The sequence below is a fragment of the Marmota flaviventris genome, chromosome 9 (genome assembly GCF_047511675.1).
Source record: "Marmota flaviventris isolate mMarFla1 chromosome 9, mMarFla1.hap1, whole genome shotgun sequence".
In the NCBI taxonomy this organism is placed as follows: domain Eukaryota; kingdom Metazoa; phylum Chordata; class Mammalia; order Rodentia; family Sciuridae; genus Marmota; species Marmota flaviventris.
This window is the reverse complement of record NC_092506.1, coordinates 56,204,030-56,276,118: the sequence shown is the minus strand read 5'-3', so window position 1 is coordinate 56,276,118 and position 72,089 is coordinate 56,204,030. Positions and strand designations below refer to the sequence as shown.

Below are 72,089 nucleotides of genomic sequence, written 5' to 3'. Positions count from 1 at the left end.
CCTTCAAGGGAAGTATGAGAGAGAACGGGGGGGGGGGGGGGGCACTGAGACCTTGAGCTCTGACTTCAGGATGGCAAGGTCTTGACTTAGGAACCACCAGAATTCATTACCAGGTTAACAAGCTCAGGAACTCAACACCAGCCATGTCTCCATGGAGGAGGGTGAGTTCACTTCTTTTATGGGAAGGGAAGGTGGCTGCCTGCTTTCACATACTGCTCAAAACATCACTCAGCCTGCTGTGGACATCCAGGGAGGTCTGAACTCAACAAGTCCCTGCTTGTGTCTCCAAGACTGAAGGCTCAGATTCTAGCCTGGTCCTATCAGTTCCCAATGCCCAAACTCAAGTGGCTAAAGAGAATGAGGGAGGAAGCCCTGAAGGGGGTTCTCTGAGACAGCTAGAGGCAGAGGAGAACCTCCAGATTAGCCTTTAGTGACAAAGGAGAGGCAGTGGGTGTCCACAGCCCTTGCTCTGGTCCTGCAAGACCTTAACCATCCCCAGAGGAGTTGCAGAACAGGATTCATGAGGAACACCTATTATCTATAGAAGCCAGCTAGGAAGGGAAGAAAGGAGAGTGAAAAGCAAAGCCTGCTTCTTCATGGAGAGAATCAAGAATCAGGCTGCTTAAAAGGATGAACTCCCCCCACCCCCACGCATCATCTTACCCACTCTCACCTGGAGCACTGGCAGGTGTAAGCCCAGGAAGTGAGTGCAGTGATGGAAAGGATTGGCAAATGAGGAAAGGTGCAGATCTGCAGCCTGCTAATTCTTCTCCTAATAGGCAACCTCCACTGCAGTTTCCCAAATATGCTGAGGTTGGGACATCATCTTACCCTGTCCCAAGGCAAGGAGTACTATTTCAATATAGGACACAATCCCAAATCATAAGGAACCAACATGGAGGATCTTCCTGAAGGAAGTCTTCAAACCTGAGGTCCTGAGAGCTGTTATACTCAGGGAATTCCCTGGAGCAACCAGTGCAGTGAACTTTCTTAACCTTTCTACAATAAGAGATCCCTGAAGCATTTTAAAATTTTAATTACAAGCCCAAGTCTCATCTGATATTGGGTACTACAATGAGGCTTTTTGAGTGTGACTTTCTGGGGTTGCCATGTTCCTTGTCAAAAAATTTAAAATCAATGTATTAATAATAAAATGTAAGGCAGCTGACTCAAGCATATCATGCATCATCTGGATGATACATCACAAACTAATAATTACCAGGGTAGTTCAGAACCTTTACACTTCTACTCAAAATGTCCGAACTGTCTTCTGCTAAAGACATCCAAAGCCCTCCCCCCACTCCGCCACACACACACACACACACACACACACACACACACACACACCAAAACCTAGAGGTATGGGCACAAACCAAGATGTACATACTATGTAAACTAAGGTATTGAAATTGAAATGTAGCTTCTGAGATACAGAAGAGTAGTGTGAAGTCAGCACACACCACAAGCCAATATGAACAAGTCCAACAGAAGAATTCTTGATTTCCCCTGCTAATACTCTACTTTTGAGTCTCTCCACAATCCACAGAATTCTGAGGCCAAAAATTAGCAAAGATTCCAGGCTTCTCTTTTATCAACTATGTGTCCTACCTATCCACCTGTCTTGCCATCTGCTTGGCCTCACCATTGGCACAACCGTAGCTCAGACCCTCATCTATTACCTGAGCTAGAACTCATTCACTGATGGATTTTCTTGCTTCCATGCTGGTTCTTTTACCATTCATTCTCCATGTAATCCTCAAAGTGATTTTTCAAAACACAATATCAGGATGGTTTTCTATTGAACGTAAAATGAAATCAAGTCACATTTTCAGAACTTTCAAAACTGTCAAAAGGTTGAATTTCGTCATGCAAAAAGGTATGTCCACGTGGAAGTTCTCAGCGTGTTACATGGAGAGAAGGTCATGTTAAGCCAGCAGTAGAGATTGGATTTATGCTAAAAAAATAAAAAAGAAAAAAAAACAGGGAATGGCTGGGGAGACTGAGGCAGGAGGATCATAAGTTCAAAGCCAGCCTCAGCAAATTAGCAAGGCCCCAAGCAACTCAGCTACCCAGGAAGACCCTGTCTCTAAAATTTAAAAAAATAAACAGAAAAAAGGAAAGTAAAGCCTAGAAGCCAGAAGAACTGAAAGAGGAAGGAAGCCTCCTCCTCCAGAGCCTTGAGGGGAAGCTTGTTCTACTGACATCTTGATTTAGGACTTCTGGCCTCCAGAACTTTTTGTCCTGTTTTCGTTTTTGTTGTTGCTGCTGTTGTCGGTTTGTTTGTTTTTCTATTTTTCTGCTTTTTTTTAAGGCACAAATTTTGTGGTAATTTTTTAAGACAGCCCCCAGGAAATTGATACAAATACCCTATTGATGTGATTCTACCTCTTACTATAATGCCCTTCATTATCACCCTCTGTTAACTAATAACACATCTTTTTTTTTTTAAAGAGAAAGAGAGAAGAGAGAGAGAGAGAGAATTTTTTAATATTTATTTTTCAGTTTTCGGCGGACACAACATCTTTATTTTATGTGGTGCTGAGGATCAAACCCAGCGCCCCACGAATGCCAGGCGAGCGTGTTACCGCTTGAGCCACATCCCCAGCCCCTCATAACACATCTTCTAAGTCTGAATCTCAGTCATCATATTCCTGTTCAAGCCATTAGCCTCCCTGTTTCTCTGCCTGGACCTTCTTCTCCCAAATCTCTTCTTCGTGGCTTTTCCTTTCTTTGCAATATTTTGGCCCCTCAGTACAAGTGCTAAATTCTGAGAGATGTGAAAAGTCCTTTGACTATAATGTAGCTTTCCCTGACCACCCACTTGAAATTGCAATCCCCCTTCCTTTGGTTTATTTCTTTTTATAACACTCCTTGATGTCAGACGTATATGTATTGTGATTTTTATGCTTTATCACCCTGTTTTGAGATTCAAGTTTTATGGAAGTAGGAATTATAAACTGCTGGGTTTCTGTTCTTGCGACTAAAAGGCTCAAGGGTCACTCCAGTTAAACTGGGCTAACTGGGATGTATGAAATAACCACACAAGAGACACAAATACCTTTTTCTTTGGGGTCGCTATGATGGCTCCTCTGACCTTAAGGGTTGCAGGAAGAGAGAGAGCAAGAACACACACTGACCCTTTTTATTGAGGAGAAGCTATTCAAATGAGGCAAGGGGTCAGGTTTCAGGGAACTGAGTCTATCTTCATGATGTCCACTGTCAGCAGGTTGACTGACACCTGGGTAGGCCACACCCAAGGGCACAGTAAGAGAAGGGGACACACACAAGGCACTTCCATGGAAGATTCTATCCGAAACAGGGCAAGGGGTTATATTACAAAGGAACAGGTGAGCATAGCTTCACTCATGGGGCTGTAGCAAGACACACCCGTGCACGAGACACCAACCCTCGAACCCAAGAAGGGTGGGGAAAGCTCTGCCACATTTCTGCGACTGAGCGCCTCAGCACCCAGCCGGGGAGTGTGACTCAGTCACGTGTAAGGTTGGTCTCCCACAGTAAACATCATTCATTGCCATGTATTAAACACTTAGTAGAGTGTGCAATAAATATTTAGTGAGTACATGAGTTAGATATACACTGAGTAAATGAACTCACACTGTGCAATTGAAATCAATATCGTGAGTTGATTAAATGCAAAACATACAACCTGTGTCAGCTAAGGAGTTCCACAACAGGTCATCCCATGGTGTCCTCAAGTCTCTGCTCCCCCCATTCTGGTGCAGTGCTCCTTGGGTACCCTACCTGAGGCTCAGGCACACTCGGGCACAGCTTGGACCAGTGCTCCTATGGGTGCAACTAGGGAGCCTTATTAGTAGCCACATGATGCTAATTTTGCAAGCATAATGAGTGCCTGGGTTGTGAAGTCACAGCTGACTCCACCTAAATTTCAAATGATGCTTCAGTCTTGGGGGGCCAACTAAACTTTTCTCCAAGAGTGAAGTTTCCACAACAAACCTTGAGGTTAAGACTGACCCTGAGACTTTAGTACTGTAGATCTACCAGTGTGCAATACTAACCTGGGAAACCTGCAGGCACCCAAACCTAATCTCTGAGAGCTGCAGCATGGGCAACAGTCAGCAGACATTGGCTTGCCAAGGGTTTGAGGGCCCAAATCTTGTCCCAGTGTGACCAGAGATATGATATGGAGTCAAAGATTATTCTCAAGACTCATATTTTAGTGTCGCTTCCCTGGTTGGGTTTCAGACTTACTTGTGACCTGTTACTCCTCCTTTCTATCCCACTGCTCCCTTTTCAACAGGGATATCTAGCATCTCCTTTCCCCATCATTGAATTTTGAAAGTACTTAACTTGTTTGATCTCACAGGTTAACAGCTAGAGAGCAATGTGCCTCAGTCTCACCCTTATCTTATGTAAATTACTCTGGACTTCAGAGTTTTGGGTTGGTGCTGTAATGTATGAAGACTTTGGAGGCTATTGGGGTGCAACAGATGTGTTTTTCATGTGAGACATGGATTTTGTATGTCACAGATAGAATGCTATGGTTTGACTGTACCCCCTCCAAAATCCAGGTTAAAATTTAATGGCAATATGATAGTATTAAGAGGTGAAGGTCATGGAGAACTGGTAAGGTCATGAGGTTCGCCCAACATTAATGTGTTTCCAGCCCATGTGGGGACAGTGGTCGTCCCCTTTGCAGGATACAGCTATGAATTGCCAGGTTGGAAGCAGACATAGGCCTTTCCTAAACCCTGTCTCCATTTGACCCTGGATCTTAACTCTCAGCCTCCCAAACAGCAAGAAATAAATTTTTGCTCTTTCTAAATGACTCCCTCTATGTTATTTATAGCAGCATAAATAGACGCATGGTCTTGTCATAGGATTAACTAATTGTATCATATTCTGCAGAGGTGCTTATGCTCCAGAGTAACTAATTTTTCTATAGGCTAACTTGAGATGAGATGAACAGATCCTTTTATATTAGGAGCTTTATTTTAAAAGGTTATAATTAATTGGAAAATTAATTTTGTCATTTTTTTGTGATCACAGATTCACAATACTTCAAAGAATTTATGTGGTTGATATTCTGGTAGATACTATCCAATCTGTGATGTTCATTATATGAAGATAATTTTAATCTAATCTTTTAATTTCTAGTTTGAAGGGAATCTGATTATTGTGTTTATCTATCCAAAGTTCTAATCTCATCTGTAATTTTCTCAATTAGCAAACACTTACTGAGTCATTTGTATGCAAATCACCAGGTCTTCATTATGACAGCGATGCATTTAAGCAATTGGTTGTGCAAAATTTTCTCACTGTAGAAGCAACATACACCATAGGACACAAATTACAATGGCCACAACATAAGTAGGCCATGCAGTCTGATGTGACCTTCTCAGTTCATCATAGGCTGAAATGCTGTTATGTGGCAAATGATGGTTCCTCAAGAGGTTTGTTATGTTTATTCTTAGTTTTACAATTACTCTATTTAAGTGTTATAATAAGTTATAATTCTTTTTGTTCTGGAAAGTATTTAAATTGAAACATCATAAAATAAGTGTCTGGCAGCATAGCAGGTCCTGAAAAATTCCAATCCATTATTCACACAAGGAAGTGTGAATAATGTTTTCACAATTATACTAGAAACTGTGGCAGAAAATGAAGAATTAAACATTCTGATTAACAGTGATTGTGAGAGGTTGATGATGACCCCAATAAGGAAGGGTCTTATTGAGTAATAAACACCCTGATTAGACAGGACTGGAGGAGAGAAAGATATCTCTGGCACGTGGAGACAGCACAAGTAGAGTGAATAGAGGGCCCTGTCTTTAGTGTAGTAAGAGTAGATGTTTTCTTTAAAGAATGACACAAAACAGAAGGAGAAAAAATGAAACAATGGCATGAAAATGGGAAATTTTCAAGAAAAATCCCTTGTCTCCACATCCCTAAAATGGTCATCATAATCCAAGATCTCCACCTCCAAAATGATTATTTTGCAGTTACTCTCCGGAGAGCCCCTTTGACATCCTTGTTTCTCAGGCTATAAATAATGGGGTTCAACATTGGAGTCACCACTGTATAGAACACAGAGATCATTTTATCTCGCTCTTTTGTGGTCTTGGAGTTTGGCCTCATGTAGGCAAATATTCCAGACCCATAGAAGAGGACGACAACAATGAGATGGGAGCCACAGGTAGAGAAGACCTTGAGCCTCCCCTCTCCAGAATGCATCTGGATCACAGTGCAGATAATGTTCCAGTAGGAGACCAGGATGAGGGAGACAGGAGCCAGGAGGATCACCACGCCCATGGCAAAGATGGCCATTTCTGTGCTGTAAGTGTCTGCTGAGGCCAGCTTCAGGAGGGCAGGAGGCTCACAGAAAAAGTGGTTAATGATATTGTTTCCTCGGTAGGGAAGACGCAAGGTGAATGTGGTGTCCACCAGGGACACAAATGCTCCACTGGCCCAGGACCCCACAGCCAGCCTGACGCATGCCCAGTGGGTCATGATGGTGGAGTAGTGCAGGGGCTTGCACACAGCCACATACCGATCATAGGACATCACTGCCAGAAGAGCACACTCTGTACACCCAGTCAGAAGCAGAACAATGATCTGCACTGAGCACCCAGCAAAGGAAATGGTTTTCCTCCTCACCAGGAAGTGGACAAGCACCTGGGGCACAGTGGTAGTAGAGAAACAGAGATCAGCAAAGGACAGGTTTCTAAGGAAGAAGTACATGGGAGTGTGGAGTCTGGAGTCCATGTGAATGAGCACCACCATCAGCAGGTTTCCCAGCAAGGTCAGCAGGTAGATGATGAAGAAAAGGAGGAAGAGCAGGACTTGGGTGTGTGGGTCCTGCGAGAGGCCCAGGAAGACAAACTCTGTCACAGAGGTTTGGTTCTCCTCTCCCATGAGTGTCTGTCCCTGTTTATAGAAGAGCATCAAGATAAGAAGTGCATTAGTTATTTCAGAAAACCTGCATAACTTAGATATTTTTTAATCAACATCCAAAGTTTGGTTCTTGATTTATGACTTTATACATGGTTTTCTTATGCCAGAAGTCTGGTTTTCTTATGCCAAAAGTCTGGTTTTCTTTTCCTTCACTTCAACCATTGAAAGCCATTTATATATATTCTCCCCTTGGATCTTTTAGTAGCACCAGTACAAAGAATCATTCTGAGTTTGCTGCATATCAACCCACAAATGAACCACCTGTTAGGAGAAAATAATGATGCTTACTGTGCAAACTTCCAAGTAGGTTTAGGAAGAAAACAAATGATGTGATTTGAACCAGTTAGAATATCATGCTGTGAACTGCCTGTTATCATTTATGAAAGTTGATATTTTTCATCATGTTTACAAAATGGTCATAAAGAATCACTCTGATCAAGGGGGGAAAAAGTTAAGTAATGGATGATACAGTATTCTGTGATCCTGTTCCCAGAGTCATTTGTTTTTAACATAAAGAGCGTTCTCTGGAATATCAGTAAAAAATAGCTGCTTTTTGGTCTTTGAATTCAGTAGCACATTTATACATCCCCTAATCTACACACTTTCCTCTCTTTGCACAGTGTCATTTGGCAATAATAACACTCATTATCATCTATTGTGCATTTCCTGGTGTCAGTTATTATTAACAATTTCTTTGAAATCCATGAGACGGTTATTATTGTTTCCAATGTACAAAAGATAAGACTCAGAAACATTTTGAAACTAGTTTCTGAGAACCCTGCCCACTCCTTCTGTACCCTGAAATTTGTTTTCTTTCTTCCTCAAAACTGCTTGCACAGGTTAAAGTTGTGCACAACTCTGTTTTTCACATCCACTCCTTAAAGAGAAACTCACATTCCCTTTCCATTTCCAGAGTTAGAACTAATCTTCATGGCAGAGTTATGAATAGATATAAAACTAACAGTCTAGCATATCTTAACAATTATTTTTCAATATTTTGATGGGTCTTGTCCAACAATTAATAGAAAATATTAAGGGAACAAATATTTAGAAAAGTGACAAACATTATTTGCAGATAAAATAATTGTATATCTTTTTAAAAAATCAAAGCAGATTCTAGCTTATGGAAACTAGGCAGAAATGTTATCTAATACAAACTGAACAATTAAATATCCCTAGGCTATTATATACCAACTAAAATTATAGTAAAAACAATCCTTCAGAAAAAGAACAATGGCTAAACTTAGCAAGGTATATACTTCAGGAACTTTCAAGACCTATTTGAAGAAAACTATGAAACACAATATCTAAATAAATGAATAGGTATATTAGGTATATTGATCTTATGGAAAGAATAATAAGTTCTTTTAAAGAGAGTCACTGTAATTCCAAGCAAGTTTACAGAGTATTTTTGTGAGGAAAGTTAGCATAATTCTCCAAAATTTTACCTGGATGAGTAATTTTGTGATACAAAATGTGATGTTGGGAAAAGAAGAAGGGAGTACAAATATATTTTACTTGACATAAAAATATATTGCCAACTTTATCTAAGTAATATAGTATATAATGATCAGGTTTAGAGAGTTTGAGTGACATTATAGTATGTAATTCATTCTAATATATATAAAAACTTAAAGGACAAAGAAGGCATCTTAAATAAGTGCATTATTAACAAAATAAGGAGTAGTTGCTTATTCATTTTAATATTATGCATATATATGCATATTTATGTACACAAATCAGTATAATAATTTACCTCAAGTATATTAATGATCTATTTTAATTAGTTTTTGGTAGGAACACAGATTGGTACAGCTATCAGGGACAAATTTATGAAAGTTTCTAAAATTAAAAATAGAACCACCATATAATCCAGAAATCCTTTTTTTTTTGTGGGGGGGGGGAATACCCAAAGAAAATGAAATCACCACCTCAGAGAGATATTTGTATTTCCACATTGATTGCAGCATTATTAACAATAGCCAAAATATTAAAAACAACCTAAATGTTTGTCCATGGATGAATGGATAAGGAAATTGTGGAGTGTTTGTGTGTGTGTGTGTGTGTGTGTGTGTGTGTAAAGTGGAATACTAGTCATCTCAAAAGAGAATGAGGTCTTGCCATTCGTCATACTGTGGATGAGACCAGCCTGGCAGAGAGGCTAAGTGAGATAGGACTGATAAAGAAACAAAAATATTGGCACAATCTCACTTATATGTGGAATCTACAAAGAAACATCCAAATACACACACACACACATGGAAAACAAAATAGCGGTTACCAGGGTTTGGAGTGAGTAGTGGTTTGGAAATGGGTAGAGGTAGTTTACAGGATAAGAAGGGGCAGATGTGTAGGATGAGCAAGTCTAGAGATCTAATGGACAACATGAAGACCACAGGTGATAAAATCGTACTATATTTGGATTCAGGCCAAATAAATAGAATTTAGCAGCTCTTACCACAAAAAAATTACAAATCAAAGGGTAACTATGTAAGATGATGCATAGGTTAATTTGCTTCACCTTTATCCTATTCTTATGTATCTAATAACGTTATGTTGTACATCTTAAATATACACAAAAATTATTTTAAACTTTTAAAATTTCTTTGAAATTAGGTAGCCTGACTTTCCAGCATTCATTCATTCACTCTTTCTCTTCTTCTCTCCTTCTCCCCCATTTTCCATCCAATTCCTGAATGATAAAATATATTATAAACATACACCAAAAATGTTATAAAGGAAAATGATAACAAACTTGCAAATTCAAAGATATCAGATTTGTATGTAGTGGGCACCACAAACAAAATAAAAATATAAATATTACATGTCTGGCAAAATATCTAACAAAGACTCTTATTATTTTTATAAAATATGAAAGTCTCTTAAAATCAGCCAAAAAAAATGATCCATTAGAAGTTACGCAAAACTTAAATGCTAGTTCACAAAAATAGGTAAAACTAAACAAAAAAGTATAAAACAAAGGCATACTGACTAGGGTGAGAAGAAATCTTAGAGTAGTTTTGATTTGCATTTCTCTAATTGCTAGAGATGTTGAATATTTTTTCATGTTTATTGATTGGTTGTATATCTTCTTCTGTGAAGTGTCTGTTCAGTTCATTATCTCATTTATTGATTGGGTTATTTTTCTTTTCTTTATTTTAATTTTGGTGTTAAGTTTTCTGAGTTCTTTATATATCCTGAAGATTAATGCTACACTCATACATTGCTGGTGGGACTGCAAATTGTTACAACCATTATAAAAAGCAGTATGGAGATTCCTCAGAAAACTTGGAATGAAACCACCATTTGACCCAGCTATCCCTCTCCTCCATTTATACCCAAAGGACTTAAAATCAACATATTGCAGTGACACAACCACATCAATGTTTCTAACAGCTCAACTTGAAATATCCAAACTATGAAAACAACAGATGAATAGATAATAAAAATGTGCTATATATACACAATGGAATATTACTTAGCCTTAAAAAGAATAAAATTATGGCATTTGCTAGTTAATGGATGGAGCTGGAGAATATCATGCTAAGCAAAATAAAACAATACCAAAAAAACCTAAGGCTGAATGTTTTCTCTGACATACAGAGGCTGACTCACAATAAGGGTGCAGGAGCTAAGGAAGAATAGAGTTACTTTAGATTAGGTAGAGGGGAGTGAAGGAAGGGGAGAGGGCATAAGGGCAAGAAGGATAGTAGAATGAATCAGACAGTATTACCCTATGTACATATATGACTACATGACCAGTGGGATTCTACATCATGTACAACCAGAAAAATGAGAAATTAAACTCCATTTATGTATGATGTATCATAGTGCATTCTACTGTCATGTATAACTAATTAAAACTAAAAAATACTTAAACAACAAATGAGATATCATATTTCCCTTTTAGGTAAAATTTAAAATGATACAATTTCCAAGTTTGATAAGGTAATAAGATGACTGCAATGGATTGATAAGTGAAAAGGAAGCCATCAAATTTCATACATGATATATAATTTGAATCTTTTACATAAAGTGTGAATGCATATGTATGTTTGCATATGTGTGTGTTTATGTGTATTTTTAATATGTATCTATTCTATAGCATTTCTCCTGCCCTGTGAGTCCACTGACCATGGACTGTAGTCAGCTGTACAGAGCAACATAGGTCACTGATCAGCAGGGGGCTCTACCCCTGTGCTGCTGGGTGTGAATACTGGCTGATTTAGTTGATGTGTGACAACAGCAAGTGATTTAACTCTTCTGTGCCTTGCTTTTATTCAACTATAAAATGGTGATACAAATTACCTATATCTAATGCCTTCGTGTAAATATTCAACAAAAGAAAAGACGTTTGAAGAATTTAGGACAACACATAAGCTCAAAATATTATATAAAATCTCACTTTAATAATGGACTCATGATCTCCATCCTATTATTATAGGAAGATTAGAAAGAACAAAGCTAGTTACACATGGATACTGTGATCAATTGAGGATGATTATTATTCTTATTAATTATTTCTACCATTTGCATTCTTTTATTCTTTGTTCTTCTGTTGGGGCTGGAACTGTGTTGCTAGTAAAATTCAAAGCCAAGGTGAAATGCGATAAGGAAGAATGAAAGTCTTCCAAGTATATGTAATGGGGGGCAAGCTTAGGTTAGATTTAATCAGGCTATTCTCTCCATTTATTAAACTTTTTTTATTATGGCCCAATATATATATATATGCATGGAGCTAATACAACAAAATTTCAAGTATCTATCAATGAGATTCCAATGTATTAATCAAGTTTGATTAATTGATCTTTTAATATTTTAGTGTGATTGAAATAACAAAATCTACTTTAAATTATTTAGAAACTCCTTTTTAATGGAAACTACAAGAGAAATTAACATTGTCATGTAAGTAAAATTAAAACTCAATCTTTCCTCAATATTAAAAATAAAAATAAACATATGTAAGGAGCCCTGGGAAAACTATTTCCGTGCCATTGCAGAATAGTTTGTATACATGGTTAATCAATCCATTGAAAATATTCTCTTAATGGTGATTACCCTTGGGAAGCAGAACTCTAGTGGAAACAGGCTAATGGCTAAGGACTTTCTTTTTTATGTTTATGTGTATTGTTTGTTTTATAATTTACTCTGCATTTTCTAAGTAAAAAGGAGCTAAAAATGTTTTAAACAAATAAATATTTTAAATAAACATATGAAGATATTTTAATATAGACAATATAAATAGTAACAGTGAGATGGTTTTAAAATGGGGAAAAAATAGTCAAAGTATGGGACAGAATACAAACCAGAATCAGTAGAGGCTGCCTAAAAGTTAGTTATATGCCAAAGATATTTCTAATAAGCCAGAAAAATGTGAACATTATTTCATAATCCTACTTAGGCAATGCAGCAAGTAGTGTCAAATAAAATGTGTGCACAAAACATCACAGAGAAAACATTCCAGAGGCATTCAGGATGTGCACACATGCATCACACACAAACACACATATGGACACAGCCCTAGACATTTAAAAATAAGGTGACTATTGACTGACTTCATGAGGTAGATTGCTGAGCCTGATGACAAAGGTACAAATGACAAATGGAAACAACTATAACTTTGACTCAAAATATTTTAAGTATATACACATTCACCATATAAAATTTGAACAACAAAATGAAGAAAATAACCATAACATACATAATGGATCAAGAATTAATATCTTTAGGGGCTGGGGTTGTGGCTCAATGGTAGAGCACTTGCCTAGCATGTGCAAGGCCCTGGGTTCAATCCTCAGCATCACTTAAAAATAAATAAATAAAACAAAGATATTGTGTCCAACTAAAACTTATTTTTTTAAAAAAGTAATATCTTTAGTCTGGAAAGTGTTATGATATATTCATAAGGAAATACAAGACAAATATTACAGTAAAATAAATATATACATGAACTGACAATTCATAATAAATTTCAATCTCAGTACAATTTAGCAAAGCCAGTTAAAATGACTTTTTTTCTCATCAGAGTAACATGATGTTTCAAAATTTATAACGTTATAACAAAGTTCTTGTACCACTGAAAATACAAATTAGTAAAATCTGCATGAGGGGTATGTTGTCAATATATAGAAAATGGGTTAAAATGATAAATATACTTTGATAAAGTAAATTCAGTCTTCTGTAATAGACATAACAATAGTTTGTCAAAAACAATATAGGAAAAATTATTTTATATGCATGCTTATTATAGTGTTAACTACAAGTATACAGCATTGATAAAAAGAACACAAACGGGAATAAAGGGAAGGAACATAACTTTCCTGTGTTCATATGTGAATACCAGTGAAACTCCACATCATATACAACCACAAGAAGGGGATCCTAAGCAGAGTAAGTTATACTACATGTATGTATAATATATCAACATACACTCTACTGACATGTACATCAAAAAACAAGTAAAAAAACACCAAAGATTAAAAAATCCAAATATCAGCTGGATGAGGTGGCACATGGCTGTAATCCCAGTGGCTCGTGAGGCTGAGACAGGAGGATCCTTAATTCAAAGCCAGCTTCATAAAAAGAAAGGTGCTAAGCAACTCAGTAAGACCTTGTCTCTAAGTAGCATACAAAATAGAGCTGGCGCTGTGACTCGGTGATGCAGTGCCCCTGAGTTCAATCCCCAGTGTGTGTGTGTGTGTGTGTGTGTGTGTATATATTGCAGAAAATCCAAATGATGAAATACTACATAGTCAATAAAAATGTCAAGTGTTTTAAAACATCAAAAATGTTGGCAGGATATTTAAGATAAAAGAGTGGGTTCTAAAATATTTTACACTGTTTTTCTCATTTCAACATTTGTCTTTCTAAGTTGTGCGTGTATATTTTTCTGGGTGTTGGAATGACAAGTGATTTTCTCTTTTCATTTTTATAGGTTTTTTGGGGGGAGGGGGCAGTGGCAGGGATTGAACTCTGGAGTACTCAACCATTGAGCCACATCCCCAGCCCTATTTTGTATTTTATTGAGAGACAGAGTCTCACTGAGTTGCTTAGCACCTCACTTTTGCTGAGGCTGGCTTTGAACTAAGGATCCTCCTGCCTCAAGGCTTCGGAGCTGCTGGGATTACAGGTGTGTGCCACTGTACCCCATCAATCTTTGTTTGACTTTATAGTTCCTAAATGTTTTAACACAAAAGCATATTGTTTGCAATCTGAAAATGAATAATAACTTTCCACGAGATCCATTATAATCTGGACCCCTCTTTACTTCTTCACTGCCAACTCTTCTTTCTTTAAATCCTCCAACTTTATGAACATCCTTTCCTAAAGCTGCTACTGATTGAGAAGCCTTGCATTAAACTTTGTAAGCATAATTTTATTCAACCTTCAGAAGATGCTACTCTTTGTCCAACCTATTTATTTAATAAAGCTAAGTCATAGGGTGATAAAGTATGATTTATGGGTTGAAAGCTGGGCTTGGAACCCAGGTTCCCAGATCCAGATTACATTCTCTTATCCACTACCCTATATTACCTCTTTTTCAAAACCTGATAATGTTGAAGTAATAATTGGTGGCAATGCAAAACAAGAGTGAAATCAAGTAGACTTTTATTTTGTTGTATACTAACATAGACACTAGCTGCTTTTCTTGATGCTTATTTTTTGTTGTTTTCTTGAGTTTAATTTAATTTCACTATCAAACATTCTCAGTATTTCTTACTTTAAAGAGAAAAAAAAAACAGCACAAGTTACCACTGGCAAGAGTTGGAAGTGAGTCCAATGTACACTGCTGGATGAATGAGTAGACCAAACTTGGTATGCTCATACAATGGAATATATTTTGCTCTAAAAAGAAGGAAATCCTATCATATGCTGCATCATGGATGGATCCTGAAACTGTTATGCTAAGTGAAATGAACCAATCACAAAAAGACAAATGTTGTTATGAGTCTTCTTATATGCAACTCATAGAAACAGAAAATGCTGTGGTGGTTTCCAGTGGCTATGGAGCAAGAAAAATGTGGAGTTTTGTTCAATAGGTATAGAGTTTGTTTTATAAGATGAAAAATATAGGTGAAATACTGCTGAACTGTGTAGTTAAAATGGTAAAGATGATAAGTATTACTGATTTAGCCACAAATTTTTGAAAAAATATTTTTGCTTGAAAATAGTAAATCTTTACAACTTTCATTTATCCCGTTATTCCTTGTATCCATTATCTAGTTTTTGTTTGCTTGTCATATTACTGAATTTATCTGGTATCTATTTAGCAGTTACTGCTTCTGTTTTGTATCATACCACTGACTCCTCAAATCCTTTCATCCTCATTATTATTTCCATGAGTGTATTATAACAATTTCATTGAAGCAAAGATCTTTTATCAGTTCATATCCTCTTCAATCTCTATGGCATGCGATATAACTTAACTATAAATATATCTTGAAACCACTTGGCAATTGTCAGAGACTGTATCTTTTGGCTTTTGTTCTTATATTCTGCCATATCATAAGAATGTTCCCTAAAACCCGTCTACAAGATGTTACTTTTATGTTTTTATAATTACCTATGCCCCATGTGGACAAACAAATCACAAAAGAAAGCAAATGATAGTATTAGAAAATGATGAGTCCTTATCCCAGCTGTTATTTTAAATAGCTTATTGGAGAGAAAATTAACATATAAACATGGTGTATGTTTAAGGTATACAACTTGATGTTTTGATACATATACATTGGGAAATGATCATCACAATTAAGGTAATTAATATACCTATCACCTCCACATCTTAACATTTTTCTTCTCCTGTCTTTGGTGATAAAACCTTATTTCAGACCTGCCCTCTTCCCAGATTTCAGGTATAAAATCCATTAACTGTAGTCAATGTAATGTATACCAGATCTCCAGCACTTACTCATCTTGGATAACTGGAATATTAGACCCTTTGATCAGCATCGTTCCATTTCTCCTTTTCCTCAGCTTCTTTTAATTATTTATTATTTTAATTATTTTCTAATACTTTAAATGCTCTATCTTCTATCAATATCCACAGCATAAATACTCATGTCTTTCCTTGCCTTCTATACCAGCCTAAGCCACAAATACCATGTAGTCCTAAACATCACAGTCTTTCACAGGAATATGTTGGTCCCTTTGGCTTTAACCATCATTACATGCCTACAGTCAACTTTAATAGAACCACTTTCTAGAGCTTTTAATCACTCTATAAGGCAATGTTGACTTTTATTTCCATAATGGCCAGAAAAGGATTTGTGCAGTACCTCATTTTGTACAGTTGTTGCATTATCCTCTATTAGTTTACATGTGTCTGACCTGGGTTGCAGCTTCAAGACCGTTAACATGCGATTTATTTCTATCATCTGTATTTCAATAGTACATCACACATAGTAGGGTTGAATATAGTTACTTGAATGAATGAATAGGCTCATGCCAACACTTTCACGCTAACACATTCACTCTTACAAGAGGAGTGTGAGAGAGAAGAGGGGGCTATATGGGCCACGGAGATATTGAGCACTGACTTCAGGATGGTAAGGTCTTGACTTAGCAACCAACAGAATTCATCTCCAGGTTAAAAAGCTCAGGAACTCACTACCAGCCATGCCTCAATGGAGGAGAATGACTTCAGTACTCTTAAGGACAGGGAAGAGGTGCAGCCTACTGTGGCCGTCCAGGGAAGTCTGAGCTCAACAAGTATCTTGCCTATGTCTCTGAGACTGGAAGGTCAGATTTTAGCCTGGTCCTATCAATTCCAATGCCCCAACAAATTAATTAAAGAGAATGAGAGAGGAAGCCCTGAATGGAGTACTCTGAGACAGCCAGATGCAGAAGAGAATCTCTAGATTAGCCTTTAGTGCCAAAGGAGAGGCAGTGGGTATCCACAGCCCTTGTAGTCACTCTGGTGCCCTCTGTCAAAACCTTAACTATCCGAAGAGGAACTGCAGAACAGGATTCATGAGGAACACCTATTATCTATGGAAACCAGCTGAGAAAGAGACAAAAAAGCCCCCCTCTCTATGAAGAAAATCAAGGTTCAGACTGATTAAAAGTATGAACCCTCTCAGCATCTTACCCACTCTCACCTGGAGCACTGGCAGGTGTAAGCCCAGGAAGTGAGTGCAGTGATGCAGAGGATTAGCAAGTGATGAAAGGTGCAGATCTGCAGCCTGCTAATTCTTCTCCTAATAGGCAACCTCCACTGCATCTTCTCAAATATGCTGAGGTTGAGACATCATCTTACCCTGTCCCAAGTCAAGGAGTACTATTTCAATATAGGACACAATCCCAATCATAAGAAACCAGCCTGGAGGATCTTCCTGAAGGAAGTCTTCAAACCTGAGGTCCTGAGAGCTGTTATACTCAGGGAATTCCCTGGAGCAACCAGTGCAGTGAACTTTCTTAACCTTTCTACAATAAGAGATCCCCAGGGCATTTAAAAATGATCTGAAACTGAAATACCTGATTCTCATCTGATGTCGAATACTATACTGATGTTCCTCTAACCACCCTGTGGCCCTCTGGGATTTCCAGGTCTTTGTCTAAATTTTTAAAATACTGCTTCCAAAAATGATGACACTGTAAAATGCGGCTGATAGAAGTGCAGTCTTTCCTCAGTAGATGTAGAGCATTTATTCCAGGACCTCTGCAGATACCAAATTCTTTGGATGTTCAGGTCCCTCATTCAAAACAGAGTAGTATCTACGTATAAGCTATGAACATCCTCCTATCTATTTAAAATAATCTCCAGATTACTTATAATGCCCAAGACAGTCTTGACATATTTAGTAGATGATTGGCTACAGAAAGTCTGGATATAAAGGACCATTGATATATTCTTCATCATCTGGATGATATCCCCCAAACTAAGAGGATTCAAAACCTGTGTCTGTATTTGAACTCCAAAATGTTCTAATTATACTATTAGGGGAGAAAAACACTAAAGGTACATGGTGTAGTCCCAGATGTCTGGCTATTTAAATGAAGGATTTTCTGTGGCTATTGAAATACAGAAGAATAATGTGAAAGCGGAGTCAGCACAAAACACAAGCCATATAAACAAATTCAAAGATCATTAGTGATTTTCTTATCTAGCTCCTCCCCATCATCCGTAGATTTCATAAGCCAGACTTGCAAGAATATTTCAATCCTCTCTCTTTTCACCTTAGATATCCTCTCTATTCATTTGTCTTGTCATCTCCTCTAGCTCGCTGTTGCCACAACCTTAGCTCAGACCCTCATCTCTTTTTTTTTTTAAGAGAGAGTGAGAGAGGAGAGAGAGAGAGAGAGAGAGAATTTTTTTTAATATTTATTTTTCAGTTCCTGGAGGACACAACATCTTTGTTTGTATGTGGTGCTGAGGATCGAACCCGGGCCGCACGCATGCCAGGCGAGCGCGCTACCACTTGAGCCACATCCCCAGCCCAGACCCTCATCTCTTACCTGGGCTAAACCTCCAGATCACTGATGGATTTTCTTGCTTCCAAGATTTTACCACTCATTCTCCACACAAACCTCAAAGCGATTTTTTCAAAACACATCAGGGATGGCTTTCTATGGAACCCAAAGTAAAATCAGTCACCTTGTCAGTCAAAGTAAAATCAGTCACCACTGCTGTTGAAAGGTTGGATTGTGTCATCCAGAAAAATATGTTCACATGGAAGCTCTGAATGTGACCTCCTTCAAATAAGTTCTTTGCAGTTGTAATGAGTATAATCTGAGAATAACATCATCCTGGGTAAGGGTGGGTCACAAATCCAATAAAAAGTATCTTTATAAAATTAGAGAAGGAGAGACATGGAAGGAAGGCCATGTGAAGACAGTGACAGATATTGGAGTTAATGCTGTCACAGCTAAAGACCCCTACAACCCACCAGAAGCCACCAGTGCTACATCCTATGGAAGAAACTTGGCTGCCTCTGTTTATTACTCGCCACCTGCCCAACTTTCCTGGGAGAACAGTGACTCTAGAATCTGGGGCTGAGTCACTAGTTCTTAAAAACAGACAAACATCTTGAGTTTTTCTTGCTCTAATATTTATTTTTACCAATCTTTGGATTCTTCTGGTTCCTTTGGATAGAGGGAGGGGAAGAATACTGAGTTCAGAAATGTACAAAATCCTTTCTGGCAATAGAGAAGTTACTAGATAGGTGGGTTTGAATACTAGAGAAATATCTCAGATAAACAGTGAAATTGAATTATTCCAAAAGATTTTTCAAGTGTGTTCTTTCTTACATTGTAATGACACAGTACCTGATTCTGATTAATTTTTTTCTCATGCCATATTTGATATGTCAACTATATATTGTTATAAGTCATCTATTGACCTAAAATGCTGCTTTAGCCAGATGCAGTGGCACACACCTGTAATCCCAGCGGCTTGGGAGGCTGAAGCAGGAGGATAGTCAGTTCAAAGCCACCCACAGCAATGGCAAGGTGCTAAGCAACTCAGTGAGATCCTTGTCTCTAAATAAAATACAAAATAGGGTTGGGTATGTGGCTCAGTGGTTGAGTGCCCATGAATTCAGTCCCCAGTACCCACCGCCCCTCCCTGCCCACCAAAAAAAAATGCTGCTTTAATACTTTAGAAAAGGGAAAAGGAGAGGAATGTGAACTGAAACTGAATTCCATGCATGTGTGATTTTCTCAGGATAAACTCAACTACTATATAGAACTATAATGCTCTAATAAAAAATAAAGAAATATAAATATTATAATATATATAAATTCATAATTTAATTATATAGGCTTTGGGCTAATAGATCTATATTTTTTAATGTTCTTTAGTTGAATATTCTTGCTTTCCCCAATATTTAGAAATGGTTCAGTGTCTGATGAAAGCAGCATGCTGAATTCACCAACTGTGTATTTCTTTGTATAGGATCATGTTTGTTCATGTTATCTAAAAATACTACACATCATGCTTGTGTAGTGAATCCATCCTTTCACATTTGATCTCCCATTCTACACACAATACATTCAACACAGAGAATGAAGAGCATTGGATATGAAGGGCAAGCCAGGGGTATTGAAGCAGAGCAGCCAGATGTCAGTGTGGTGAACTTTGATTTCATCAGGACTTTCTTGTTTTCTCTACCCTATGTCATCCTTTACTCTAATTGCTGTTTGTACATTTGTTAATAAAACTTCACAAAGTGAGAGGTGAACTCCAAGTGTAAACTACTTCCTGCAAAATAATAAAGTGTTTCTAGACTCTTCCCACTTCATGAAAGGAGGGTTGGGCAAGATGAGCAGCACTCTTCTCCTCATGCCAAGGTTCCCCACAAAGGGAATCTTCCCCACAAAGGGAATCCTTCTCCATGGTAGAAAGATAGAACAAGCCAGTGGCATATGTGTAAATCTGGGAAAGGAAGTACAACTAAGGGATGCTTGTGCAATAAGACTTTCACCAAGAGAAACAGAGAACCATGGGGGAAAATGGCTAGCACTGACATGATCTACTGCTATGTTTTCATGACCCACAGGCCCTGCAATCAGAATGGGAATTGGTAGAATTCCTGCATACCAATGAGATATTGGGTTTATTCTACTTCACACCTATAGTGACACATTCAGTTGAGTCTGGTGAATAAGACAACTGGATTTTCTTCTAAAGCGGGGACAGCAAGTAGCTGCAGGTATGTTATCAGTGGTGCTTCTGCCATATTGTTATAACAATATTTAGAAAAAGCTAAAGGGACTAATTCATCCCACAAAACAAACTCCAATGTTTCCCCTTATATGTCAGCCATTCAGTTCCACTTCCCACAGAGATCTTAATGGATAGTGGCAAAATCTACAGAGGAGAGGTGAGCATGTCAGAGGGAAGAGAAACTGTGGAGTACTGTAATATCACAGGGTTTTTCACATGACAGTTCTGGTATAGGAAGTTTGTTCTCAATTCTTGTTTCCTCAAGCCAGCAATTATCCTAAGAGAGAGACAGTGTGTGAGATATTAAAGTCTGTTGCTGGACCTTGTTATCTACATTAACAGTTCTCTCCAATTGTGGTTGGATTGTCTATAACAGTAGTTTGGACCTCTACAGATATTTTTTAAATGATCCTATTATCAGAGTTTCATGGAACAAAAATCACTGACATTTTTCTTACAGGAAATTGTGGAATCTGGTCTTTTAATATTTGTCAGGATTTTAAGATGCATAAGTGGCTATGGATGGTACTGGCATGAGTTTAGCAAGTAGTTGTAGAGCTTAGAGCCAAAGGAAATATCCCTGTATGAAAATGGATTGGTGCACCAATAAGACCACATAAATAGAAACCTTGTTCACTATTTAAAATATTTTAATATATTAATCAATAAGCTGTCACCATGCAAATGAGCAGTGGTCATAGAGAATAAAGCTTTAGCATGACTGCAAGTAGACGAACCGGGAAATATTCATAGATGGGTAAAAGGACATGTACACATTGGGTGATGTCTCAGATGAGAGATCATTCAGAATAAAACCTGTTGAAAATGGAGAACTTTCTAATGTCTTCATACCCCTGATTATATACCAATGGAAAGATCACTGCCACTAATAGGTTCTATCTTCTAATTACTCTCCTTAAAGCCTCCTTCACATCCTTGTTCCTTAGGCTATAAATGAATGGGTTCATCATGGAAGTTACGACTGAGTAGAACACTGAGATCACCTTATCCCCTTCATTCATTTTCTTTGAATTTGGCTGCATGTAAGTAAATATTGTTGACCCATAGAAGAAGATAACCACAATAAAATGGGAACCACAGGTAGAGAAGACCTTAAGCCTCCCTTCCCCTGACTGTATTTGAATCACAGTTGAGATAATATTCCTGTAGGAGAAAAGAATGAGAGAGGCAGGACCTAGGAGGATTATTACACCCATTGCAAAGAGAGCCATCTCTGCTTTGTAGGTGTCTTCAGACGCCAGTTTCAAAAGAGCAGGAGGCTCACAAAAGTAATGATTAATTATATTTGGCCCCTGGTATGGGAGACATAAAGTGAAAGTGGTATCTACTAAAGATACAAATACTCCACTAACCCAAGACCCTATGACTAGCAAAACACAAACCCTGTGGGTCATGATGGCAGAGTAGTGCAGGGGCTTGCAGACTGCCACATAGCGGTCATAGGACATCACTGCTAGAAGTGAACTTTCAGTACACCCCATTACTAGAAAGAAAAACATTTGAGTTGAGCACCCAATAAATGAAATGGTCTTTCTTATAACCAGAAAATGGGATAGCATCTTAGGAACAATAGTTGTAGAGAAACAGAAATCCGTAAATGACAGATTTTTGAGGAAGAAGTACATTGGTGTATGAAGCCGAGAGTCAATGTGAATTAGGAGTATGATAAGTAGATTGCCAAACACCGTTAGCAGGTAGATGATGAGAAATACCACAAACAGTAGGATCTGGGTCTGATGATCTGAAGAAAGGCCCAGCAAGATGAATTCAGTCAGGTAAGTTTTGTTTTCTCTGCCCATGGATATTTATGCCTGTCTACAGATTTGAACCATCAAACATTGACTATGATGGGACATCCAATCCAGTAAGTGAGCCCTTCATGGAAGAACAAATGTACTTGATTTTTTAAATTCTTGTAAACATGTAAGACACTGGATTTTCTTATTTCCCATCCTGATATTTCACCTGGAGCCCTTTGGTTGGTAGGTACAGTTACACCAGCATTATGCCTTCTTGGTGATCCTTGCTGGGAGAGTAAATAAATCATAACTGCTGTTTGACAATTGTGTAAATAATACTAGGAAATATCTTCTTGGAAAATTCATGTTATTCATCTGAGGCAAAGAAAAAGAGCATATTATATATGGATTTGAAACAATGAAAGGAATTGTCCCTCTAGTAGAAAGCCCCAGTTATAGTTTACTTTCTAGTTTACTGATTACAGCACAGAACTTACATTTAATTTCATCACATAGCAGATTTAAATAATCAACTTTTACATTTTTTCCAGTGGATTATTTATCATCTATACAAGCACACCTTCCCCCACTAAAAGGCAATTAATACACAGTTTCCATTGTGCTATGATCCACAGTCCTTGTCCTTTCCTAAATTCTTCATTGGATCAGAGAAATAATCTTTGATTGTGATGATGGTGCTCAAGGGTAAGGCAGGTAGGGTCCTCTGTAGTGGAGCTAAAACTATAAAGAGGCGACTAGCCACAGCAACACCACACATTGTGGGGACCTTCATGAAGAACACATGCAGCCACAACAACTGTCCACATACTTGTAATGTCTTATCAGTGTGTGACATCGTTCATGCTGCAGTTTCATTCAGAATGTCCAGTCAGCTGGTTGGGTGCATTGGTAGGAATCAGGCACTGGTCTGATGCTCTGAAGCCAGTCAGACTATTCAAAGTCTCTATTTTTCTGTACACGTGCAACAAAGAACATATGACAGGATCCAAGTTAATGGATAAGTGAATCATAGAAAGAATCAGAGAAGGTAGCAGATGACTGGGACTCAGAGGTATAGTGAGATCCCTGAGAAGGATTGAAATACTCGTCTTAGAACTACCCTTTAGGATAGAGATGTTTGGCGCAGAAAGTCAGCCCTCTGGGCAGGACCATCTTAAGATAGAGGGTAGTCCAAGACTTCAAACATGTAAGGTTTTTCCCCTCTCACATAAGACCCTATGTCTAGCTGGCAGTATAGAAAAAGTGTGAACCATTGTGACTGGACCACTGGCTCATGAGCTGCCAAGTGTGACTTGATTTCAAGTCCACGGGATGACAAGTTTCTATTAAAGAATTTTCATCTAGATTGAGTCTGAATTTAGTCTAGCTTAACTTACCAGAGAGTCCTTTGGCTTTGAGGGAATGAATGGACTCCTACTCCGCATGTAGGCAATGTCACACATGACTTTCTTAGTATTACTAAGCACTATTCATTCCATCTAAAGCATTGTAGGAAATTTAAAAAGCAGAGCTGATGCTGGTCCAGCTAGTTGATCTCCTTGGAATGGAGAGATCATGCAATAAGGAAAATCACAGGGTAATCTGGGGTACTTACCTAGGTGAGAGCGCATCACTGGCAGTTTTAAGTGAAAAGAGGAAGAGACCCTAAATTTGCAAGTCTTTTCTATTTCTCATTCTAACCCCAGAGAGAGAGAGAGTATTGAGGCCTTGGAAGACTCTGGTACTGGTACTTGAAGTACCCTCACAGCCACATTAGTGCTCATCAAACTCTGGCTCCTTCCCACTTCCCAGACAATGGGTGACCAATGTCAAGAAGCTCTGTCTTACATCTGAGGCAGAGCCCTGTGAGTTTAGTGATTCATCCCAAGAAGAGATTACAGGAAAAGTGAAAGAAGCCAGACCCAGTGGCTCACATCCATAATCCCAGTGGCTCGAGAGGCTGAGGCAGGAGGATCATGAGTTCAAAGCCAGCATCACCAATGGCAAGGCACTAAGCAACTCAATGAGACCCTGTCTCTAAATAAAATACAAAATAGGGCAGGGGATGTGGCTCAGTGGCCAAGTGCCCCTGATTTCAATCCCTGGTACTAAAAAAAAAGAAAGAAAGAAAAGAAAAGTGAAAGAGGAAGAGGAAGAAAACACTAATGTTGAAAGGACTGAATCAAGACCAGACAATAGGGAGAGTATGGAAAGGCATAACTAGTTTGAGGAAAATTATACTTTTGGTTTCTCAAAACTCTTAGTACTTAAACTCAACCCCTCATGAAGAGTCCAGTAACAAGATTTCTAGGGTTGAGGATTCTCAAGAAAATTGGAAAAAGAAAAATCTCCTCTCCCAAATAGACTAGCTGTAAAAATAAAGATTTAGCCTTTTCTCAGGATACACCCAAGATTCTGTTTTTTGAGAATCTTATTTCTTTCAAAATCTTCCTTTCTGGTCACTTCACCATCTTCCTCCTTACCTGGAGCCTGGGATGAGTTTGTTTTAGGGCAGGGGAACGATGAATGAGAGGAGTTCACATTAATATACTAGAGATCCAGAGGTCTAAGCTGTAGATGCACAGATAATAGTCTCAGGGACATTCAACCTTCTCTCCTGACAAAATGGATTTTGCACTAGTTTCTATTCCAAACTCTTGCTGTATTCTTGCTGGAAGAAAACACTTATTTTTCAAGCACCAACACTGAGCTGAATCTTTTTCTAAGAGAAACTGTTAAAAGATTGAGGTCCTGAGAGTTGATGTAAACAAGATATTCCCTTGGGTTCTCTTGGGAATAACTCACTTTATTACCTCTTCACACAATGAGATACCTTGGGACATTTCGTTTAGTTTATTTCTGATCATAAATTGAATTCTGCAAATCTCCTTTAATTTCTAACCCTTCCCTAAATATTAAAAAAAAACTGTATGCTCTGAGCATCAGAGGGACACAAGAAGTCACTTACCCCTGTCCCTTCTTTCTCTGATTAGCAGCAGAATCAAGAGTATAAAGGGCATGAGGGTGGCATCTTGGCATCCTCAAACTTAAATTGTCAGATAAATGGAAATATGCACCCTTTTCCAGTAGTTATCTAGTAAAATAAGCTTAAATTATTGTTTGTTTGAGGATCCATGACCATTATTAAATAGCTTTAGCTGGTATTTAAAAACATATCTGAAGAGCTGGAGTTGTAGCTCAGTGGTAGAGCACTTGCCTTGTATGTGTAAGACACTGTGTTTGATTCCCAGCACCACATACAAATAAGCAAATAAAATAAAGGGCCATCAACAACTAAGAAATAAAAAAAAAACACATCTGAGAAAATTTCTGTACGAGGGAATGCCTTCAATTTTTCTCCATTTAGAATGATGTTGGCCTGAGGCTAAGCATAGATTGCCTTTACAATGTTGAAATATGTGCCTGTTGTCCCTAGTTTTTCTAGTGTTTTGAACATAAAGGGGTGATGTATTTTGTCAAATGCTTTTTTTGCATCTATTGAGATGATTACATGATTCTTATCTTTAAGTCTATTGATGTGAGGAATTACATTTATTGATTTCCATATGTTGAACCAACCTTGCATACCTGAGATGAATCCCACTTGATCATGGTGCATAATCTTTTTAATATGTTTTTGTATTCGATTTGCCGGAATTGTATTGATAATTTTTGCATCTATGTTCATTAGAGATATTGGTCTGAAGTTTTATTTCCTTGATGTGTCTTTGCCTGGTTTGGGGATAAGGATGATATTGGCCTCACAGAATGAGTTTGGAATTACTGTCTCTTTTTCAATTTCCTGAAATAAATTGAAGAGTATTGGTATTAGTTCTTCCTTAAAGTCTTGTAGAACTAGGTTACGTATCCATCCAGTTCTGGGCTTTTCTTGGTTAGTAAGCTTCTATTGGCATCTTCTATTTCCTCACTTGATATTGGTCTGTTAAAATTGTGTATATCTTCCTGATTCAATCTGGGCAAATCGTATGACTTAAGAAATTTGTCAATGCCTTCAATGTCTTCTATTTTACTGGAGTATCAGATTTCAAGATAAATCCTAATTATCCTTTCTATTTCTATAGTGTCTCTTGTGATATTACCTCTTTCATCACATATGCTGATAATTTGAGTTCTCTCTCTCCTTCTCTTCTTTAGCGTGGCTAAGGGTCTGTCAATTTTATTTGTTTTTTCAAAGAACCAATTTTTTGTTTTGTCAAATTTTTCCATTGTTTTGTTCATTTCAATTTCATTGATTTCAGCTCTAATTTTAATTATTTCTTGCTTTCTACTGCTTTTTCTGCTGATCTGTTCTTCACCACTTCTATTTAACATAGTTCTTGAAATACTGGCCAGAGCAATTAGACAGACTAAAGAAATTAAAAGGGTATGTATAGGAAAAGAAGAACTTAAATTAGCACTATTTGCTGACAATATGATTCATACCTAGAAGACCCAAAAAACTCCACCAGAAAACTTCTGGAACTAGTAAATGAATTCAGCAAAGTAGCAGGATATAAAATCAACACCCATAAATCAAAGGCACTTCTGTATATCAGTGACAAAGCCTCTGAGAAGGAAATGAGGAAAACTACCCCATTCACAATAACCTAAAATAAATAAATAAATAAGAGACTTGGGAATCAATTTAATGAAGAAGTCAAAGATCTATACAATGAAAACTACAGAACCCTAAAGACAGAAATCAAAGAAGACCTTAGAAGATGGAAAGATCTACCTTGCTCTTGGATAGGCAGAATTAATATTGTCAAAATGACCATACTACCAGAAGTACTATATAGATTTAATGCAATTCCAATCAAAATCTCAATTGTATTCCTCATAGAAATGCAAAAAGCAATCATGAAATTCATCTGCAAAAAGAAGAGATCCAGAATAGCCAAAGCAATCCTTAGCAGGAAGAGTGAAGCAGATGGTATAACTATACCAGACAACTATACTACAGAGCAATAGTAACAAAAACAGCATGGTATTGGCACCAAAACAGACTGGTAGACCAATGGTACAGAATAAAGGACACAGAGACTAACCCACAAAATTACAATTATCTTATATTAGACAAAGGTGCCAAAAACATGCACTGGAGAAATGATAGCATCTTCAACAAATGGTGCTGGGAAAACTGGAAATCCATATGCAACAAGATGAAATTAAACCCCTACCTCTCACCATTCACAAAACTTAACTCAAAATGGATCAAGGACTTAGGAATTAAACCAGAGACTCCACATTTAATAGAAGAAAAAGTAGGCCCTAATCTTCATCATGTGGGATTAGGCCCCAACTTCCTCAATAAGACTCCTATAGCATAAGAATTAAAACCAAGAATCAATAAATGGGATGGAATCAAACTAAAATCTTTCTTCTCAGCAAAAGAAACAATCTGTGAGGTAAACAGAGAGCCTTCATCCTTTGAGCAAATTTTTACCCTTCACACATCAGATAGAACACTAATCTCTAGGGTATACAAAGAACTCAAAAAGCTAAGCACCAAAAAAACAAATTACCCAATCAACAAATGGGCTAAGGACCAGAACAGACACTTCTCAGAAGAGGATATACAATCAATCAACAAATATATGAAAAAATGCTCACCATCTCTAGCAATCAAAGAAATGCAAATCAAAACTACTCTAAGATATCATCTCACTCCAGTCAGAATGGCAGCTATTATGAAGACAAACAACAATAAGTGTTGGCAAGAATGTGGGGGGAAAAGGTACACTCATACATTGCTGGTGGGACTGCAAATTGGTGCAGCCAATATGGAAAGCAGTATGGAGATTCCATGGAAATCTGAAAATGGAACAACCAGCTATTGACCCAGCCTATTCCTCTCCTTGGACTATACCCAAAGGACTTAAAAACAGCATACTACAGGGACACAGCCACATCAATGTTTATAGCAGCACAATTCACAATTGCTAAACTGTGGAGCCAACCTAGATGCCCTTCAGTGATGAATAGATAAAAAATGTTGCATATATACACAGCAATAAAAGAGAATAAAATCATGGCATTTGCAGGTAAATGGATGGCGTTGGAGAAGATAATACTAAGTGAAGTTAGCCAATCCCCCCAAAACAAATGCCAGATGTTTTCTCTGATATTAGAAGGCTGACTCATAGTGGGGTAGGGTGGAGGAGCATGGGAAGAATAGATGAACTCTAGATAGGGAAGAGGAGTGGGAGGAAAAAGGAGGTGACAGGGGATTAGCACGGATGGTGGAATGTGATGGACATCATTATGCAAAGTACATGTATGAAGATACGAATTAGGTGTCAATATATTTTATATACAGAGATATGAAAAATTGTGGTATATATGTGTAATAAGAATTGTAATGCAAAAAAGGTACATGCATAAAGACATGAAATGGCGTGAACATACTTTATATACAAAGATATGAAAATTTGTGTTCTATATGTATAATTAGAATTGTAATGTATTCCACTGTTGTGTATTTAAAAAAGTAAAATCAATAAAAAAAAGAAAAGAAAATTTCTGTAAGATTTAAGTATTTGAATTAGTTGACAGATGTAGGAACAGATTCATATTTTTCTAGGTTATACTATATTGATTCTGTTTGCTTGTTTTGTTGTTACCAGGGATTGAACCTAGGGGAACTTAACCACTAAGCCACATCCCCAGTCCTATTTTTATTTTCTATTTTGAGATAGGGTCTCACTGAGTTGCTTATGGCCTCACTAAATTGCTGAGGCTGGTTTTGAACTCAAGATTCTTCTGCCTCAATCTCCCAAACTGCTGGGATTACAGGTGTGCACCTGGCTGGGCTTTTCCAGCAAGATTTATTTCTATTTGTGCAAAATTTTTTATAATCTTTTATCATATTTATTAATAAACTTTGCCTATATACCTTTATTAAGACTACCAGTGAAATATATATTTATAACAGTAATTATTGATACATTTTATCTGCAAGAGTATTTTAATTCTAATTACTTAACTCTTTAGTCATTATTGCATACATAGGATTTGATAACTTGTCTACAAAATCGAAGGGGTAAGAAAGAAAAAACACTGAAAGAAGATAGTGACTAGTCTAAGGTCAACAGAACTGAAATCATCTGGAGCGGTTGTCTGAGTCTAATCCTAAAACAGTAACTCTTACCTCATCCTGTTCCACTTCCCAATTATCCAGGCTCTGGATAATTTTCTACAGGGGAAGTTAATGTTGTGATACTGCAAGAAAATGGATCATGAAAGGATTGCTTTGTCCTAACTCAAGAATAATAAGGCCACAGATTAAATTAAATAAATTCTGAAAATTAAAAAGGCAAATAAGGGGCTGGGGCTGGGACTCAGTGACAGAGTGCTTGCCTAGCACACATGAGGCACTGGTTCAATCTTTAGCACTATATACAAAAAAAATAAGCAAATAAACAAAGACATGCTGTCCATCTACAACTACAAAAACAAAATTTTTAAAGGTGAATAAAAATAGACTTAATGGAAAAGAATTACTTGTTTATTTTCTTTTTTTCTTCCTGATAGTTGGGATTAAACCTTGGCACAATTTACTTCTAAGCTACATCCTCAGGTCTTTTTATTTTGAGACAGGGTTTCACTAAACTCTGGCCTCAAACTTGTGATTCATCTGCCTCAGACTCTCTGGCACATAGAAGTCACTGTGATTGGCTGTTTCTTTATGTTATTGTTATTTAATTGAAGAATTCTGAGCTTGCTCTGGGAATAATCAGTAGTACATGTCCACTTCTGTTGGCAATATCCCTTTTTAAATAAGGACACCAGTCATATTGGGTTAGGAACAACACAAATGATTTCTTTCTTTCTTTTTTTTTTTTTTTTAAATGGTGCTGAGGATTGAACCCAGGGCCTTGTGCATGTGAGGCAAGCACTATACAACTGAGCTATATCCGCAGTCCCTTGATTTCATTTTAACTACTTCTATTAAAGAACCTATATTCATATATCACATTATGAGATTATTAAAGGGTTTCTTCTTTTAATTTTTATTGTTGGTTGTTCAAAACATTACATAGTTCTTGATATATCATATTTCACACTTTGATTCAAGTGGGTTATGAACTCCCATTTTTACCCCGTATACAGTTTGCAGAATCACATCGGTTACACACCCATTGATTTTTCACTAATATCTTTTGGCAGGAGTGGAGACACAGTTTAATTCATAATATGATCAAAAGCCTGTCTGTTAATATATTTATCCAAAGTCAACATTATAAAAGTTTTAGAAAAGATTATTTTAAAAATTTGTCTTCCTACGTCTAACAGTTTTCTGTAATATAAAGGAAAATTTCTCTAAAGACAATTTTTAACCAATTTAGTCACCTGTGAAACTTCTTGCTACCCTGTTTTGATAATTTGCCTATCATATTTTTCTTCTATCTGTTTCTCTGTTTATTTGCTGGTTTAATGCCTGAAGGATGTGCAGAATAACCAATGTCTATCATTAGCTATCATTCTCTTTTCTGAAAGTACTCAATTATGGGTCACTTCATCTTTCATTCTTGAATACACTCTTCTCATTTGGAATAACGTAGCATAGTTATAATGGGAGTACAATATTACATATACAAAAATTATAAAATGTAATTGTTTACAGTTTTTAATCTTGAATTGAAAAAAAAATCTAAGCTATGAACAAAATTGTCAGTGGTACTATGTTCTCTAATTTTCTGTATATTTAAACATTTTAAAATAAAATATTTGAAATATTAACGTAAAAGCAGTATGAAAGGTAAATCCGTAATAGTAAAAGGAAGGCAAATGTGCACTGCTATAGAGGCAATAAGATGATTCAATTGGTATTTTAAGTAACTTTTAGTTGCTGACCAAAATACCTGACAAGAACTACTTAAAGGAGGGAAAATTTTATTTGGGGCTCACAGCTTTAGATATCTCAGTTCGTAGATGGCCACGGTCATTGCTCTAAGTCCAAGGTGAGGCAGCACATCCTGGGGGAAGCTGCTCAGCTCATGGCAGAGTCAGGAAGGAGACAGAGAAAGAGGAGAGAGGCAAGAGGGAAGATGCACCCTGCCAGGCCACACCCCAGTACCGAACCTCCTCTAGCCACGCCCCACCTGCTTGCAGTTACCACCCAATCTGTCCAACTAGGATGGGATGATTAGTTGCAACTCCCACAAGCCAGTCACTTCACCTCTGAACATTCCTGCATTAACACAAAAGCTTTTAGGAGGACACCCCACAACCAAACCATGACTTTTGGAAAATTGATTTATCAAGCAAAATTGAAAATATATAGGGACACAGAGGATGTATATAACAAAGATATAACAGTAGTAAGTAAATCTTTTCTTTCTTTCTTCTTCCCAATTTTATTGAGATAGAGTTGCTATGCAAAAATTGTATACAATTAATTTATAAAATTTGATGAATGGCATATTTATATACTTATTTTACCATTACCATCATCTCCAAAAGTTGCCTTGTGTGCTTTTGATTTTTGTATGTGTTAAGAACACTTTGCATAAGATCTCATCCTCAACACATTTTTAAGTTGTACAACTATAGGCACTAAGTTGTACAGTGAATCTTGAGAAGTGAATCATCTGTATAACTATGACTCCATACCAATTGAACAATAATACCCTATACACTCATCTCCTCACTCACTGGTAATATATAAAACTTTAACAGTCAGATGGTCTATGTGGATGCCATGGCACACACCCATAATCCCAGTGGCTCAGGAGGCTGAGGCAGGAGGATTGCAAGTTCAAAGCCAGCTTCAGCAACTTAACAAGGCCCTAACCAACTCAGCGAGACCCTTTTCTAATTAAAACACAGAAAAGTGGTGGGGATGTGGCTCAGTGTTTAAGTGCCTGTGGGTTCAATCCCAGGTACAATAAATAAATAAATAAATAACCGATAGTCTAGACCAGAAGAGGAATGTTAGTTTCCAAATATAGATCATAGTTAAGCTAAATGAATGACTCCAGGGCTGATGAACAAAAGTTAAAAATCATTTTTCATTGATAAACAATAATTGTATACATTTATGAGATACAATGTGATGTTTTTGACATATGTATACATTGTATACATTGTAGAATAATTAAGAGTCTAATTAACATATTACTTCAATTACTTTTCATTTTTGTTGTGAGAATATGATTTTAAAAAAACTATTTGCTTTCAAAATTGCAACAATTGTCCATTAGTGATTAATAAAGATTTTCAGGCAGAAATACACATAGGAAAATTTTCCCTTTTCATACCAAAAGAGCAGAATATTCTAGTATTGGGGTAAAAATTATACTGTTCAAGACAAACCATCTTAGATTACTTATAGTGTCCTTATATGTATCATGGATCATGGATCATAAGGCTATATTTTGGCTAAAGAAAAATGGTACTTTGTCCTTGGGAAAACACTAGGTTTGGGCTAAAGCAAGAAGAATCTAATAAATTTAGATTAACTGGGAATTATTGTAGTTTGTAAAGCATCTTAATATACATAAAAGTAAAATAAAAATCCCCATCTGACATTATATAAAACCAAACATGAAATGGGAAGAAAATGTAAGGACAAAGTAAATAAAATAAAGCATTGGTGCAATCACTCTGAAAAACAGTATGGAAATTCCTTAGAAAACATAGAACGGAACCACCAGTTGATCCAGTTTTCCCACTCCTCAGTTTATACCCAAAGACTTCAAGTCAGCATACTACAGTGACAAAGCCACTTTAATGTTTATAGAAGCTCAATTCACAATAGCCAAGTTATGAAAACAACCGAGGTGCCTTCAACAGATGAATGGATAAAGAAAAGATAGTACATACACATTGGAATATTACTCAGCTATAAAGAAAAATGAAACTATGGCATTTGCCAATAAATGGAAGGAACTGGAGAATCATGATAAGGAAATAAAGCCAGTACCCAAACACTGAAGGTTGAATGTTCTCTCTGATATGTGGATACTAACTCATAACAGGGGATTAGGGAGGGGAAGTATAAAAGTTCGTTGGATTAGACAAAGGGGAATGAAGAGAAAGGAGGGTGTATGGGAATACGAAAGACAATAGAATGAATCAGACACAAATTTCCTATGCTTATATATGAATATATGACCAGTGTAACTCTACATCATGTTCAACCACAAGAATGAGATCAAAATTGCAATGGATTGGGCTGGGGTTGTGGCTCAAGTGGCAGCGCGCTTGCCTGGCATGTGTGCGGCCCTGGTTCGATCCTCAGCACCACATACAAACAAAGATGTTGTGTCCGCCGAAAACTAAAAAATAAATATATTAAAAAAAAATTGCAATGGATTGCATATGTGTACTATGAATTGAAATGCATTCTGCTGTCATGTATAACAAATTAGAACAAATTAATTAATTAATTAATTTTAAAAAATACACCCTACTGTCAATGTGTACTTAAAAACAATAAAAATTAATAATAATACATAATTAAGTAAATAAAGCATAGATGGCACATAAATCAGTACCTAATTAAAACATGAAATGTATTTTCCAAAGCATTTAAAATATTATTCTTAAACTTTTAGCAGACCATATTTTATTAATTTACTCATTCAATATTTCTATTGAGTCAGACAGAATCTCTCTTCCACTATTTTGTAATAGCCAAATGAAAGTTTAAACAACTAAACTGGATCTTGCATTCACCTTTACAAAATTAAAAGAAGGTAGCCAAGTGCCATCTACGCAAAGCCCTGGGTCTTGACAATGTTGATGCTTCCTTTACTTGAAAAGGAATGGGTTTTAATGAGCACCCACTAGCTTCCCTACAGTCTTTTTTCTATTTTATCCAAAATACTATATGCAAAAGTTATAACAAAGAAGGAAATTAAAAAATGAAAGCATGAAATCTCTCTCATACATTCACACACACACACACACACTTTTCTTTATAGTGTTTTATAGTGTTTCTATTAGAGTCTAAAGAAAATTTATCTCTCATCTTCTTAAATTTTAAAAAATAGTTAAAATGAGATATCAATAAGCTCAATTAATTATAAAAGGATCCAGTCTCCACCCCTCTTTAAGCAATGAACAGGCCACATTATATGTGAAACTCCTCTTTGTGTACCCCTCTTCAGATAGAGGACTTTTAAAATAAACCAGTTAAAATGAAATAACCTCACTAGCAGAAATCTAAAAGTGGATAGTAACTGATTATTTCTTAACATGTTCTTCATAAACAGTAAAATTATAACTATTTTACTAATAAGTATCTCAGAGTTTTGACTACTCCATCTACTGCCTTATAAAAGGGAGCATATAATGAAGATCTGACAAAAGTGGGTTTTATTTTAACTCTAGTCTCATAACCCTAAATCATGGTTGTAGGTCAGTGTGTTTACAATCATAGACTCTTCTCTAATGAAGGTGCTTTTTTGTGGTTAAAGCAAATGATGAGAGAAAAAAAGAAAAAAAAAAAACAAAAGAATCTCTCAAGATAATAGCTTGGCCAGTAGCAATGGATTTTCTGATGGCATCCTTGACCTTCTTGTTCCTCAAGCAGTAGAGAATGGAGTTGAGCATGGGAATGAAGACTGCATATACAGATAAAATCAATTTTGGTAGAATTAATTGAAGCAAAGTTCCATGGTCAGACATACATGAAGATCACGATGTGTAGAAGATGATCACCACTGTAAGGTGAGATGCACAGGTGGAGAAGGCCTTCCACTGCCCAGTGGTTGAGGGTATGTGCAGGACGGTAGAGACAATAAAGGCATAAGAAACAACAGTGGCTGAGAGAGGAAACACAAGAATGAAGAATCATGAAGTCAGATTTACACTTCAGAGGGAACCAAAAACAGGTCTTTAGGTATAGTAGTAGAATGAACAGTTTCCTTGTTACGGTGGGAAACCATGGGATTGGAATAAGTTCCATGGTCTACAAAACAGAACAGAGAACCATCAAAGTTCAATGTCTAGAGAAATAAAAGCAACACATCAACTGGGAAGAAACCCCCTAATTGAGAGAATAACTGGCCTTTTCCCTTTTTTATTTAAATGTTTGTTCTAATTAGTTATTCATGGCAGTAGAATGTATTTTGACATATCATACATATAACGATTCATTCTTCTGGTTGTACTGGCCTCATCTTCAGTTATGTTGGATGTCTTTTGAAGACTCTGGGCCACAGTGGTTAACAATTCCCTCTCTGTGTTTAGGGTCATGGCTTATGCATCAAGTACAAAAAGGTAGACATTTTTAGAATAATTAAGCACACTTTGATATTTTAGATGGTGCTATGGTTTGAATCTTAAATATAACTCAATAGCTTATGTGTTGAAGACCTGGTACACAGCTGAGGTTATTACTGAGTAAGGAAATATTAGGAGTTGGGACCTAGTAGGAAGAAGTAGATGATTATGGGTGTGTCCTTAAAGGGTATATTAGGACTCAAACCTATTTCTCTCTCTCTCTCTCTCTCTCTCTCTCTCTCTCTCTCTCTCTCTGTGTGTGTGTGTGTGTGTGTGTGTGTTTCCCTCCTTTCATGAGATGAGAAAATTTGTTTTACCACTATACCAAGATGTCCTTCCTCATCCTGGGTCCAGAATCAATGTAGCCAAATGATCATTGACTGAAACCATGAACTATGGTTTAACTTAAGCCATGAACCAATGGCTTAACTTAAGCCATGAACCAAAATCAACCTTACTTCTGTAAGTTGATTATTTCAAAAGTTATGTGTGACTAACACATAAACTTGGTAAAAAGAAGCAGGGTCATTTCTATAACTATACCTGAAAATGCAATTCAGAAGCCTCTAGAATTGGTTTGTGGGAGGGGTTTTGAAAGGTTTGGAGATGCAGGATAGAGAAACACTATGATACCCTAAAGTGGATATTTAATTTTTTTGTTGTTGTTGTTATAGATTTAATGGGCAAACTGGTGAGGACTCAGAATGTTGATAGAAATCTGGAGAGTAAAGGTTTACTGATGTTTAAAATGGAAATGAGGGCTCTACTGGGAACTGCACTAGAGATCCTTCATGTTACATACTAGCAAAGAACTTTTCTACATTATGTATATGCCCTGAGACTTGGAGTGGAGCAGAGTTTAAAGAGAATTAATCTCTGAAAAAGAAAATTTCAAGGTAGCACAGCATTTGGGTTAAGACATGGGTATTGCTGGTTACTTTTAGCAGACTTACAGTGACACTTAAGAGCCAAAAGCACAGCAGAAAGATTGGAAACACTTGCAATTTGTCCAGGAAAGAAGTATGAAATTTAGGGGCCAGAATAGTGTGATTGCTAAAGATATTAGAGCCATTAAAAAGAAGCCAAGTACTTTGCATCCAGACAATAGGAAAGACACATCCTAAATACCTCAGGAATTAGCAAAACCCCACCCATAACAGGCTCATGGATATTTAAAAAAAAAATAACTCATTGAAAGACTACTTTGAGAAGAAAGTTCCAAGGCACCATGCTTGCATGGGTCACCTAGGAAATTGCTTTCCTGGATTCATTTCCCACAACTGTCTAGGCACTCAGAGGCTACTGCAGTCATAGTCCAAAGTGGCCAGGTTACTGCTCCCACTAGTGGCAGACCTTGACATTGTCTGCATGGTACTGCTTTTGCAGAAATGCCAAATACAAGAATTATGGAGGTTTCTACTGAGATTTCAAAGGAAAGTCTGAGGCCAGGCATTGTATGGCAGGTTCAGAGCCCCTGAAAGAAGCCTCTCATAAAAGGAAGTATATTGAAGCTGTGAGAGTGAGGCTGAAGCTACCATTGAGATCCCAGAAAGTTACAAGTATTTGGAACATTTACCAAAGAAATCTGCAAACAGCAAGAATAGTGAGCACAAGAGAGACACCAGGAAGGCTGTAGCCAGCAAGATTGTAGGGTCAGGGAAGCTTGGAGCTCACATCTCACTGCTATTTGCCCTGGATACTAAACAGGAGTTAAAAGATTTTATATTTGACCTGCTAGATTTTTATCTTGCTTTTTTTCCGTTCCTCCTTTTTGAAACAAGAGTGTTGACTCTGCACTACTACACCTTAGAACAATGTAACTTGTGTCTTGTTTGTGGCTGGTTTTGTTTGTTTCATTTTTGCAGGAGTTCACAGTTAAGAGTTTGCCTTGCACCTCAATGGAGGCTTTGGATTTGGGACTTTTCAGTGCTGCTTGAACTGTTAAGACTATGGAAACTCTGGAGATGAACTCAATCCATTTTGTATTATGAAATGAACATGAGCCTTTGGAGGCCAACTGAAGAATGTCATGGTTTGGATCTTAAATGTTCTCTTAATGCCACATGCAAAATGCTTTGTTCCCAATGCAGCACTGTTCAGAGGTGGGAGTCTTTAGAGGTGACTGGATCAAGAGGATTCTGGCATCTTGGAGAAATCACTTATTTATTCATGATTTAATGTGTTTGGGGATAGAGACTGTTATAAAAGTGATCTATCTCTGATTCCTGGCTACCATGAGATGAGCGGTTTTGTTGCAATGTATGCTCTCAACCATGATGTTTGACCTCTCCTCAGGCCCAAAACAATGAGGATAAGTGATCATCTTCTGAAATCTATGAAACAGTAAGCCAAAATCAACCTTTTTTCTTTTAAAATTGTTTATCTCAGATATTCTGCCACAGTGATGCAGAGTTGACTAACACAGATGGTTACTATTAATAGTTACACACACACACACACACACACACACACACACACACACAGTTATATTAATCTTCCTGTTATCTGCAGGTGGATTCCTGAACTTTATACATACTGTTTTTCTCTGTACTTACCCAGCTATGATAATCTGACATAGTAAGAACTGAACAATAATAACTTCTAATAAAGCAGAAAGTAACACATTATAACAATATACTCCAAAAGAAAGTTATGTAACCATGGTCTTTCTCTCAAAATATCCTATTATACTATGTAAATCTTAGCAATCTACACATGTGATTTCTTCTTTTCTTATTAAGTTGAGCACTTTTACCTTTTCACTTAAGTGAAAGGAAATCACTTTATGTTTTCTCTTTGGCATATACAAATGGCTACTTTTAGGCTTTGGAAGTTATACTAAGTAAAATAAGTATTACTTGAACACAAGAAATGTCACACTGTGACAATTGATCTGATAACTGAGACAGCTACAAAGTGACTAATCTGTTAGTAGCATAGGCATCCTGACTGCACTATAGAAGGGAATGATTTGCATTTGGGGTAGGAGGGAGAAAGATGGTGGGCAGTGTTATCACTCCACCTGTAAAAGTACATAATTTAGAACTTGTGATTTGTTTATTCATGAAATTTTCCATTTAATATTTTCAGGCTGTGCTGGACCAAAGTTTATTACAGGTAACTAAAACCAAAGAAGCAAAATCACAAGTAATGGGAAATTACTGTATCTACATACTATTTATACATAAAATATCTTCATATTTTCATATATACCTGCACAACATTGGGACTAAATATAAATAAGAAAATATTGTTTTTGCAAAACATTTTTCTTCATAGAATACACTTTAATATTTTGATGTTAATACATTACTTTAAAACATTATTGGGTATGTCTAACTAACATCTGAGTATGTCTAAGTCACATCTATAATGAGAAGGGAATTACTGTCTAGGGAAAGACTGCGGAATTGAGATTGAAAAACCACACTTAAGTTGCTTCTAAGTGGAAGAATGCCACAATGTAAATCATTTCCATCATTGTTAGAGTTCATTTTTCTTCTTCCTTCCTATCATTTTTTTTAATTTTAATTGAAATATCTATACTTTTTAAGGGGTATAGTATTATAGTTCAATACATGCATATGAGGTATGATAATAAAATCAGGATAATTAGCATTTCCATCTCCTCATGAAATGATGTTGAATTTTATAGAATAATTTTTCCATCTCTATTGAGATAATTTTATTTACATTCAGTATGTTGATATACTGTATTTTATTTAAAGATTTATTCCTTTTTTGCAGTGCTGGGGAGGGAAGCCAGAGCCTTGTATATGGTAGGCAAGTGTCTCCCACTGAGCTGCATTCCTAGCCCTGTATTATTTTTATTGATTTGCATATGTTGAAACATCCTTGCATCTATTGGATAAATATCACTTAATCATGGTGTATAATTTTTGACATACTTATGGGTTTGCTTTGCTAGTATTTTGTTGTGATTTTATCCACATATGTCCACCAGGGATATTGGTCTATAGGTTTTTATTTTTTATTATGTCTTTGGTTTTGGTATCAGGGAAATCAATGTAGAATGAGTTCAGCAAAGTTCCTTCCTTTACAATAGTTTTGGGATAGTTTGAGGAAACTTAGTATTTATTCTTCTTTAAGTTTGATAGAATTCAACAGTAAAGCCACAAAGTCCTAGGCTAGATTTCTTTGTTCACAGAAATTTTTATTATAAATATAATCTCTTAGTTTGTTACTAAATTATTCAGATTTTCTGTTTATGAATGGTTGGTACTTTTATGTCTCTAGGAATTTATTTGTTTCTTCTAGAATATTCAATTTGCTAGTGTGTAATTGTTCATGGTAGTATTGATGTGGTGTCAATTGTAAGGTCCAAACATTCATTTATTATTTCATTTGTATCTGCTCTCTTTTTATCTGATTTTAGCTACAGGTTTTTAATTTTTTTTTTTGTCTTTAAAAATTACCATTGAGGGATGGGGATATAGCTCAGTTGGCAAAATGCTTGCCTCACATGCACCAATCCCTGGGTTCAATCCTCAGGAAAAAAAAAAAAAAAAAAACTTTGAGATTTTTTTTTTCTTTTCTATTATTTTTCTAGTCTCTATTTCATTCATTTCTGCTCCAATTGTTATCATTTCTTTTCTTTTTTTAACCTCAGGTTTAGTTGGTTCTTTATTTTCTAGTACCTTGAAAGATATAACATTAACTTGTTTATTCAAGATTATTTTTTCTTAATATAGGTAATGATCAGTAGCAACTACCCCTCTTAGATATGCTTTTGTACATTCCATGTTTCAGAAAATTGTGTTTCCATTTTTATCTAAACTATTTTTAAAACTTTTATTGATATAGGCTTTAGAATTCATTTTGACATAATTATAAAGTCATGGAATATAATTTGCTCTAATTCAGTCCCCAGTACTTCCCCTTTCCCTCTTTTCCTCCCACCCCTGTTCCCTTCACTCTACTCTACTGATCTTTCTGTTATTCATCTATTTTTTTAATAAATGTCCTGTGGGTATACATGATGATGAGATTCACTGGATATAGATAGATAGATAGATAGATAGATAGATAGATAGATAGATATAGATATATATATATATATATAGATATAGATAGATAGATAGATAGATAGATAGATATAGATATAGATATATATATAGATATATATATAGATATATATATAGAAAATTTAGATCAGATTCATTCCACTGTTCTTCCCTTTTCCTGTCCCTCCTTCTTCCTCTCAACCCCTTTCTCTACTCCACTGATCCTTTTTCTATTTTGAAGGGATTTAACCCCTCTCCCTTTATTTTATTTTCCCTCTTTTTTTCCCCTTATTTTGTATTAGCTTCCACATATCAAAGAAAACATTTAGCCCTTGACTTCCTTGGTCTGGCTTATTTCACATAGCATGATAGTCTCCAACTCTATTCATTTACCAGCAAATGCCATAATTTTACTCTTTTGACGGCTGAGTAAATTTCACCTTTTTTTTTTTTTTGATGGCTGTTTTGTATATATACACCACATTTTCTTTATCCATTCATTTATTGAGGAGCACCTAAGTTGATTTTATAGCTTAGCTTTTGTAAATTGTGCTGCTATAAATGTTTATGTGTCTGCCTCCCTATAGATGCTGATTTTAGTTCTTTTGAATATATGCTGAGTAGGATAGTTGGGTTATGTGATAGTTCCATTCCTAATTTTTTGAGAAATCTTTATTCTGCTTTCCAGAGCAATTGATTAAATTTGCATTCCACCAACATTGTATGAGTGTGCCTTTTACCTACATCCTCAAAAGCATTTATTGTTGTTTATGTTATTGATAACTGTCATTTTTTACTGAAGTAAGATGAAATCTCAATGTAGTTTTGATTTGCTTTTCTGTAATTGCAAGAGATGTTGAACATTTCTTCAAATATTTGTAGGCCATTTATATTTCTTCTTTTCAGAAGTATTTGTTTAGTTCATTTGCCTATTTATTAATTGGATTTTATTTTTATTTATTTAGAGTGTGTGAGTGTGTGTATGTGTGTGTTAAGGTTTCTGAATTCTTTATTCTGGATATCAATGCCCTCAGAAGCAGGTGGCAAAATTCTTCTCCATTCCATAGGCTCTCTGTTTGTGCTCATAATTGTTTCCTTTGCAAAACAGAACTTTTTTTTTTTAACTTGAAGCCATGCCACTTATTGTTGTTGTTGTTGTTTTATTTCTTGTGCTTTACAGATCTGACAGAAGTAAATTCCTCTGCCAATATGTTGGAGCGTTGGACCTACATTTTTTTTCTAGAACTGCAGAATTTCTGGTGTAATTTCTAGGTCTTTTATTCACTTTGAGTTGAATTTTGTGCAGGTTGAGAGATCTGTTTTCATTCTTCTACGTATGGATATTCAGTTTTCTAGCACTATTTATCAAAAAGGTTATCTTTTCCCCCAACAAACAGCATTGGCACTTCTGACCTTGTCTCTGTGTCTTCTCTTCTATTCCATTGGTGTTCATGTCTCTTTTGGTGCCAGTACCATACTGGTTTTGTTACTGTAGCTCTGTAGTATAATTTGAGGTCAGATATTGTGATGTCTCCAGCATCTCTCTTCTTGCTCAATATTGCTTTGGTTATTCTGGTATTAGAAAATACCAAAATATTTCAAAATACCAATTTCTACACTTATTTTTCCGAGTTAATTTTAAACCTTGTTTTTTATTTCTATGAAGAACATCATTAAGATTTTGATGGGGATTTTCATCAAATCTGTTTATTGCTTTTGGTAGTATCGCCATTTTGATAATGTTAATTTTGCCTATTCAAAAACACAAGAGATCTTTCCATCTTCTAAGGCCTTCAATTTCTTTCCGAGGTGTTCTGTAGTTTTCATTGTAGGGGTCCTTCACCTCCTTTATTAGATTCGTTCCCAAGTATTTTTTAAATGATTGTGAAAGAAATAGTTTTTCTAATTTCATTTTCAGCAGATCCATTACTGAAGTAGACAGAAGTGATTTATTTATATGTCTTGATCTTGTTGTGTCCCGCTACTTTACTAAATTTGCTACCAGCTTTAAAAGTCTTCTGATGAAATTTTTGAAGCATTCTAAATATAAAATGATGTCATCAGCAAACAGATAATTTGAGCCTAATCAACCCTAAAAGACTTCACTTTTTCATACTACCACATTGCCCACTAAGTTTTAGGACCTGGAATTTTTGAGATTATACTTTTGAACTACAGTGGCTTGTGTGCACTATTTCTTCATGGCTAGTGCTCATGACAAACCAGTTTCAAAAATATTACAAGTCTGTTCATTGATTTAGAAATTTATTAATTTATTAGTAAAATATGAACCAAAGAGGATGAATGTTTTTCCAGGAAGCATATGAAAAGGTGATTATGCTTTACGCTAGGGTACACAAACAAAAGGTCCATGAACTTTGAATTTCAAAATCATAAAATTGAGCATGTAAACATCCTTAGTAAAGTGATATTTATACTTAACAATTGGTAAATTGTGGCATTAGACAAAAGCTGATCTTTGTTTTTTTTTTAATATAAGTCTTCTTTGGAAGACAACTCTAATAGATTGAAGAAAAAATTAAAATAGAAACAAGCATCACAATTTCTAACTTAAATTGATCTATGAATTTCAGATTATAAGTTTTTAAGAGCTTAATGAAGAATTCAAAGTGTACCTCAAACTTTTTTCAAAATCTGTGTGATTCCTAAATTTTCATTTTGATGTCCAAATAATGAAAGTTCAGATAAAGAGGTAAGTGTCTCAAAGATGACACAATTAAGAAAAGATGTATGACAGAAACAAGAACACAGCTGTTTATGACAAGTATTAGCTTGGTTTGAACAAAGGTAACCTATGAGAAAATAAAAGGCCGCTATGGTAGAGAACAGAATAATCAAGGTTTTACTCTTCTCTATTTTCAGTATGTTTTTCTCAGAATCTAGTTTCATAGTATTTCTAAATGAAATCATATTTTACTCATTTACTAATACAATCAAGCTTAAAGAAAGAAACCACAAAGCCCTATTTCTTGCTCTCATAAAGATACACCAACTATATATCTAAAATAAAAACACTGGATTAGATAACAGTTTTCTATGAAAACCAAGTACAAGCACAGTGTTAAGTATAAATTGTACCTAAGAGATAACCTAATTGAATTCAGTATGTTTTAGGGAGGAAGAGGTTTTAGTAAAAACTGGCAAGAAAAATTCCGATGACATGATACACACACATAGACAGATTTTGATGTCTATATATACTTATTTATGGACACTTATAAAATAAAAACAAGAGGTAAAAATTTCCAGTCCTATATGCAATAGTATTTATTTTTTCTTAGCAATTATAAGACAAATCTTTTATGGATGCTTGAAGATTTTATTTTTATCTAACAGCTAAAACTTCTTATATGACTTAAAATTTTATCTTACAGCAACACCATAAAACCTCAATCTAAAACCTCTTTCTTTATTGGTTCTTTTAGTTATATATTGGTTGGAATTCATCTTGACATAATTGTACAAGCATGAAAGAGATTTTGTTCTAATTCAAGCCCTACTTCCTCTCCTCCCCTTCCCTCTTCTACCCTCTGCTCCCTTCCCTCTATTATCTTTCTATAAGTTTCACTCTGACAAACTATAATTAGCTCAGAAATGTTTTATTAAAGAAATAAAAAGAATATGTAGAATAGAAAATAAAGCACTGGAACAAAAAACACAAATTTCATGTTAGTCTCCACATTCCATAAAAAAGTAATAAGGGTGAATATTTTCAATATTTTTCTGTTGGAAAGGGTTTTTTTCTCTTTTTATTTATCATCATCGTCATCGTCATCATTATCATCATCATCATCCTCATCATCCTCATCGTCATCGTCATTGTCATCATCATCATCATCATCACTCGATTCTTCTTCATCGGTTTCATCATCATCATCATCATCATCATCTGTTTCATCATCCTCTTTTTCCTTATTTTTTTTATCATTTTCTAGAAGTTTAGAGGTAAAGAACATCTTATTTTATTGTCCCTATTTATAGGGAACAATGTGCTTAACCCTTTACTTCAGTCAGAATAAAGACTGAATAAAGCTCTTGCCTCTTTGTCTCCTACTACCCTTAAAGGTCCCATAGGTATTTTGAGCTATATATATAATATCTGAACATTGTCAGGTATTCAAATTTGGAATCAAAACTTTTCTGTTTTTATTTTTATTTTTTTGACACAATCACAGATTGTACATTATATGTCTGGGATTGAACCTCAGGTTTTTCAGACTCTAAGAGCAAAATTCTTTCCACTACAACAGGTAGATGAGTTTCGTGTTTGTATGTAACATAAGTGCAAGAAGATAGTTTTTTCATTCGTTTGTTTTCAACACACAGTATTTTTATTTATTTTTATGTGGTGCTAAGGATCGAACCCAGTGCTTCATGCATTCAAAGCAAGCACTTTCCCACTGAGCTACAGCCCCAGCCCCCTAGAGTTTTTAAATTAGACAACAAACACACCCACAAGATACACTCACAAGAGTAAAATTTTTTCCCCTAATAGATTGGGCAATGCTTTATACTCTAACTAGATTTTGATCATCTCTTTAAAACACTTTTAGGAAGTATACTTTAATGGTTACAGGAATAACTTCTAGAATCAATCTGAAATGTGACATTTCTTAAGTTTACCCATTAAAAAAATTAATTTCTCTTAACCTTTGGTTTTCTTATCTAAAAAATAGACATAATATTTATAGCTCATAATAATTAGCAAGATTTTTGACAACTTTAAATCTTTTCTAATATTTATTAGATAAAATTTACATTTCATGTATAATTTTAATTACTTTGTTATCTTATTTAAGTATTTATAAAAGCTTGTATGTGTTAGATATTTTTATGGACTCATATTTATGAATTTGAGTCCAAGCCAACTAATTTCAGAATATGTATATAAAGCAAGAGATTACTGGGCTATCGACTGTGTACTCACCTTCACTTAATATTCCTCTGAGCCCAGTTTTTGCAATGAGTATGATTCACTCTTATTGATACAGGATTGGCATAGGATTTTTCATTGTATTAGGCATTGTAACTAATCTATAGCTAATTAAAAATATACAGGAGTGTGGACCTAGGTCATATACAAATACTACCATTTTACAGAAGAAAAGAGGACTTGAGTATTTTGTTATCTGCAAAAGGTCCTGGAATCAATCCCCAGTATATACCAAAGGAAAATTGTAGTTTTATTTTGGAGAACATCATAATATCTGCAGTCCAAGCTGTAACAATTCATTTTGGTGACCAAAAGTCCAAATTACTTTAAAAATCCTATTTGAAAGTTAGTAATTTCTTTTTTACCTCAAAAGAGAATCCAGTTTTCAAATACATTGCAGAAGAAAGATAACACTGGGAATTCCTGTTTAGTAGATCTTTACTTTGCTAACTAAAGTAGCCATCTCTTCTCTTCAAAACATTATCTTTGATGAGACAATATTCAATAATGCTCAGAAAATTCAGGGCAAATTTTCCAAAAGTACCATGAATGATCTATTAAACTGGAATTAGCATCATGATCTCAGGTAATGAAAAGTGCTTGGAGTAAAAGATTGTTCCTTCTCTGACTTTCAGATCTTCATTAGCAGGGGTTCTGTGAGACCCCTAGAACTCTGTTCTTAGTAGCTGGCAACATTCTTTCCTTCACTACTGTTTTTAGCTAATCAGAGAAAATCTCAGTATTTTTATCCTTTATCCCTGAGTATTCTAGTTATATTAAGAAGAGAAAGTGAAAAGGGTATTTATCATCTAAATTCAATAGTTGTATAGCCTTGAATACTATGCCTGACTTCAACTGTCATTAGCAACCAATCTTTTTAAAAATATTTTTTAGTTGTCAATGGACCTTTATTTCATTTATATGTGGTGCTGAGAATCAAAACCAGTACCTCACACTTGCTAGGCAAGCACTCAACCACTGAGCTACAACCGCAGCCCCTCCAACCAATCTTACCCTAATCATAATGTCATAAATCCATCCTTCTCTAGTCTTCATTGTTTCCCCTTATTTTACATCTACACAACTCTTTATGAAACTACCATATCCCCCAAAACAAAGTTATTTCCATTGTTCTCATACAAGTCTTTATTATTTACTTAGTTACTGATGATTAACAGTGTGTACACCTATACAATTAACCAGAAATAATAAAATTATTATAAAAAAACACATAACCTTGGGAATAATTTGTCACCTAAAATGAATAGTAATGACTTGAAAAACCTAGACTAATACTGTAGACATATTGTCAATATTTGGGGGGACAATGCTTACTAAATATGATGGGATATGAAAATAACTGCAGAGTTTTGGTGAGTAGGTGAAACTATGATTGAGATTTGAAGCTTTCTGATGGAACAGTAACAAAAGCAGTTAAAAGTCAGAGTTTTGACTCACCCTTGATATCATAAAGGAGCCTCTCAGCCACGTGTCTCTGGTGAATTTTTTTCAGGATTTTCATGGTAACCTTCACTGCATTCCATGACCCGTAATGGTTGACCAGGATTTCAGCAAGATCTTCATGATCGGAGACTTTCTTAATCTCCCCCCTAGGAATATTCTTAAGTTTTTTTTTTAGCTCGACATAAGTAAGTTTGCTCTTAAACTTCTTCAATTCTTCATCTACAAGTTCTTGAAGAGAATTTGCCAAGTGCTCACGTGCCATTTTGTACATCTTTGAAGACATTGATAAGTGTCTATTAAGGAATTAAAAGCCAGATAGGATAGCAAAGATTAGTTGCTGAAAGCTAGAACTTTTCTCAAATTATCGCTTTACATTTATAGTCACAGCTAAGAATCAAGGGTACATTAAGACTAGAAGAAAAATCCAAGCAGAGCAAATTAAGAACCAACAAAAGTAAGAAAAGCCATGATCTAAAAGGAAAATGTTAATTTGTATTCCATGAATGGAATCAACATACATGGAAAATATCCAAGAAGAGATTTAATCTAGAATATTAGCAAGAGACATATTAAGAATGAACATTATGTCTTAATAATATTGGGAAGTAGACACAACCAAAACACTAAAAAAAAAAAAATCAAAAGATCACTACTAGCTTTAGAAAATATAAAGTATTAGAATGAGAAATATTCTTAAATAAAAATATAGCTTAAGCAGTCGTTCTCCTGAAGAGAGTCCCCATCTCTTCTAGCAGAAGTCAGGATGCCAAAAACTCAAATCGGTCCCCACATACTTCAAGTAAAACTTTCTATCTCTTGGGACTTCCCGACTCTATAGGCTCTCTATGTAAAAAGGAAAAATGATCCCCAGAGTTTGATGATACCTTCCTTGTCAAGATCCCTTTATCTTTCTTTAACTTTTCAAACCACTTCATTATCATTAATATTTGTTTTAAGCCTGTAATATCTTAATGTATCTTTTGTCTCTGTTCATGCTTATTATCACAAGAAGCTCATAAAACACTGTTCATCATGTAACTGGGCATCAATTTTCATACAGTTTGAACAGTCTCTTTTTTCTGTCTTTAAGTTTGATTTTGTTTGGATATGGGTATCTGATTACTTACCACATTATTTTGTTCTTGAGCTTAACCTCCATAATGTTTCTACTATTATGTAGATGCAATAAAATGACATACTATCCAATTTGAGATAGATGGTACAAATGTAGGAGAAAGAGCAAAAAAGTTGTATTGCAAAGAAAGACTTGGAGGAAAAATTCCCTTTACTATCATGATGAATGAAGGCTAAAAATAGTTGAGAGTTATTAAAGTCTAAAACCTACAATGTATGTATAATAAGATTTACACATCTTATATGTGATATAATTCATTTATAACTGTTACTATGTTTCTAGAAGCTTCAAGATGGATATGAACCCTTAATCAAATATAGATAGAGAAAATATTTAGAATGCATATGCATGTTTTATATTGTGGTAAGAGCACTTTATGTGAAATCTACTCTTATAACAAACTTTTAGGTATACAATATAGTAACACTAACTATAGACATTAAGTTGTACAACATCTTACATAACTGAAACTTAGCATCCATTGAATAAAAATTTCCTGTCTTCCCTGCTTCTATTCTTGACATCTCTCATTCTACTCTCCATTTCTAAGAGTTGGGCTATTTTAGATTCCATATGTAAATGGAATCATTCAACATTATTCTCAATAATCAAAATGTGGAAGCAACCTAATGTCTATCAGTAGATTAATTGATAAAAAAAATGTAGCATATACATAAAATGGAATATTATTCAGCCTTTAAAAAGAAGAAGACTGCCAAAGATGATAATATGGACATTATGTTAGGTGCTGCTACAACTTATATTAAAGTATCTAAAAATGGGATGTTTTACAATCAAAAGAAGAACAAAGTGATAGAATGTCATAAAATAAGTACAAGAAATTTACTCACCAAAAAAAAAGTCCTGAAACTTTCTTTCTGTAAGAAAGTGTTTCAGATTAGGTGCTGGTGTTTAGGAATTTCTCTCAGAGATCCTGACTTGGAGCAGCATTCCAAATTACCCGTGGACTTTGGGAAACAGTCTTTATATAGTCTTTTTAAAAAATTCTGATCTCATCTGATCTAAGCACTGATGCTCAAAATAAGATAAAATTCATTCCAAAGAAATAAGAAAAACAAGGTATGGTATGGGAAAAAATAAAATTAAATCACTTCTGCCTGCAGGCAGAAGAGAGAATGAAGAAATCCATCAACTCATACTACTGATTACAGAATAATAAAGGTGGGTACAGAACCTGCCATTACACATTTGTTTGGGGGAGGATAAAGAAATATTCCAGGTATCTATGAGATAAACATATATCAGATACTGGATGATAGTGGAAAAAACACGTAACAGATTCAGAAAACAAATTTATGAACAAAACAAATTTCTTATTTTTATGAGGCTTAATCTAACAGAGAAAAAAGTGAAGTTAAACAAAATAAATTTTGTAAATCATTATTGTAATCATAGGAACCAGGCCAAAGCAAGAGGATACTACAAGAGCCTCCACCAAAACTACAGTCAGAAAATATGGATTTAATTGTAATTATATTGCTTAAAATCTGGAAAACATTGACCAAAAACATGTCCTTCAAACCTATGGTAGCATTCATGATTAACACGGTGTCTCAGAATACTGCATTCACATATTTTTAGTTATATGTATACTCTCCCTAAAAGCAATCTTTAATCCACGAATTCACATAGAAAAAATGAAGTTGAGTCAAGTCCAAATGCCAATTATTTGAATCTTCAGTATGAAATCTGGCACTACTCCTAAGTCTCAGAAAATTACAATTTGTCAACAGCCAAAGAGTGCTAAGCCACCATATACTGGATGACTGAAAACAGATCTACTGCAACCAGCTGTGACACCTAACCACAAAGGCCAGCAACTAATTGAGGAACACAAAGTTATTGTGTTACACAGTTGGGCTGCACAATCTCCAGCCCTCAACCCCAGAGCTAAAGCCAAAAGAAAGTATGCAGAATGCACATCCATCCCTACCAGCAGTCTTGACCACCCCAGTGGAAAGAAGCTTTTTATTTTTTAGCAGTACTCTTTTTATTTTTCTTCATCTTTTTTTCTGCTCTTCTTTCTTTATTGTTTCCTTTTTTTTCTTTTTTCCCTTTTCCCCCCACCATTCTTTGACTTTTCTTTTTCTCTTTTTCTTTTTTTTTTTTTTGTTTGTTTTTGTTTGTTTGTTTGTTTTTTGTTTTTGGGGGGGTTTTTTGTACCAGGGATTGAAATCAAAGGCACTAGACCTTAGCTCTATTTTGGATTTTACTTAGAAACAGGGTCTAACTGATTTGCTTAGCACTTCACTTTTGCTAAGGCTGGCTTTGACCACATGATCCTCCTGCCTCAGCCTCCTGAGCCACTAGGATTATTAGGCATGTGCCACCATGCCTAGTTCAACTTTAAATTTTTTTAATTCATCTTCTTTCAAATTTTAACTTTTAAAAATTTTTATCCTAAACATCACTTCATCATATAGTATTAAAATTTTTCAATTTTTTCCATTATGTACAAATTTGTGGGCTTGAATGTGGGTGTGAGCATATGTGAAGGCATATGTGTGTCCTCATGACAATTAGGGCTACAGATGTCAATGGAGACACCAGACTATTATCTTAAATCAGCAGAATGGATCAAAAATAAGATCCAACCATATCTTATCTGTGAGAGACTTATCTCAAAGGTAAAACCCTCATAGGGTGAAGGTAAAAGGACAGAAAAAAAATATTCCATGCAAACCAACCCTGAAATCAGAATAGAGTAACCATTTTCATATGAGCCATTACATCCTGGTAAAGAGAATAATCCAACAAGAAGAAACAATAATAATATATATGTGTTCCAAATATTAACTCAATTACATTTAAAAAAAAAAAGACTACTTGACATTAAATCCCAGACAGACCCCAATACAATAATATTAGGAGATTTTAACACACACTCATGAATAGACAGATCATCAAAGCATAAAATCAATAAAGATATATCCAACCTAAATAATTCTATAAGTTAAATGGATCTAATAGATAACTACAGAGCATTTCACTCCAAAACAGCCAAATTCTCTTTTTCTCAGCAGCTTATGAAACTTTCTCCAATATAGACCACACTCGAGGCTAAAATATAAGTCTAAGTAAATACAAAAAAACTTCATGTAATCCCATGTATCATATCAGAACACAATGGAATGAAACTAGAATTCAACAACAAGAAAAACAATAAAAACCACATAAACACATGGCGATTAGACAATACTCTTTTAAATGAAGAATAAATCAAAGTAAAAGTGAGGGAAGAAATCAAGACATTCTCAGAAACAAATGAAAACAAGGGTATAACATATCAAAATTTCTAAGATAGTAAGAAAGCAGTAAAAAGAGGAAATTTTACTGCATTGAGTGCATGCATTAGAAATATAGAGAGATCCTAATTCAATAAACTTATTCTCCACTTTGAGGGCTTGTGAAAAGAACAAACTAATTTCAAAATCAGTGATAGTCAGGAGATATTAAAGATCAGAACCAAAATTAATGAAATAGACAATTTAGTTAAATACACAAGAATGCCAGAAGCAGTGGCACATGCCTGTAATCCCAGCAGCTCTGGAGGCTGAGATAGGAGGATCTCAAGTTCAAAGCCAGCGTCAGTGACAGTGAGGCACTAAGCAACTCAGTGAGATTCTTTCTTTACATAAAAAATACAAAATAGGGCTGGGGATATGGCTCAGTGGTCAAGTACTCCAGAGTTCAATCCCCAGTATCACAAAAATTTAAAAAAAAAAAAAAAAGAAAGAAAAGAAAATGCACAAGATCAACACAACAAAGAGTTGTGTCTTCAAAAATATAAAGAAGATTGACAATCCCTTATCCAAACTAGCTAAAAGAAACAGAAGTCCCAAGTCAACTAAATTAGAGATGACATAGAAGATATCACCACAGACATTTCTGAATTCCAGAGGTTCATACAAAACTATTTTGAAAATTTATACTGCAATAAACAGCAAAACCAAGAAGACACTGACACATTTCTAGGCACATATAATCTGCTCAAAATAAATCAGAGATACAGAATACATAAAGAGACAAATCTCAAGTAATGAAATTGAAACAACAAAAAGCCTTACCAACAAAGAAAAGCCCAGGATCAGAGGAATTCTCAGCAGAGTTCTACCAGACTTCTAAAAAAGAACTAACACCAGTCTCCCTCAAATTATCCCATAAAATTGTTAAGGTCGGGCGAGTGTCGGAAGAAGAGACCACCAAGAGACTGTCTCATGCAACAGCAGAGGGTTTATTGGGGGTCCAGCATGCTGGGGCTCAGAGCTCACTTCGGAGAAGCAGAGAGCCCCGAGAACAGCTTAAGCAGAGCTTATATACATTCTTTGGAGAGGGCAGGGACTTCACATACATCATAACAAATCATTGTACACCGTGGGAAAATCAAACAACAACTCTAAAACATGATTAGTTCATTCACTGGCGGGAACAAGTTGGGTAAGGGTGATTGGTCAGTACAAAAAGGGGTGTACATTCAAACTGATTGGTTCAAGCCCTGAGGTATGTACGTACTGAGCTGCATGGTTTCTGGGAGGGGTTGTTTTCACAGAGCAACCAAATGGTCAGGAGAGATTTCTCAACATACATTGAGTGGTTTCTCCAGGAGTTGTTTTGACATCTACATAAATTTCAGGTTCCAGGAAAACAGAACTCAAACTCAACCAAGAAAACAAAACTTAACTTTTACATTCTTAACCTTTCATTTATTTAAAGGGAGGGAACATTACCAAATACATTCTATAAAGCTAATATAACCCTAATATTGAAACACATCTAAGAAAGCAAACTAGACACCAATATCCCTGATGAACATATATGACAAAAATCCTCAATAAAATACTAGCAAATCACAACTAAAAGCAACTAAGAAGATAATGCACCATAATCAAGGGAGCTTTATTCCAGGGATACAGGGCTATTTCAACAAATTTATTGCAAACAAACAAATGTAATTCATCACTTAAACAGAATCAAGAAAAGAATCATCTCATCATCTCAATAGTTACAGAAAAGGCTTTTGATAAAATACAGCAACGATTCATGTTAAAAAATTTGGAGAAACTAAGAATAGAAGAAATTTACCTCAACATTATTAAGGTAATATATGACAAACCCGAACCCCAAATCATACTAAATAGAGAAGAACTGAAAGCTTTCCCTCTAAAATCAGGGACAAGACAAGGATGATCCACTCTCACCACTTCAATTCAATATAATTCCCAAAACTAACCAAGCAAACAGGCAAAAGAAGGAAATTAAAGGGACACAAATGAGGAAAGAGGAAGTCAAGCTATCACCATTTGCTGATGGCATGATTCTGCATCTAGAAGACCAAAAAAATTCCACCAGAAGACTTTCAGAGCTAATAAATGAATTTAGTAAAGTAGCAGAATACAAGATCAAAACTCATAAATCAATAGCTTTTCTGTACTCTAACAGTGATTCAACTGAAAAAGAAATAAACATCCCCTTCATAATAACTTCAAATGTTATGCTCGAATTCGGAACCCCCAAAGACCACCAGAGACCCAAAATCGATGTAAGCAGCAAAGAGGTGTTTATTGCAAGCTAGCTCGGTCCTCCGCGCGCGCGCGCACACACACAGCAACTGGTGACGCTGAGAGGCCCCGAGCCCAGGGTTTGCAGCAGTTTTATACATTTTTTGGAGAGGGCAGGGACTTCACATACAACATAGCCTCTTTTAGCAAATCATCACACACCGCGGGAAAATCAAATAACAACTCTAAAACATGATTAGCACATTCACTGGTGGGAACAAGTTGGGTAGGGGTAATTGGTCAGTACAAAAGGGGTACTCGTTTGAACTGATTGGTTTGAGCCAAGAGAGGTGTAAGTGCTGAACTACATGGTTTCCCAACTTGTTATCAACCACCATAAACTACTGTGAGGGTCATCTGGCATCCCAGGTATTTCCCTGTCTCATGCTGACTGGTGGCTGTTAGGGGGCTGCTATGGATCCCCACCTAGCCTGACTGAGTCAGGGACATCTGGCGCAGCAGCTCTCTCCTGTTATTTGTAGATAAACAACTTAGCAGGGTGGGAATGTGCTTAGGAGTGCTCTGTGGGTTTTTCCAAGGACAAAGGTCATGTCCCTTCCTTGGACAGGCTTTGCTCTGAGGTAGAGACTGGTTTTTCAAAAAATATCTGAGAATTAATCTAACCAAGTAAGTGAAAGAATTCTACAAAGAATACTATAGAATGCTCAGGAAAGAATTTGAAGACCTCAGAAGATGGAAAGACCACCTATGTTCTTGGATAGATGGAATTAATACTGTCAAAATGGCCTTATTACCAAAAGTAATTTACATATTCAATGCAAACCCCATCAAAATACCAATAACATTCTTCACAAAACTAGAAAAATTGGCCTTTAAATTCATTGAAAAGAATAAGAGACCTAGAATAGCCAAAACAATTCTGAACAAGAAAATAATACAGAACTAACAAAATACCTGACCTCAAATTGTACTACAGAGCTATAGTAACAAAAACAGAATGGTACTAGCATCAAAGTGCACATGAGGACCAATGAAATAGAATAGAAGACACCATCACAAACCCAAATACTTATTGCCATCAATGTGTGTTTAGATAAAGAAAAAGATATGGAATTTTGAAAGCAAGAATTAAGGACAAGCAGTTGGTGTAGATAGGTAATCAGTGTAGACAGGTCAAACTGCAAAAATGGAGGAGGGTTTGAGTCTGGGAAGTTACTGGGAGATTGGAATGTTAATGTGTCCAAAGCCCTTTGATTACCAAAATTACCTGCCCATACTGCTGCTCCCAGAAAGTTGTTAATGAAGCACCCCCTGAGCAGACAGTCAGCTGCTAATTAATGCCCTCTGGGTTGCAGCTCCATTTCAGCCTGGATTAGTCCACCTTGTCCCTTCCAGCCCACCTGCTTCTCACCTTTTGGGCATCTCATTGACATATTCTGGGCCTAGTCATGTACACAGGAAGGAGACAGAGAGGGGGGAAGAGGGCAGGAGAGAAAAAAAAAAGCCTAAAATATATAAAATGGGCAGGACACTCATTTCTTGGGATACAAGAATAGTAGCTGTGATCCTCTTCTCCCTCCTGGGAGAAGTCTATGTTACTATTTAAAAAAAAAAAAAAAAAAAAACCCTGCTTTCTATGCTTACCTCAGCTGTTTCTTTAATGTCCAGACTTTAACATTTGAGGAAGCAGAACTCATTACTAATAACGGGAAGTATCATTACCACAGACTCTTGAGTAATGTGTTACTCTACAGTGTTATAATCATCACAGTGTTACTAGATGAAGGAAATTGTTTAGCTCCATTATAATTTTCAGGACCACCAGCATGTATGTGTCCATTATTGACTAAAATGTAGATAGGTGGCAAAAGATTATATTATACTTTTTTACTATATATATATTAAGTCACCCTTACTTATTTGGCCATGAAGTATGGATCATTTTATTGTGCTACTAAATTTATTTTACTAATATTTTGTTGTTAAGGATTTTGTATCTATGTTCATTTGAGATGTTGGTATGTATGTTAGTTTTTAATTGCTGTAACAGAAATACCTGACAAGAACACCTTAGAGGAGGAATTGTTTATTCTAGTTCACAGTTCCAGAAGTTTCAGTCCATAGATAGCCCATTCCATTGTTCTGGACCCAAGGTGAGGCAGAACATTATGGCAGGGGGACATGGGAAGGATCACAGCCCTATTTGTGGCATACAGGAAGCAGAGAGAGAGAGAAAGTGGAGAAGAGGTCATAGGTGTTACTCAAAGCTTGGTCCTTGTCCCCAATACCAATTTATGCCAATTTAATAATGAGAACATGGTTTGAAGGAAAAAGAAAAAGAATGTTGATTGCCTTGCTAGCAAAGGAGAAACACTGGGACTGTCCAGAGGCTGCGGTTCTGCCCTTCAGGAGGAACAAGGAGAATTTTTTTTTTTTTAAATATTTATTTATTTTTTTAGTTATCGGCAGACACAACATCATTGTTGGTATGTGGTGCTGAGGATCAAACCTGGGCCGCACGCATGCCAGACGAGCGCGCTACCACTTGAGCCACATCCCCAGCCCAAGAACAAGGAGAATTTAAAGGAACTCTTCATGAGTAGAGGGTCCCAGGGCACCCTGATGGGTATTAGATCTTCACTTCTCAGATCCTCAGGCAGATATCTCCTTCCTGTGGTGGGTGTGCTGGAGGACAATTAACTAGGAGACTCAAGGATAACATTGTCTCCCTAAACTTGTTAGGGAGGGGGAGAAAAGATAAGAGAGCAAAAAAACATATGCCCTATAAAAAATAAGCCTCAGAGAAATTAGGGCTATATTCAAAAGGTGAAGTGGACCACTGTTACATGGGGAATATGCACCCTTCCAGGGCACCCAAGACCCACTTCCTTTAGCATTCCCCACCTATCTAAGGTTATTTCCCAGTCCATTCAAAATAGAATGGACTGATTAGGTTACAACTCTCACAATCCAATCATTTCTTCTCTGAATATTTTTGCATTAGTATTGGAAATTTTAGAGGTACTTTATATTCAAATCCTAACACTTTGTAATTTTATTTTCTTGTAAGGTCCTTGTCTGACCTTGGTATCAGGATAATGTGTTTTAGTCAGTTTTCCAATGTAAAACAAAATACTTGGTAAAATCAACTTAAAGAAGGAAAGATTGATTTGGCATCATGATTTCAGGGTTTTCAGTTCATGGTCACTTGACTCTATTGTTTCTGGGCCCATCATGAGGCAAAACCTCATGATGGGAATCATGTTGTTATCACAGATTACCAGTGAGGAGTTCTGCTTCCCAGTTGCTGAAGTTGGAACACCAGAGAAGTTCTGAGGCAAGCATAGAAAGCAAGTTTTATTTAAAGAATAGCAACACAGATTTCTCCCAGGAGGAAGAAGAGGGCCATAGCTGGTATCCAAAAAAGGGGGAGTGTCCTGTCCCTTTTATACATTTTAGATTCTTTTTATTCTCCTGCCCTCTTCCCCATTATCTTTCCCCATCCTGTGTGTGTGACTGTAATGCCAGACTCCTGGGACCCCAGTAGACCTCCAGGAGCCGAATCTGATGCAATCACACAAGAGTCTTTATTGCAAGCTTGAGTCTGGACTCACAATCATTTTTTTTTTTTGATGCAGCAGTCCTGGTCCTTTGTTCAGTGAGATTTTATAGGTTTTTGAGGATACTCTACGCATCACAACATCACACAGCAAATCATTTCACACCACGGAAAAATCAAACAAACAACAACTCTTAACCTTGATTAGTACATTCATTGGCAGGAACAAGTTAGGTAGGGGTGACTGGTTACTACAAGAGGGGATTCATTTGAACTGATTGATTTAATCTGTGAGGGGTGTAGGTGCTAAACTACATGGTTTCCTAACATGTCATCAATCACTGAGACTACTGTGGGGTCATCTGCCATCCCAGGTATTTTCCCTGTCTCATGCTGATTGCTAGGGGGTTGATATGGGTCCTCACCTAGCCTAACTGAGTCAGGGACATCTGGCAATGCAAATCTCTCTGGTTATTTGCAGACAAACAACTCAGCAGGGTGGCTTTGTGCCTAGGAGTGCTCTGTGAGTTTTTCCAAGGACAAGGGTCACGCCCTCCCCCTCCCTCTGGACAGGCCTTGAGGTAGAAGCTATTTTCAAAAATGGAGTTACATCAGTTTCTTGCGACCAGGCCAGGGATGGGTCAAATGGTGGAGTGATCAAGGAAGGTAGCAGGCCAGGAGGCATTAATTATAGCTCCTATGACTGGAGCTGCCACGTGGGAATCCAGTGCCCCTTAGCTTAGAGCAATGGGAGTGTTGAGATGTGACAAGCCAGCTGTGAGCATTGAGCATATAGAGTGGACAGAACCCACGTTGCCTCTCTGTTTGGGCTGGTGACTTATGGGTCTTTTCACTGGCTCTGCCTATGATTCCCACACAGCCCAAGAGATGGGGATGGCCTTCCTAGATGTCAGTCAACCTGCTGACAGACAGACATCTGGAAGCTAGACTCAACCTCCTACAACCTGACCCCTTGCCTCATTTGAATGACTTCTCCCCAATTAAAGGGTTCAGCAGTCACTCACTTTCTTGCCTGCCTTGTCCCCCCTTGTGGGAGCTGCAGCTGAGAAGCAGTCACTGAATCCAAAGAAAAGGTACTTTCTGTGTCTGTGTCTTTAGTTCCCAAATTCACTTGGAGTAACCCTGATTGGTTTAGTCATGTGATGCAACACTCCTACAACTTCCTGCAGGGAGGGATAATTCTGGGACAAGTTACCTTAGCAAAAGGTTGGAGCAGCAGCAGAAGGAAAGGCTTTGGAAGGAGGAGGGAAAGGACAGCATTTGATTTTCTTTCCAACCAGCCCCCACCTTCCTGATCAGACATAATTCTTTATTATCTATATTGACTGTGTTTTTGTTCCCCAGCTTCAGTATGGTAGAGCAAAGTTGTTCACCTTAGGGGTGGCCAGGAAACAAGTAGGAGAAAGAACAAGGTATGTGCTTCCAGGTTATATTCCGAGTGACATACTTTCTTCTACTATCCCCTATATCCTACAGTTTCCATCACCTCCCAATAGTGTGTTAAATTACAAACCCATCAGTGGATTAATCCAGTGATGAATTTAGAGGCTTCATGACTAAAACATCTCTGAATGGGCTGGGGTTGTGGCTCTGTGGTAGAGCACTCGCCTAGCACATGCGAGGCCCTGAGTTCAATTCTCAGCCTCACATAAAAATAAAGGTATTGTGTCCAATTACAACTTAAAAAAATTTTAAAAATCTCTGAAAACTGCTTCATTAGAACCAAGTAAATCAGAGTTTTGAGATAATACTAAATTCCCTGCTATGCCAATTTCCTCCTGGGTTCTGCAGCACAAACTGCAACGCAAAAAAAAAAAAAAAAAAAAAGACCACCAGCTCCAATTTAAACCAAATTAAAGCAATCCAGGCCAGAGAACAGTAACAACTGTTATGCTTGTAAGGGTAAAAGAAATTGAAGTTAAAGCGTAAAAGTTAAAGGGTAAAAGGCCGGGTGTTGTAAAGTTTCTAAGCTGCAAGGTCTGAGTTAAAATGTAAAGGATTAGGTATTTTTAGGTTTCTTTGCTACCTGAAAAACCTGAAATTTCTCTAGCTGTTAAGACAATGCTTGGAACTGCCCAGTAAATATTTCCCCTGACTATTTGGTTGTTTAATAAAGGCTCTGTGTGGTCGCACGTAGGCATTGCAGGGCCTGGACCAATCAGTTTAAATGTAACCCCCTCCTTAGGAATGACCTATCACTCCAGCCTGACCTGTTCCCGCCAATGAATGAACTAATCATGTTTAGGAGTTGTTCAATTTTCCCACGCCTCATGATGATTTGTTCTGATGTATACAAAGCCCTCGGCCCTCCCCAAAAAGTGTACTTAAGCAGTGCTCAGCCCCTGCTTGGGGCTCTGGCTGCTTTCCCTTCTTGAGTGGGCACGGAGCCCCAGCATGCTGGTTCAATAAATCCCCCTTCTGCCAATTGCATGAGTGGTCACTTGGTGGTCTCTTTTTCCGACGTTTTGCGGGACCCTTACAATGCTCAAATTTGGGACCCCCAAAAGACCACCAGAGACCAAGATCGATGTAAGCAGCAAAAAGGTGTTTATTGCAAGCTAGCTCGTAAATTGCAAGCTAGCTAGTAAATTCACAAGAATTTACAAACTACTAAGACTGAATTATGATGAGTTAGAAAATTTTATATTTTCACTGTTGAGTATGATGTTGGTTGAGGTTTTTTTTAACATATGTTCTTTATTTTTTTCAGGTAAGTTCCTTCTATAACTAATTTACTTAGTTTTTAAGCATGAAAGGATTTTGAATTTTGTCAAGTATCTTTTGCATGTATTGAGATTATCATATGATTTTTTTTCTGTTAATGTGGTGTATAACATTGATAGATGTGTATGTGAAAAACCATCCTTGGATCATAGGGATATATACCAGTTGGTCATAGTGAATGATCATTTTAATATGTCATTGAATTCAGTCTGTTAATATTTTGCTGAGTATTTTTGTGTGTGTATTCACCAGAATCCTCTATTTTTATTTTTTTGTGTCTTGGTCTGGCTTTGGTATTAGAATAGTGCTGGCTTCAGAAAATGAGCTTTGAAGTGTTCCTGTTATGCTCAAATTTGGGACCCCCAAACACCACCAGAGACCCAAGATCAATGTAAGCAGCAAAGAGGTGTTTATTGCAAGCTAGCTCGGTCCTCCGCATGCACACACAGCAACTGGTGATGCTGAGAGGCCCTGAGCCCAGGGTTTGCAGCAGTTTTATACATTCTTTGGAGAAGGCAGAGACTTCACATACATCATAGCATCCCTTAGCAAATCATCACAAAACACGGGAAAATCAAATAACAACTCTAAAACATGATTAGCACATTCACTGGCGGGAACAAGTTGGGTAGGGGTGATTGGTTACTAAAAGAGGGGGATTCATTTGAACTGATTGGTTTAAGCCATGAGGGGAGTACCTGCTGAAGTACATGGTTTCCCAACACGTTATCAACCCCATAAACTACGGGGTGGGTCATCTGGAATCCCAGGTTTTTTCTCTGTCTCATGCTGATTGGTGGTTGCTAGGGGGTTTCTATGAGTCCTCACCTATCCTGACTGAGACAGGGACACCTGGCTCAGCAGATCTCTCCTTTATTTGTAGATAAACAACTCAGCAGGGTGGGTATGTGCTTAGGAGTGCTCTGTGGGTCTTTCCAAGGACAAAGGTCTTGCCCCTTCCTTGGACAGGCTTTGCTCTGAGGTAGAGGCTGGTTTTTCATTCCCTCTTTTATTTTTGAAAGAAATTAAGAATATTGTTATTGATTCTTCTTTTCATGTTTGGTAGAATTCAACTGAGACACCATAGGATATTGGAATCTTCTATCTTGGGAGGTTTGTGATTACCAATTCAATGTCCTTATTCTTCTAATTTTTTTCACATTTTCTAATTCATCATAATTCAGTCTTAGTAGTTTGTAAATTCTTGTGAATTTTTTATTTCCCTGGATTGTTAATTAATACATAATTGATTATTATAATTTTTTATATTTTTTATGTAATATCAGTTTAATGTCTGTTGTTTTAATTTTATTTTAGTTCTCTTAGTCTAGTTAAAGGATTACTGATTTTATCTTTTCAAAAAATAACCCAATGTTTTTAAAAACTTATTTGTTTTCATTTCCTCTGAGTGGTGCTTGGTCTCTTGCTTAGTGTGATTTCCATAACATCCAGGGGCAAAATATTGTTTGTGTCTGGAAAGTCCCCCAAACACTCATGTGTTAGGCAATGTAGCAATGTTTAGATGTGAAATGATTTGATCCTGAGGGCTTCTGACCTCATCAGATGATTACTCCATTTGATTGATAAAGAATTCAAATGGATTTACTGGGAGTTGGTGAAAACTATGGATAGGTGGGGTACGGTTGGAGGCATAGCCTTGGGAACTCTATCAGTCTCTGCCCTCTTCTCTCTCTCTCTCTCTCTCTCTCTCTCTCTCTCTCTCTCTCTCTCTCTCTCTCTCTCTCTCCCACCACCCCCCTTCACCACACACTACTGCCAGGATGTTTTGTTTCCTCTCAGGACTAGAGCATTGGAGTTGGCTGACCAATAAACTGATTCTTCTAAAACTGTAACAATGATCTACCTCATGCTTTGAATATAGCCCTTGCTGCTCCGCTACTGAGGCTTATTTTAAAATGGACATTTTTTTTTCTTCTTCTCCCTTTCCCCTTCCTTAACCTGGGGGCAGGAACAAGATTGAATATCTTTTAGCCATCCTAGACCCTGAGTTACCTTAAATTAGGGATGCTCAAGCAGAAAAAGATGTTAAGACAGGGTGGAAAGCTTGTGGCAAGGACTCTTGCAATAAGCAATTAACCGAAGCAGAACAGAGGCAGAGGGATATCTACAAGTGATATTGGGAAGTACCCTTTATCACAGGTAGTATTTTCTGAGGATAACTGCAAACTTGCACTCCTTAGTGCTATAATTCAAAAGTGGGATTGAAATGATAAAATTTAAATGAATATTTAAACAATGCTCTTACAGAGACCAATATTTAAGTAACACTCTTATAAAAAGACCAAGCTATAAAGTAGTATTTCCCTCCTCGATGTCAGAAAGATTTCAGACATGTCATTCAGAATAACAGAATTAGTTTGTTGAAGGGCTAGAAAAAGGGAAAGGGAATACTCTCAAGGGAGAGAGTGGGTCCTCTAAGAGAGGAGAGAGACAATATGCCTCTCCTGCATTCCAGTTTTATTGGGGATCCCAGAGAAGTTTCTAGAGAATCCTACCCAGGTCCACCTCTTGACATTTGACTGACAACAGACTTTCAAGTCCTCACTGCTATGACAAATCTGTTACCTTAGCCCATGTGTAGAGGTTCTAATTGGATTCTTAACCATAAAATTATCCTTATCTTCCAAAATATGATCTATGAAAAGTGTCAAAAAATATTTTCCTTTAAAGTAACCTGGGTTCCTCTTACTAACATTATTCTCTGCCAGCATTTACATGCAGATAACAGGTAGTTTACTGAGGAATGTGACATATCCTGACCACTTAGACAAGGCACAGCTGCAGGTAAATTGGGTTTGGGCAGAGAAAATATTTGGGGGCATCAGATGGACACATTTTATAGAATTATTTTCTTAACCTCATGTTCTTACCATCCTCATCTATCTGCCCCTAATTTACATTTACTCTATCTCCAAGTGTCTCCAACAGTTCTAGCATTTCTCAAAGTTCAAGTGCACAGCTGTCTACTCTGAGACTGAAAGCAGAATTGTAGCTGTGAGTCCTTATAAAATTCAAAAAACAGGTTGCACACTTCCTATTAGATATGGAAAATGAAAAACCCTCTGAAGGGAAAGTGAGGAACAATAGATGGGTAAGCAAGAAATGAAAGACAGAGACCAGGCAGAGATGCACAGGAGAGTTTATTTGTCAGAATTTATTTGTCTAGCATTTCTCAAAATGCCCTTGGGTGGGAAAGCAGAACTTATTTCTTAAAATGGCAGCTGTCACTTAAAATGGTCATCCAGATGCTAAGCAAGGACCTTATACTCCCAAAATAGTGAGGCCTGGGGAAAAGGGGAGTGAGAAAGAAAGCCATACATTGAGAGCATTGATCCTTTCCCAGTATATTCTTTCCCAGTGACAAGACAGGCCCTGTGGAGGAGATATCCATTAAGTCTGCGAAGACAGTCTGGGAAGAGGCCAAAGCATTGATCCTTCCCTAAACAAATCCTTTCCCAGATACCAACCACTGACCCCAGGCCCTTCATCTGGTCCAGTAAGGTAAATCCCAGATACTGGCCACTGACCCCAGATCCCCTCCCATTTCACCCAGTTAAACAGATCCCAAATTCCTGAGTATCTAAGCTGACATGCTCATTAATTAAGTCACCTCTCAGTATAACTTATTTAAGCCCAGTTGTCTCCTTTGTCAAGTGTCTCATTTTCCACTAGGAGAAATGAGACCATTCCCATAGGTATGAAGCCAGATTTAAAAATAGGTAGTCAGTGTAGTTAGGTAAATCGGGTCCAAAATGGAGGCCATGTTGAGAATGAAGTCTGGGAAAAGCAGAACAACTCTTGGAATATTAATGTTCCCAAGGCCCAGAGCCCATCCCAAAGAAGTGTTAATGAAACAGCTCCCAGCAAACTTGAAGATGCTGACCCAAAAGTCCTTCCTGCCCAAATTACTCCTTTGGCCCACCTGTGCCCCACCCTTGACAAAACAAAGGACAGGAATGTGACAGGAATCAGGGAAAGCTAAATGAAGACCTTAGCTATAAAAAGGGGAATACATTTGCCCTCCCACGGATTCCATCTCTTGGGTCCCCTTCTGCCTCTGGAGAAGTCTTTTCTGCTGTCCTTTAATAAACTTCTACTTTCCATTCTGACCTTGCCTCGGCGTGCTTCTCTGGTCTTATACTTCAACATTGGGGAAGCAAGGACTCGTCACAGGTCAACAGCAGGAACAGGTATAATCCCATTCCTGAATAAAAGGCTGTGGCTGTGGCTAAGTGATAGTGCACTTGCCTGCCATTTGTGAGGCACTGGGTTCTATTCTCAGCACCGTGTTAAATAAATAAAATAAAGGTCTATCAACAACTAAAAAAAATTACAAAAAAAGGGGGGAAGCTGAGATGATGTGTGAAATTTGCATCTGGCCCCGTCCTTTTGTGCTAACACTACCAATATACAATACTGGTATAGTGGCACCCCCTCCTCCACAGAAAATCTTAACTAAGCTTCTCCAGAAATCATCACCATAATTTATTTTAGGACTATCAGCAAAAGAGTTCAAGGTAGGAAAACTTCCTATTTTCCTGTTGCTCTATTTTACTTGGCCACTGGCCTGGAAGAAATCAGCACTCCAGGTGCTGAATGCCACTTTACTAGTTTTTTCCACAAATACTTATGTAGTATAGTAGTTTGTGGAAGCCTGTTTGCAAATGCAAATGTGATTTAAAAATGACAGATCCTTTAAGAAGGCTTCTGGCCTTGTGCTGGAGCATTACAGAGATGTCTACATTTCTAAGATAAGAGAAGTTACCAATTTGGCTCCAACATAACAGCTGGCAGGGGAAGGAAACAAAGGGGAGAAGACAACTCCTTCTCAGGTGTTGTCCTTGAAGGATTAACTTGCCCAGAAGAATGAAAGAAAAAGATGCTTTTATGTAAACTTCTGCAGACTGTGAACTTCTGAGCCCCTCCCCTTACATGCTGGGTATAAAGTTCTGAAACTACCTGAATTTGGGGTTCAAGGGATTAATTGATTATAGGGAAAGCTGTACCCTCTGAACCTGGCCTCAGCCAAATAAAACTGTTTCCTGCTATCTTCAGTGCCCTGTCTCATCTGTCCCTATAACACTGGGACAAGAATATGGTAATCATTTCCATTCTAAAAGGAATGAGTAGAAGAACATCAAAGAAGGATCAGAGCAAAACAAGGCAGGGCAAACATTAATTCTGTAACTCAGTGTCTGGCATCTGATGTGAGCTCTGAAGAGATTTGGTAGCCCTGCCCCTATGACATTTGTGGCTGCAGACCTCAAGGACAATCTCTTGGACTGGCTGTGCTTAGTTCTTGCAGTTTCCCTCAGCAAATATTCCAACTTTCTGGTACCTCTGACTGATATGCTCGAATTTGGGACCCCCCAAAAACACCAGAGACCAAGATTGATGTAAGCACGCAAAGAAGTGTTTATTTTGAGCTAGCTCCATCCTCCACATGCACACAGCAACTGGTGATGCTGAGAAGCCCAGGGTTTGCAGCAGTTTTATTCATTCTTGGGGAAGGCAGGGACTTCACATACATCATAGCATCTCCTAGCAAATCATCACACATCGCGGGAAAATCATAAAACAACTCTAAAACATGATTAGCACATTCACTGGCAGGAACAAGCTGGGTAAGGGTGATTGGTTAGTACAAGAGGGGAATTCGTTTGAACTGATTGGTTTAAGCCATGAGGGGAGTAGCTGCTGAAGTACATGGTTTCCCAACATGTTATCAACCACCATAAACTACTGGGAGGGTCCTATGGCATCTCAGGTATTTTCCCTGTCTCATGCTGATTGGTGGTTGCCAGGGGGTTTCTATGGGTCCCCACCTAGCCTGACTGAGACAGGGACACCTGGCTCAGCAGATCTCTCCTTTATTTGTAGATAAACAACTCATCAGGGTGGGTATATACCTAGGTGTCAGGGACTAGAAGGAAATTCTCCTTCAAAGATTAGCCTGACAGCCCCCTGGGAGACATCCTGCCTGGGAGGCATCCTGCAGCTACCTATCTCCCTGGAACATCCTGCGGTTATCAGGATCATCAGACATCTTGCACCTGGCAGTTTTACCACCCACATCCAGCAATTGTTGATTAGAGAGCTTCCCCATCCCCAGCATATAAATACCCCTATGTGAACAATAAAAGTTTGCAGCTTGATCAGAATTTTTGTCTTGCTGTCACCTTTCGTGTCTCTTGTCCCTTCATTCCTCCCCATCTAGGTTCGCTGTCCACGTTGATGTGTCCTGCCGGATGGGACACCTAGGAGTGCTCTGTGGGTCTTTCCAAGGACAAGGGTCATGTCCCTTTCCTTGGACAGGCTTTGCTCTGAGGTAGAGGCTGGTTTTTCAAACTCATTATTGGTAACTGACTATATCAAAATTATGAAACCAGCCTAGATGTCACTCAACAGACAAATGGATAAAGAAATGGATACACACACACACACACATACACACACACACACAATGGTGTTCTACTCAGCTATTAAAAAGAAGAATAAAATTAAGTCATTCACTGGTAAATGACTAAAGAATATCATGCTAAATGAAATAAATCAAGGTTAGAATGTTGAGGGTTGAATATTTTCTCTCAAATCTAGAGAGAAAAAAGAAATTAAGAAAAAGAATTCACAAAAATAGGGGATTAGTAGCGTAAAAGGTACAGGATCAAAGGAGAGGGAAGAAAGGAGAAAAAGGAAGAACTGGGGAATAACATAGATCAAATTATGCTGTATGCATATATGAATATATCACAAGAATCCCAACTTTATGCATAATTATAAAGCAACAATGAATACACACATATACACATGTGCTTGTGAGTATAGGAAGGAGAATAGAAGAAGGAAGAGGAATGGGAAAGGGAAGATACTGGGGAATAAATTGGAGAAAATTATGTTGTATGCATACATGAATGTTTCACAATAAACCCCACTATGATATAAAATTAGCACATTAATAAAAACATAAAAATAAGGAAATCTACTATTTGTGAAAACATGAATGAACTTGGAGAATATTATGCTAAGTGATTGTGTCATAATTCCACTGCTGTGACAAAATACCTGAGAATAATAATGTAAAGGAGGAAAGGTTTATTTGCTGATGGTTTCAGAGGTTTTAGTCCATGGTCTGCTGGTTCCATTGTTTTTAGGCTTACAACAAGGCAGAAACATTATGGTGGAAGGGCAGAGAAGAAGAAAGCTGCCTTATGGCAACCAGGAAGAAAAGAGAGAGAGAGAGAGAGAGAGAGAGAGAGAGAGAGAGAGAGAGAGAGAGAGAGAGAGAGAGAGAAACAGGTCAGAAACAAGGTAGAGTCCACAAGGTCCCACCTCTGATATACTTTCTTCAACTAGGTACTGTCTCCTGTACTTTTTGCCACCCTCCAATGGTCATTCAATTATGAACTCATCAACAGATTAATTCACTGATGAGGTTATAGCCTTCATAATCAAATCACTTCCCCATAAATAACCATCTCTGAATATTGGTGATTTTGGGACCAAGCCTTCAACACATGAACTCTTGAGGAACATTCCAGAAAAAATCATAATAGTGACCTAATCTAGACGTGGAAAGATATATACTAAATGTTCCATTTATATAAAGAATCTAAAATACTCAAATTTATACAAGTAAGGAATAGATGGTGGTTGGCAGGTACTGGGCAGAGAGGAAACCAGAAGGTGATTGTCAAAGGTTACAAAATTTCAATTATACAGAAAGAATAAGTCCTAGAGGTCTACTTTATAGCACAATGCCCATGGTTAATAGTACAGTATTCTATTCTTTAAAATATCCCAAGAGTCCAGATCTTACATTAAGAGTTCTTATCACAGATTTCAAAAAGTGAGCAGGATAAAACTTCTATAGGCTATTCTTATGGCACTGATTGTACTGATCATTTCATGGGTACATCTTCTAATTCATGAAGTTGGATATTTTCAAAATATACCTCAATCATAACTTAATATTAAAGCTAAGAATATCTCAATAAAGTGGTTTTTAAAAGAGAATAAACAAATGTGTTTCAAAGAAAATCTCAGTGAACATAATTTACTGGACTTTAACCATTTACATTTAGTTTTTAAAGTTTTCTGTTTTGAGCATTCCTGGTCAATTTTAATTGCTGTAGTTTATAAAAATGGTTCCAGTATTAACTTTTGAGTCATATTTAGTGAAAATAATTTAATTTTCAATCTTTACTGGTTTTCTGAGCACACTTGGGAGACTGTTCCTGGACACCATTCAGCACCTATTTATATCACCAGCCTGGTTTCATGGTGTGAGATAGATTTTAAAGGGTTTCCTTTATTTTGCTATTTTTTTAGGCTACTTAGGAGTTTCAGTGTCCCATAAAAATTTATGAACAATTATATGCTTTCCCCATTGTGGTCCTACAAATAACTACTTGAAGAGCCCTCATGCATTATGAAGTAAAATCATTGTTTGGTATACTATTGTCCTGGAGGAAACATTTCCACTTTTATAACAACCTGATACCGCAATCATAAGAATTTTGTGCAGTCAATAGTCCATTTCAAGACATGGATGTATTGGCACCTTAGGAACCTTGCCTTGACTGAGCTTATCCAGACATTTAAGATTCTTTAATTAAGAAAAATGTACCCACTCCTCTGACAGGAGACTATTGCCCCACTGCTGTAAAGCTATGAAATTTGCTTGTTCAGAGAGTATGAAACAACAGCTTCAGGGAATATTTGGACACTGAAAATTCAGGCATTAGCATCCCATGCCAAAAATCTTAGAACCAGGATCTCAGAGGGTACAGTGAAGAAGCCTGCATTTCTCCCACTTACTTCTACAGTTCTCAGAACCCACTTAAGTCATGTCTGTTAACTGATGGGGCATGCTGCCATTTAGCAGGAAGGATGCTGTGAACCAAATGAATCATGTATGTACCTGGGTATTTCCCAGAAGCAGGAACTTTCACTGTTGTGGAGGGAAAGACCTATATTCCTCATTCCCACGACTTGGCTTGGAATATGAACAGTTCTTTAATTTTCTATAAGCAGACATTATGTTACCCATATGCCTGAATGAGAGATTTAATGAGTAAACCTTAGATTAATAAATACATCTGAGATAAGTTTATGGTGCATTCACTACAAATGCCATGATTCAATCAGACTTTTTTTTTAATTTTATTGAAATGAGGACTTTTTTTTTTTTTTTTTTTTTTTTACTTTTCTTTGACAAGTTAGGGTGAGCTCACACTTCTTCTTTGGCAGTAGACAACTTTCTCATTAATCATAACTTTTAGATTTACCTTGTTTATCTGAGGTCCATCAGCTTCAGGGTAGCCAAAAGTTTTGTCATAAAAGCAGACACCAATATCTACATTTATACTGGGTAGAGTTGAAAGATCTATAACATATTACCACATCAGGTAGTTCTAAGGCATAACAGGACTTGCTACCTGTTAACAGACAGGGCAAAAATCCATTTAGCAGAAATGCAATATCAATGTCAGTTTCACACTGCGAAGAACACAACGAAACAGTCATTTGGGTGATTTTTCCCCCAAGGATAGGTGCAGCCCAACCTCTGAAGGGAATGACATGTTTTTCTCATTCCCATGATCTAAAATTTAGATTAGTTTTTTTTCTTGAGAGAGTAGTCATTACTTTGTGAGGCTTGGGCTTCAATCTATGTCCCTAAGGTTGGTTTAATAAACTCTTACATATGTACCAGAAAGTAAAGTAAAAATAATATGGTTCTGAAGTAAAAAAAAAAAAAAAAAATCTTAATAAACAGTATTTTTACTTTTTGATTAATTATGCAAGAATTTTTGAATTGAGAGCAAACTGTAAATCTTAATTCTAAAACTTCAGTTTATCTCTTACAAAATCTTTATAGAATATATTTTTTGGTTTTGGAATTTCTGTCTTTGGTTGCTTTGTTCTTTAAATCAATTCACCTGTCTCACTTATATTGACCTAGCTAATCTTAGTTGTAAGCATAATACTTGACTGATTGTAAGGAATAATAATAAAGAAGAGATAGAGAGATAAGGTGTAGAGGCAGGGAAGGTGGCAGAGTGGCTCCTTTGTCCAAGCAGCCATATTTATTTATACCAATAGGTTATATTAGGTCATTAGTACCATAACCACATTATTGTTTGGAGTATCAGTTAAGTTGCTTATTCTGCAGTTACATTTCACAATTACAATATGCAATGGCAGGAGCTTTACACAGTTCTCAAGAAAGTCCATTGTCTAAAGTTACTGTTAGGTGGGCAGCTCCAGGAGCACCAGACCTTGATGAAATATTGTAGTTATCTACCAAATAAGTTTTAATTCCCAGGAGCTTTGTGCCTGTAATCAAGGTCAAGGCTTGATGAACACAGAGTCATCTCAGGGCATTGCCATACCAACTAGACATTGCACATATATTAGCTATATTATTAGATCCTAAGAGAGATTACAGGGCATTCTAAGGGTGGGAAACAGGGTACCTGTTACCCCTTGGGAATTTTCTCACCAGAAGAATGCTTCCCTGTACATTTCTGTGGTCAGAGTCCCTACAACTGATTATCATTGCTATTACATTTTCTGCCATGTATTTTTACATCTGACTCTTTTTTTTTTTTTATCTTTTGATTCAATTCCTTATACAAACAAAAAGCATCTGATCCAAGATACTTTTTCTTTTTCAACGTCATCTTTAAAAAAGAGATTTCTTCCCATGGACAATGGGGACAGGTTTTATAATTGTCACTTTTCTTGTATTGAATAATTTTCCCAATTATGGAAAATAGGTTGCTACTTATAAATTTCAAGAGATTCAACCATCAAACATGTTTTCTAAGCATGCATCAAGTTGCCTTCATTTCTTTGTATCTTGTTTTTATTTCAAGTAATAGATTCCTGGAATTTGACTCTAACAAACCTAAATATCCTTCAGAGGTAACACTGTTAAATGTTTCATCATTTGATGAGTGTTGTCCATGAAATATAAACACATTTCAGCCCTAGAAATTCATAGGGTCACTTTTTCACACTATTGTTCCACCACTTTTCTGCCAGAACTTTTAACTGGCTAAAATGTCGTATGTTTTTCTCAGTAATCTGTTTTTTTGTTTGTTTGTTTGTTTGTTTGTTTTTAAGAGAGAGAGAGAGAGAGGTTTTTTTTTAATATTTATTTTTTAGTTTTTGGCGGACACAACATCTTTGTTTGTATGTGGTGCTGAGGATCAAACCCGGGCTGCACGCATGCCAGGCGAGCACACTACCGCTTGAGCCACATCCTCAGCCCAGTAATCTGTTTTTATTACATTAATATTACTATCTTCTAAATCATGTGAGAAATAGGACTCCTTCAAAGTCCCTATGTTAGCCATTTTTCTTAAAGACATGACCTCCACATGAAAAATCTAGATCTTATTGCTATATCAGGTGGTTTTAAAGCATACCAACACTCATTGTTAACAGAAACAACACAATGTCATTTAGTAAAATACATGGTTAACAAAATATATTTTATTACAAATAATGGGTAATACGTTTGATGTGTATGTTGCAGTGCTTATAGGAAAATTATTCAACATTTTTCTTGATTTGAGATTTGTTGTAATACAGATTAAAATATAATTTTACATATTGGTAATTCCATACAGCACTTCAATATGACACTATGTAGCACAAATAAAAATTCCCAATTGTTTGGAAAATTAATGTATTTGAAGTTAACTATTTTTCAATACTGGTGGGAAAAATATTTCTCTATATTTTCTTGTCTACTCATTTGTAATTTAATACGTGCATTTTTGTATTTAACCTTGGTAGAATACAGGCACTCCTTCCAGATCAGGAGAGGCCATTAACCCTTCTTGGTGTTTGATTCCTATATCCATATCTTTTCATGGCAGGTATTCTATGTTGTTCTATTACCAAGGGATTAACTTTCAGAGAGTGAGAGTAGGAAAGAGGGGCAACAGAGGCAGAATATGGAGAAAATTAACAAGAAAGACACCCTAGAGTAGAAAAAGAAGTAGAAAATGGAAGCATTGATTAACATGTATAACTTCTTAAAAAC

General features: G+C 36.7%; 3 protein-coding genes across 4 annotated transcripts; all 3 read right to left on the bottom strand.

Annotated features, from left to right (window-relative positions):
* Positions 1–5,970: 5,970 nt before the first annotated feature.
* LOC114078915 (olfactory receptor 2D3-like) lies at positions 5,971–6,894 on the bottom strand. The gene has a single exon (XM_027919971.2). It carries the CDS (start codon positions 6,892–6,894, stop codon positions 5,971–5,973), a length of 924 nt encoding a protein of 307 aa, XP_027775772.2.
* Positions 6,895–21,495: 14,601 nt separating this feature from the next.
* On the bottom strand, positions 21,496–22,431 carry LOC114078917 (olfactory receptor 2D3-like). Its single transcript, XM_027919973.1, has one exon. It carries the CDS (start codon positions 22,417–22,419, stop codon positions 21,496–21,498), a length of 924 nt encoding a protein of 307 aa, XP_027775774.1. The 5' UTR covers positions 22,420–22,431.
* Positions 22,432–44,220: 21,789 nt separating this feature from the next.
* On the bottom strand, positions 44,221–52,476 carry LOC114078910 (apoptosis-associated speck-like protein containing a CARD). 2 transcript variants are annotated; one of them, XM_071616422.1, is made up of 4 exons: positions 52,258–52,476; positions 49,021–49,047; positions 47,029–47,327; positions 44,221–44,568 (listed from the first exon to the last, which is right to left on the bottom strand). In XM_071616422.1, exons 3-4 carry the CDS (start codon positions 47,315–47,317, stop codon positions 44,387–44,389), a joined length of 471 nt encoding a protein of 156 aa, XP_071472523.1. In that variant the 5' UTR covers positions 47,318–47,327; positions 49,021–49,047; positions 52,258–52,476; the 3' UTR covers positions 44,221–44,386. The 2 variants fall into 2 exon arrangements, with proteins under 2 accessions (XP_071472523.1, XP_071472522.1); XM_071616421.1 differs by lacking the exon at positions 49,021–49,047.
* Positions 52,477–72,089: the final 19,613 nt, after the last annotated feature.

Coding starts and splice junctions, on each gene's coding strand:
- LOC114078915 (XM_027919971.2), bottom strand. CDS start 6,894: ATGGGAGAGGAGAACCAAACCTCTGTGACAGAGTTTGTCTTCCTGGGC.
- LOC114078917 (XM_027919973.1), bottom strand. CDS start 22,419: ATGGGCAGAGAAAACAAAACTTACCTGACTGAATTCATCTTGCTGGGC.
- LOC114078910 (XM_071616422.1), bottom strand. CDS start 47,317: ATGTCTTCAAAGATGTACAAAATGGCACGTGAGCACTTGGCAAATTCT. Junction 44,569..47,028: donor GCTCCTTTATGATATCAAGG/GTGAGTCAAAAC, acceptor CTAAACTTCTAG/AAAATGATAAAAAAAATAAG.